At 32.7% G+C, this 56,325-nt stretch overlaps 6 protein-coding genes across 8 annotated transcripts; 2 read left to right on the top strand and 4 right to left on the bottom strand.

Moving 5' to 3' along the window:
* Positions 1–3,330: 3,330 nt before the first annotated feature.
* Positions 3,331–8,219, bottom strand: LOC123884708 (mitogen-activated protein kinase kinase 6). Its single transcript, XM_045933870.1, has 8 exons — positions 8,029–8,219; positions 6,714–6,798; positions 5,487–5,621; positions 4,956–5,180; positions 4,654–4,836; positions 4,106–4,329; positions 3,646–3,691; positions 3,331–3,541 (listed from the first exon to the last, which is right to left on the bottom strand). Exons 1-8 carry the CDS (start codon positions 8,100–8,102, stop codon positions 3,449–3,451), a joined length of 1,065 nt encoding a protein of 354 aa, XP_045789826.1. The 5' UTR covers positions 8,103–8,219; the 3' UTR covers positions 3,331–3,448.
* A 2,246-nt stretch (positions 8,220–10,465) lies between these two features.
* On the top strand, positions 10,466–14,921 carry LOC123887117 (peptidyl-prolyl cis-trans isomerase CYP28, chloroplastic). Its single transcript, XM_045936407.1, has 2 exons — positions 10,466–11,207; positions 14,608–14,921. The coding sequence occupies exons 1-2, from the start codon at positions 10,523–10,525 to the stop codon at positions 14,814–14,816; spliced, it is 894 nt and encodes a 297-aa protein (XP_045792363.1). The 5' UTR covers positions 10,466–10,522; the 3' UTR covers positions 14,817–14,921.
* A 4,745-nt stretch (positions 14,922–19,666) lies between these two features.
* On the bottom strand, positions 19,667–21,204 carry LOC123887185 (30S ribosomal protein 3, chloroplastic-like). Its single transcript, XM_045936467.1, has 2 exons — positions 20,913–21,204; positions 19,667–20,093 (listed from the first exon to the last, which is right to left on the bottom strand). The coding sequence occupies exons 1-2, from the start codon at positions 21,129–21,131 to the stop codon at positions 19,809–19,811; spliced, it is 504 nt and encodes a 167-aa protein (XP_045792423.1). The 5' UTR covers positions 21,132–21,204; the 3' UTR covers positions 19,667–19,808.
* Positions 21,205–30,286: 9,082 nt separating this feature from the next.
* LOC123887137 (glucan endo-1,3-beta-glucosidase 13-like) lies at positions 30,287–33,788 on the top strand. The gene is made up of 4 exons (XM_045936426.1): positions 30,287–30,447; positions 31,449–32,726; positions 33,072–33,102; positions 33,237–33,788. The coding sequence occupies exons 1-4, from the start codon at positions 30,387–30,389 to the stop codon at positions 33,379–33,381; spliced, it is 1,515 nt and encodes a 504-aa protein (XP_045792382.1). The 5' UTR covers positions 30,287–30,386; the 3' UTR covers positions 33,382–33,788.
* Positions 33,789–34,452: 664 nt separating this feature from the next.
* LOC123885066 (mediator of RNA polymerase II transcription subunit 4-like) lies at positions 34,453–39,311 on the bottom strand. 3 transcript variants are annotated; one of them, XR_006801064.1, is made up of 4 exons: positions 38,703–38,898; positions 35,532–36,872; positions 34,915–35,005; positions 34,453–34,794 (listed from the first exon to the last, which is right to left on the bottom strand). XR_006801064.1 is itself a non-coding variant. In XM_045934287.1 (3 exons), exon 2 carries the CDS (start codon positions 36,783–36,785, stop codon positions 35,574–35,576), a length of 1,212 nt encoding a protein of 403 aa, XP_045790243.1. In that variant the 5' UTR covers positions 36,786–36,872; positions 38,703–39,311; the 3' UTR covers positions 34,453–34,794; positions 35,532–35,573. The 3 variants fall into 3 exon arrangements, 2 of the variants coding, with proteins under 2 accessions (XP_045790243.1, XP_045790244.1); XM_045934287.1 differs by lacking the exon at positions 34,915–35,005 and having other exon boundaries at positions 38,703–39,311; XM_045934288.1 differs by lacking the exon at positions 34,915–35,005 and having other exon boundaries at positions 35,532–38,062.
* A 1,016-nt stretch (positions 39,312–40,327) lies between these two features.
* On the bottom strand, positions 40,328–42,314 carry LOC123885162 (profilin-4-like). Its single transcript, XM_045934426.1, has 3 exons — positions 41,968–42,314; positions 41,048–41,185; positions 40,328–40,635 (listed from the first exon to the last, which is right to left on the bottom strand). The coding sequence occupies exons 1-3, from the start codon at positions 42,283–42,285 to the stop codon at positions 40,501–40,503; spliced, it is 591 nt and encodes a 196-aa protein (XP_045790382.1). The 5' UTR covers positions 42,286–42,314; the 3' UTR covers positions 40,328–40,500.
* Positions 42,315–56,325: the final 14,011 nt, after the last annotated feature.

Here is a 56,325-nt window from a genome sequence, read left to right on the forward strand (position 1 = left end):
CAGGTTCCTTTGAAGGTTTCTATCTTTGTCTGGCGACTCTTGCGGGACAAGTTACCTACCAAAGCAAACCTGGTTACTCGAGGGATCTTATCTGAGGCAGCCCATCATTGTGTTTCTGGCTGCGGAGGGGTTGAGTCGGCTCAACACTTATTCCTTTCTTGCAGCACTTTTGATGCCCTTTGGTCTCTTGTCAGCTCCTGGATTGGCTCTTCTCTGGTGACTGCTCAGACTCTTTCCGATCACTTTGTTCAGTTTACAGGTTCAACAGGGGTTTTCGAGCACGACGTTCTTTCATGCAGCTTATATGGCTTGCTGTTGTGTGGGTTGTATGGACCGAAAGAAACCATAGATTGTTCAGAGGCTCAACAAACTCAATGCATAATATGTTGGACAAGATCAAGACTTTTTCCTACAGGTGGTTGAAAGCGACGAGTAGTACTTTAGCTTTGAACTGCCATAGTTGGTGGTCTAGTCCTATGTTTTGTCTGGGCCTTGTATAATTTCTTTTGGTTCTTGTATTTTTTAACTCTAGTGTAACTTTATCTGGTCGGTCTTGGCACGTCTTATGTTAAGAAGACTTTTTATTTATATATATATCTCATTTTGGCTTGTTCAAAAAAAAAAAAAACTTGTACTCTATAAAAACTACTTTTATTTTTGTAGCAAGATCTCGTTTGGATTGACGAGTTCTTCAAGTCTTTCACTTCTTATTTTCAAAGCTCGTTGTCATATGTTGCTTGCTTAAATATTGAACCCACTTATTTTCAAAAGAAAAGTGATTAATCTCTGTGTATTAAATGTTAACCTTTCTTATGTACGTATACCATAATGATGAATTCATGTTGCACAACTTATTTAAATATGTATCACAATTCACACAGAGTGGATAGTTTTGATAGGTTCATAAATATTATTTTCGTTTTTAAATATAAGACTCTATTCAGATTTTTCTCTGTCCTTTTTATAAGACTAATTATTTCTCTTATGTTTTCTAAAATCAATAACTAAAAAAAATTATTTTTACATCTTCTCATGCAACTATTTTCAAGAAAAATACAAAGAAACATATTTCAAGTTATTATGATTTGGTTTTTCTTAATAAGTGTGTTTTTTATTTTGTTCTCTTATAATTTGGGACGGATGGAGTACTCTTAATTAAAGTGTATTTTTTTTACAATTTGTAATAAATACTTTAGAAAAAATATTAACTCATTCTCTCTCTTAAATGATAAAATTGTAAAAACAATATCAATTGTCAAAAGATTTAATATCACAACTCACTTTCTTAATCTCCATAATTTATTTAATTGGGTCTTATATTTAGAAACGGATGTATTAGTATTTATTTTTTTATATATTAAACACAATTTGTGTCATCTCATTGGTGTATCTGTATATATCTAAATAAGATGTGTACCGAAAATATTCACTTAATATAATATTGTTTTTTTAAAAAAGAAAAGTATAGTATCGAATTGAATTGAATAGGCATTTCACAACTAATTGAATATTATGTCCCCTTTGTCAAAAAAGAACACTGTCTCCATTAATCATGCATGTTTGTCTATCAAAGTCATCACCATTATTGGTCATATAATAATCAAACCTATTATTAGTACCTTGAGTTTATTTTAGTTGGTAGAGACATTACATAATATATACAGTTGTTAAAATTCAGACTTTAGACATTTCAAAATTCTAACCACTAAACTACTTTATAAAATAAAATAAAATAAAAACACTAGCTAGGGCTTTGTGGCAACCAATTTTCCAACATAAATTATTAATATTATTTAGAATGGGGTGGATTTGTACAAGTATGATATATATGACTGGTGAGGACATGAAGATAAGAAGATTGACTTGGACTCACAAGTCATGAAGGATTGGTATTTGAATAATTATGTGGAGAATAAGAGTGCCACTCACTCACATGCTTTTATTTTGGATGACAATAGTGAGTAGGTGATGGAAGGAGGGTGGCAATTCTCATGAGTCAATGCCATGCACTATATCAACTTGTATTTATTTCTTCACATTTTTTAGATTAAAAACATTTAATTTGAGCCATACATAATTCATATAATTAATCTAAAATTAATAAAGATTGAATTTTCTTCACCGCAAATATTTTAAAAATCACACGTCTTCAGAAGTATACTTTTTATTTTGCCAAGTAGTCTAACAGCTAAAATTTCACGCTTAAGATGAATAGGTGGAGTGTTCCGGATTCGAACTTCGACCCCTTAACCATCCAATTCTTAGGGGAATAAATCCCCGGTAATTCAAAATTTGACCTAAAGAAAAAGAGAAATCTAACCAACAATTGTTCTAAAAATGATTTGAACTTGAGTTCTTCCAAATGATTCAACTAGCTTAGCCGAAGCTCATTAATAACTCGCATTTTCAATCACTTGGTTTCCATATCTAAATTATATTATTATTTTTATTGTAGTTACTAACAAAGATAATTTAAGAAAAATATTTGAACTTGGATTCTTCCAAATGATTCAATTAGCTTAACAAAAACTCATTAATAATTTAAGAAAATTATTGAATGTAATGATATATGCCAGATACCGAACATGTCTTCAATCCAAAGTGTAAGTACAGTGCGAGTACTATATACAGTTCTAACTCAAACTGCTTTACATCCATGATACTTGCTAACCCTCAACTAATCACACACCAAGAATATGATCTTGACAAACTTGATCAATTATTAACAGCAGAACCAGAAGACCAATAGTTAACTCCTTAAGACTAACAGTCTAAAATTGTCAACAAAAAAAAAAAAAGACTAACAGTCTAAACACTATCAATGACTTGTTCATATATATGAAGATTAATAGCTTTCAAAAACCATACAACTTATTACCCTTATAAAGCTTATCCTAAATTTGGTATTACGGTGGTATGTCAGAATCACGGTGACCCACGGTGATTTTGCAAAAACTACACTTTGTAGTTTTTGAAAAATCACCGTGGATCACTGTGATTCTGACATACTCACCGTGATACCAATTCATACTTAGTTTATAGGTTGATAAAACTCCAATCTCATAGAAATGACAAACACACAGCTTCCTTGGATTGCATCATTCAGCCACATACAGCAAAAGTAATAAGAATCCTACTGAGACATCTTCACTTTAATGTATTTTCAATCACTAATAGTTTAATATATACTCAGAATATACATGTCTATGCATACTCTTTTTCTTTCATTTCCAAAGGGATATATTGTTAAGAAATAATGACTAGTTTACAATAAGAAACGATCATTTTACAAATCAGTTTCAGGAAACTGTAATGAAGTCAACAAGGACATAGACTAGTATATTTTATATATTATAATTTCTAAAATAACACTAATGACGAGGAGAAATTTTGCTTAGAAAGGTTATCATAGTCAAGTACAAATTTTACATCATATATCTTATGAAAATTATCTAGCAAAATTTACAGGAGGTTCCAAACCACCTACTAAAATTCCAAGATCTAGATCTTTATCTTCAAACTTTTTTATGAAAGGATGATCCTGAAAATACAATGAGATAAGAAGAATTATAAATGGCGAATTTTATACAAAACATAGGAATTAGTTTGTTTTTCTAGATAAAAAGAACAGCTTATCGTACTAACCAAAAGCTCCAATGATGTTGATCTTTCGCGAGGATCCTTTTTTATGCTGTAATTATGCCAAGAAATGAACTTAGAAAGAAAAGAGTATGTTTAGAATCAACAATCATGGCGATGTTGTGTTACATAAGACAAGTCAACAAGTGATTAAGTGAAAAATGCAGAAATGAGGCAAAAGATAATCAATGTTATCTGCTTATGTTATTTGGATATGATTGAAATTTAATCACCACAATTTTTAGATTGACAAATCTAAAAAAGCAACTGAACAAGTAACGAAAACACAGCTACGATGCAGTGGCATGTTTGAAACAACACCTTAGTTAATATCACAGTTTTTTTTGGTGATTTTCTTATAGACGCACGCCAATACATAAGCTCAATATATGCTTCTACGTTGATGTCTATTGAGATACGGTTCCAAACACATAGCAAGAAAGTAGTCAAAAGGAATAAAAATTACCAGGATGACACAAATGAACAGAACTCAGGAGAGAATTGATCAGGAGGAGCAGAAGGTGGAGGACTTTCGACAATTGCTTGCAAAAGCTCATAGAAACTAGGCCATGCTTGCTGATCTTCAGATTGTATATAAGGAAACCGTCCTATGGCACACTCGAGTACTACCATCCCTAAACTCCAGATGTCACAGCTGTAATCATAAGTACTCCCACTGATTCTTTCTGGCTACACAACGAAATCAACAAACCAATACATAAAGTATATCATAACATTCTCCATGTGGCTGTTAATGCAAGGGAGAAAAAGAGGGTGCGAGGCATAAATTTGAAGAATATACTATGCAGTTTCTGGTAAGAATATCGCTTATTATTACGAACAAGTATCGCAAGAAATGCACGAATAATACATGCTTTCTCATGTATGGTCGGCAAGAATTTGATTGGTCAAATATCATATTTTCATGCACTCTTCTCTTTCTTGTAGAAATCATTCGTAAGAAATAACAGAGTTCTTCTTATAGAACAAGCTTAATGAAGAAAATTCACGTACCGACATGTAATTATAAGTTCCAACAAATGTATCTCTTTGGCCCATTGTGCTTGCCAGCATAGCACTAACGCCAAAATCAGTAATCTTCACTTCCCCTTTGTGATTTACTAAAAGATTGGATGGTTTGATGTCCCTGTGTATCACATGTCTTTCATTGTGCAAGTAAACAAGACCCTGTAACACCTGGAATATAGACACACAAAGGATTAACGTTTAACAAACAGAACACTACCTTGACTCGACTGTTGCTAGGACGAGAATCTGCCAATTTCAACAAGAAATATTATGGTCAAGGATGATACCTGCTTACAAACAACAGCAAGATATGGTTCCAGAATTGTATTAACTTGTCTGATTACATCTACGAGAGAACCACGGTCCATGTATTCTAATACAAGAGATATAACTCCATTATTATAGAATGAGTGATAGCAAACTACAACATGTGGACACTGTGATGCTTGGTTTATTTTCAGTTCCTGAACAATCTGTTTCCGAATATCCTCTTGTACATTCATCTGAATGGCCTGCAATAAAAAGTTCAACAAGATGTTCTCCTATCATACACAAGTTCAACTAACAAGGTTGAAAATTATATACAAAACAACATGCTTTAATTTCAAAAGGTAATACTTAACAACCACACAAGATCTTAATGGTAAAATGTTTATTGAAACATGGTTTTATAGATATTATTTACATATCCTAAAACAATATGCATGATCACATGCTATTATAGAAAGAAAACTATGTCAAACTTAAAACTAGCAATGGATAATCATACAGGCAAATCTAGTGATAAGAAACAATTGACAATAGTTATGAATGACAACCTTTAAAGCAAACAAGTTTCCAAGCCACTTATGGCGAACAAGCTGCACAACACCACCGCTGCCTTTTCCGATTACTTTGACGGTCTCAAGGTCGTCCAATGTGAAGTCAAAGTCGAGATCCTTAGCATCTGAAGGCTGCTCAAAGAGACAAATTGCAAGTCTTCAGATTAGATACTTGAAGCCAAAAACAATAGACAAACCAATCCCTAAAATATACAATTGCAAATAGTTGGTGATAAAGTAAACTTAGAGTAAGCATTTAGAGTGAAAAATAATATACATTTAACATCATTATTAAATAAATCAAGGCTGGTGCAAAAGTAGGAATGGGCTGTTCAAACTTAATTACGCATACTATTGAGTCATGCTAGAATTAATAGACAACACTCATCTCCGCATAGAAGGGTATTGGATGCGCATTTAGAAATCAAGTCAAGTGGTTTCTTTGTCTCGTCCAACTAACATTAATCCCTTGTCCTGGCATATGTCCTTGCTGTAACAGTGAGGGTGAAACAGATTCGCATCTGTTTTCTACCTGTGCAAAGACTAAATTCTGCAAGAGGCTTTAAGGAGTCTCTTTAATCCCTTGGCCTCTATTCCTGCGCTACTTGTTAACAAGTTTATCATGCAGCTTTGACGAATATTGTTAGGCCGTGAGTATTTACATGAATAGAAAATGGCAAGCCGGAAGCAAAGATTCAAGCAATTTTTCTACTAGCAGGCAGGAGCATATTATACAGACATGGGAGAAAGCGGGTAGTGGGAAAATTAAATGCAATAGAGATGCTGCAATATGGTCGGCATCAGTATAAGAGACGGATATGGTAGCTTCATATGTGCAAAAACAGTGTTTCGCAGCAGTTTTGTCAGCTTCAAAGGCAAAACCAGCAGGGTGTCATAAGGCACTGGTTCGGTTGCAGGAGTTGGGTGTCCAAAGGGTCAATATCGAGGGTGATTGTAAGGCTCAATTTTGCATAAATGCAAAAATATAATCCATTGTATACAAAACTATAGGGTTAGGTTTGTTTTATCAAGAGGCAAGCAAATTTTGTTGCTCATATCTTGCAATAACTTTGTTACCGTAAAAAAAATAAAAAATCAAGGTATTCAAATTATAGATTCTACCAAAAAAACATATTCGAAATTGCAATCTGAAATAGTCTACCTCTATAACTGAAACTAATAAAACAAAAAACTAGTGGAGAAGTGAAGTAATAGAAAATATACCCTTGATTCCTTTTCTTCAGAAATGAGACGCATCCCTTTCTGGTTCAAGAGTAGATCTCCATCATGGAATGTACCACTTGCAGTCCTAATAACAATTTCAACATAATAATCAATCAAATTCATAAACATGAGGAAAAAAATTAGCTCATTTTATGTTGAAAAAACCAAAATGTGAAGTCTTCAACTTGTATTTTAACTGAAATAGGTCGGTTTTATAATCATGATAATAATACTAAAGCTAAAATTCTAAGCTATTTCAAATTAAAGGGAAGTTGAATCCTTCAGATATTGAGTCCACCAAAGCATTCAAAGCCTCAATCAAACCCTCTTCCATCATCACACCCTGGTCATGCATAGCATCATGGAACTTCACCGTTGATCCTTTTTCCAGTCCCTCGTCGCATTTACTTCATCTGTGGGTTCACCTGAACCCTTGATTCCACATGCATCAACCAAATCACCCTCGACCTTGCAAGCTACTCAGCTTCACTCACCCCACTTATCTCTCAATTTACCCAACTCATCACACTTGACCTCTCCCACAACAACTTCAGCTCAAGCCCTATGAAGCACTGACACTAACACAGACACGGACACCAGACACAACAATGACACATCGATACAAATAATAATTTGACAAAATGATATATTGAATGCAATCACATGTGTCGGTTTTGTTTCAGCGTCTAACACCGACACACGTCGAACACCGGACAGTGCTATAGAGCTCAATCCCCTCTTCAATCTCTTTCCTTTCCAATCCACCGATCCAAATCCTTCTCCGATTCAATCCCTCCTTCCATAACCACTTCAAATCTCTTGACCTTGGCTTTCACACAATTCCCTATCAAGTTCACACAAACAATTTGGGCTTCAATAAACTAACAAGTTCATCCCCAAATTGACCACCCAGTTTGAGGGATGTAGATGAAGGTGAGGAGGAGACTGAGAAACCAAGATCGGCGGCAATTGAAAGAGCGTCAGACATTCCTCCAATGCGCTTCACGGCCTTCATTTTCAAATTTCAGACTGAAATTCTAAAACCCCATTAATTCTCTCACAACCCATCACACAATCAATTTGAGCTTCAATAAACTAACAAATTCAGTCTTAAATCTACAACCCAGTTTCCTAGAACTCACAATCAAGGCCAAATCTTTATCTTGGCATCTCCAAAAAACAATCTTTAAGGGATCAATTAGACTATAGTATAATAAATGTGAATAAAAATGTAAACTTTATACATGAATTACACTTATGAACCCTAAAAATTCAAATGGGTTGGTAAAAGAAAGATAAAAATTGATGAACTTACAGGAATGAAGTGATGGGTGTTTGTTGAGCAGGAACAGAAAGTTTGAGCTGCTTCAACGGCGTCTTTGTCTTCATCTTCTTCGTTGATGAGTGAAATTTTGAGCGTTGATTGATTGATTTCAGAGTTTCTTAAGAAAAGTGAGACAGAAAAGGGATAGAAAAGGGAGAGAAAGAGAAAAAGAGTGATTTGAATGAATTTTGAAGTGTGTTAGAATATAGAAAAAAGTGATGAGAATAAAAAAAAAAAAAATTCAAATCGAAGTGGCCGCCAAAATTATTTAAATAATTTTCTTATGTAAAAATACAATAAAATTTTTAATTAATTCTATATCAAAAAAATTATTTAATTAATTTTTTTGAATAAAAATTATTTAATTAATTAAAAATATTGTTTTTGAATTGTTTGCTTGAGTAAACAAATAAACAATCATTTTGGTCCCTGAAAGTGTCACTCGCTGTCAAGTTAGTCCCTGAATAAAGGAAAACTAAAAAATAGTCTCTGAATGTTAATTTCGTTAGTCAATTAGATCCAAAACGTTAAATGTCTGATAAATGTGATGATGTGACATTGTTACCGAAATATTTTATTAATTTACTGATTTTTTTAATGTCCATTATGAACTTTTATTTTATTTAACATTAATTTAAAAAAGACATAAACATAATAATTTAATTTCTCTCTCATTCTTGATTCATTTCAATTTTCTCTCCAAATTGCATCCACATCCTCTCTCTTGCTGCCCACGACAGAGACGACTGCGGTCAGGTGACAAGGTTTCAATAAATGAAAAAACTTTGATAAATAGAGAGAGCTCGTGACTAGGAGCAAGGATTTGGTGCTTGTTTTTTGTGGGTTGGCTTGTAGTGGTCGGAAATCGCCCGGGTTTAAAATCAATTGGTAGGTTTTCATCAAAGAGTTGAAGAGAAACATAAATCTCATATTTATATTTCAAGATCCGGCATCGTGGGTGACTGGAAACGGTATTTAAAGTGGCGGAGCTCCGACAATGATGGTGGTAGTTTAACGATCCGTTTGGTGAAAGAGATAAAACTTTAATGAGTAGAAAAATGGTGGCGACCATTGGTGTCGGACGGTTTTGAAGCGATGCCGGAAAAATTGAGTGTGGTGGTGGGTTTGTGAGAAAGAAGAAAATTGAAATGTGTTTGAGAGAGGGGATTCATATAGGAAAATGTTGGAAAGGAGTGCATAATCACTAACTTGTTGGGATTGGGAAGAAGTTGTAATCACATAGTTTAGTGTGGTGAGGTGTGGAGCGTGTGCTGTGCTGGTGAAGGGGGGAGGAGAGAAGATGAAGAAGATAGCTAGATTTCTCAATTGGTTGTTTTTTTTTTTTTTTCTTCTTCTTTGGATTATGTGTTTTATTATGTTTTTTTTTTTTAAATTGATGTTAAATAAAATAAAAGTCATAATGGACATTAAAAAAATCAGTAAATTAATAAAATATTCTAATAACAATGCACATCATCACATTTAACGTCTATCTAATGTTTTGGACTTAATTGACTAACAAAATTAACATTCAGGGATTATTTTTTAGTTTTCCTTCATTCATGGACTAACTTGACAGTGAGTGACACTTTCAAGGATCAAAGTGGTTGTTTACTCGAAAAAAAAGGTAAAAATGTAGCTCCACGTCGCAACGTCACGTGTACACCTAGTTGACAGAGTGTTGGGACATGATAGCGTGCATCCACTCCTCATGTTTGTTGTATTGGGACTAAATACAATTAGCGATTTATTACAGTTATCTAAGATAGGGTAACTTTGGAATTCTAAAACAAAATTTAAATCTTCCTTTTCAGGTCTTTCGATCCAAATCAAACGTCAATAATACCGTGACCATATAAGTGCGTGAAAAAGTTGATTGCCTCAAATCTAATTTTTTGTTTGTTTCTCAAGTTGTTGGAAGCAATTTCATTTAGTGTAGGGTTTGTTTTAGGTTTACTTTATGTTGATTGGGCCTAGCCCACTATTTCCATTGAAAATTGCTCATTAGGCCCCTTTGCATTGTTTCATGCCCAAACTGACGAAATTGCCTTGTTTTAGCTTTTTTTATTAAATAAATTTAACAAAGAATTATTTTATAGAAATTTTAAATGAAAATTTGGTTTAATTAATTATTTTTTTACTAAAAGTAAACGATATTCATTCTTTTAAATTGATGGAGTACATCGATGCAATACAAATTCAAATTCGTTAACACACAAAAATGATGAATCTGCGAACAAACTCACAACATTCATATTAATAGCATAAGACAACAAATTACGTAAGTCTATGTTAACCTCCGAATCGGATTAAACTGATGATGGAAAAAAAAAAAAAAAAAAATTCTAACCGACAGAAGAAAACAAAGGCCTTGTTGGCAATATTTGAGGAGTTTATCCAATCCAAGATAGACCCCACAGTGATTGGCTCCTCCAAGTTCTCTGTCTCAACTGCACAATGAAGAAAAATCTCACTACTCTCTTCAATGGCTTCTTCCTTAACACACCCACCACCACCACCGCATCTGCCCTCTCTAAATCCCAAACCCAACTTCACCCGCCGCTCACTCCTCCTCACATCCACCGCCACCACTCTCTCCTTCCCTTCACTCTCTTCCTCCGCCATACAACCACCAAACCCCACCATCACCGACCGTATCTTCATGGAATTCAGTCTCTGCCCAAACTATTACCTCCCAAATCGAACCCTAGGTGACACCATTTCCACTTTATGCTCCGATTCAACTTTACTCGGTCGCGTCATTCTCGGTCTCTACGGTAATCTCGTTCCTCGCACCGTCTCAAATTTCAAATCCCTCTGCATTTCTAACCCTAATTCTAACCCTAATTCCTCTTCCTACAAGAACACACTCGTCCACAAGGTTTTACCAGGTCAATACTTTCTTGCTGGACGTCAAGGTCGTCCTGACAGAGGTGAGGTCCGCCCTCCAAGTTACCTCCCACGCAACACTGAAACAGTGGACCCTAAGGCGTTCGCGCTTACACATTCCCGGCCTGGCATTGTTTCGCTATCGCTGTCGGAAAATGATGATGAAGATGAGATTAAATTTGACCCTGAATATAGGAATGTTGAGTTCTTAATTACTACTGGACCTGGACCTTGTCCTCAGCTTGATAACAAGAATATCGTCTTTGGAACCGTGCTTGAAGGTAACTAAACTAACTAACTATTTTTTCAATGTTTGTTATGTGTTGAAAATAGGCAAGGTGTGTAGATTAGAACAAATTATATATTTTTTGCATCTGTATTGGTTTGTGATACTTTGTTAGGCTATCTCTTACTCAATGTTGTATTCCTAGCACACTTAGGACAGCGTATAGTTTTACCTTAATGCTTGATAGCAAGCAAGTTTACTGACTAATCTTAGATATCATATGCTGTGATACCATTTTTTTTATAAAAGAGTTGGGTTGAATCTAACTCAACCCTACCAAATCGGTTTATAAACACTTGTCAGACAACAATGATATCCACGGTGAAGCACGGACACGACACTGACACTTCGACACCGATAATAATTTCGAGAAAATGACATAATTCAGTGTAATCATAAGTGTCGGTGTCGTGTCGGAGTCCGACAACGATGCCTGTCCGACACCGGGACACGCCTAATCTAAGGAGTGTCCGTGCTTCATAGGATATGCACAATTAGCTTCTTTCAAACTCAAGAAACATGGGATTCATCTCTTTCAAAAACCATGAAGCATAGGTATAACACCCAAGTCGATTTATCTAGGATAACGATTGAGACGTCAATAACTGAATTTGGATACATTAAAATTACAGAATAAAATTTTGTTCAAGTACAACGTATATTAAAACACTAATGTTGTAAGTAATAGAAATTGTATTTAGTACAATAGTTTGCAACGGAAATACATATAATATCCGAATAAATAAATATATTAATGCAGGAAAGAGAACTAAAACAGATAAATAAATTCTTCAGCAGTCCTTTGCCTCATCTGTCCTTACTTCAGTCTCTTTCTTATCCTGATTAAATCAACGTGTTTATCTGGAAAAACAAAAGGGATTGGGGTGACACTCTAAGCCTCAGTGAGTTCCGCCTACACCTAGGGTGTTAGTAGTTGGGGGACTACCTATCAGTTCATAGCCTAATTAGTACTAATCCTAATCGATCAGTAGTCATCGGGCAACTATCTATCAGTCATATTTTGTCACTGCTATCCATAACGAGATTGCAGTCTGGGGGAAATTAATAACTATTAATTAGTAGTCAGTCTAGGATGATTGATCATGACATAGGATTCATAATATTCATTTCTTTTCATAACATATATAAAGTGTGACACAAATAATTATCTGAGTTGATTTTACGGGATTATTCGAGGTGAGTAGTCTCGAAACATTCCCGTACATACCTGGCTAAATTCCCTATCATATCAGGGCTAGAGCATTTGGTCATACCTCACATTTATTAATTATCGTAAGTACTTAGCACTGAAATTCATTGCTTGTGGCCCAAAATCCAGTTAATGCGCGATGTCGCAACTAGGTATCGTTTAAGTAGCTTAGACTCAGACCGCCGTAGCACGTAGTAGAAATTTTGGCGGAGTATAAGGGAAAGCCTTTGGTGGAAGTACCCTTGAACTATTTTCAAGAAATAACCAAGATAGAAAAAAGTGGGCGAACAATGGGGACAAAAATCCGAGAAGGAAAAACTGGAAATTGGCTGTAATGACGAAAATGTGTAAACAAGGAGATGTGAGCAGATATCAGAATAGAATTCATAAAACCCCATTATTGTGCTTTACTTTTGTTCTATTTAGTTGACATAGAATAAGTATGGAGTTCCACTTTCTCTCTTCTCTCTCACTGTTGACCGTAGCCCTTTTTCCCTTATTCAAACTCGGAATTTTTCCTTCATTATTAGAGCTTGCATGCACAAAAATTGAATCGGTTTAAGCTTCTAGGTGTTGAGGAGCCAAGGAAGACGAATTGTAGCAACCTAGTGAGGTTTTGGGAAGGTTTAAAAGGACATGACTGCAGTTTGGAGAAGGCTTGAAGTTGAAGCTTGAAGAAATTGAAAGAGTTGGTTGTAAGCTTCAATTTACTCAAGGTGAGTTCCTTTAGATAGGAAGCTCACACTTTTTAGTTGAACAATCCTCATTTTAATTAGTTGTAGCTACTGATTTTTCTATAGTAATTTGGATGAGGGTTTGACATTAATTTTATGAACCCAAAGGGGTTAGCTTTAACTTTAGTATTTTAGGACTTGTAATGCAAGTGTTAGGTTTGTCTGACTTTAATCCACTAAATTTAAACTGATGTTTATAATGCTCTGGAACTATAGAAATAAGATTGAAATGAAGTGGTTTTCGATTTCTGCAGCACGAACGAGTTTTCTGAAAACAGAATTGCCTTTTAATTGATTTTTTATTGCTAAAAAAGGAAGCCTATTTTATAGTTCCAGTAGATCCTTTACAAATGTGGGTTAAAGACAATTACGAACCTAATAACTAGAGCATTAAGGAAAGAAAAGTTGGGAACAATTTAGGCTGGTAAGAGATATATCTAAGGTAACTAAAATTAAAGGTTCAGACATACATCGCGTCTTTGGCTTTATGGTATTTCTATGGGTTAGCTTTTCTATCTTTGGTCTAATGAAATTCTCCATCATACCTTAAACTCCATTTGTGAGTTTAAGGTTCCCTCCAAATTACTTTTTCATTCTCTCATCATATATCTCAACCGGTGGGATTGTCTCTACAATATTCGATCGTCTACTCTCAACATTAATAAATCCTCCTGAGGTGCAATGGACTCAGGTCTCCTATACTCTGGTTGATAAGACTCTACTGCTAGTGGAATAGTTCGACTCAACTGAGTGAGTAATTAAAAGAGTTGAAATGGCTAGGGTTTCGAGTTTCCTATAGTTGAAACTATATAATGTTACTTGTTCTCAATAAGCAACATGGTAATAATCATCCTGTCAAAAATGACAGCATATCTGGAATTGAAATTTCGTTTACTACTTATGACAAAGGTTTAGGCTTCCATCAGCCTAGACTTGTTACTTAAAGATAACTGGAAAGGCTAGAGATGTCTCGTTGACGTTACATGATAACTAGTTCCAAACATGGATTGGTCTGACTATTGTGAACAAAGGAGAAGTGTCTAAGCTTCTACCTAAGTATTTTGTAGGATATAGTTGCTAGGCTTAGCGGCATTGGGTGAACTATTTGTCTGCAGTAAGGGTTAAGCAGACTAGGAGAAACAAAAACTTAGAAATAGAGAGAGCAAGAAGAAAATGAAAAAGAATATCAAGAAAAGACAAGACAATAAACAAAACATAAAGAGGCTAGAGATGTTTCTGCTTCTGTTTTTTGCATAAACATTGTACTCTCTCATTAGTAAGTGGTCATGTTTTATACTTCTAAGTTCAAATAGTTTTGGAATAGTAAGTGGTGTATGTTAATCTGATGATACAAGAGTTGTTCAGATATTGGAATATTTTATCTGTTTGACCACTAATCTTGTGTGTTTACCAATTTATATTCCTCAGCTTCTGGTTGAATCTAATTGCAGGGTTGGATGTCATCACAGCCATAGCTTCCACTCCCACGTACCAACCAGGTGAACGAATTCGCCAATTTAATGACTTGGCTGAATTTTTCGGAGACGAAAGGGCCCAGAATGCTCGTGCCATATGGAACAGGCCTCTTACCACTATTTATATTAGTGACTGTGGGGCGCTAGAGGTTACAAAGCCTTCCCTCACACCTTCTCTCCCTTAATTTATTTTCATGTATATATATATATTATCCAAGAGGAGTTCATTTAACTAATGTATATGTAAAATCATACTCAAATTCTTTCAAAGAAAATGATGATTAATTCAACCTAAAGTGAACAAAATGAATGATTTGAAAAGTCGAAGGCTGTGAAGTTAAACATTGGGACAAAACATAATTTTGCATAAGAGTAGTTTAGTTCGCTAACTTCAAAGCTGTGACATATAAAATACAGGCACTGAAGTTAAACATTGGGATTCTTTGGCAGACACTTGAAATTTAGTAATTCAAATCCTTGTTTCTGTATGGTTTTCTTTAAGTAGGTGTGTTTTTAATACAAAAAGTGTGTTACTCGATTAAGTGACAACATTTAATCGATTAAATTACTATTGTTGTACAGGTAAAATTGGCTAATATATGTTTATTCTATTAACAGTTGATTGATTAAACGATATGAAATGATACCAAAATGGCATAAAGACTAAATAAAACGAAGGGTTGAGTCCCAAAACATCATATCCAGGGACCAGTTAAATTTTGGAAAATCCAGTTTTTATAAGAGGTTTTGTGTTGAACTGCATTAGAAAATGATGTAATTTTCCTTTTCTTTGTGGTGATTTTCTGCAAAATTTGCAAGTCAATTCAAGTTATAACTAAGCAGAGCACATTTTTAATTCAGAGCCATTGTTATAAGTTTTACGGAACTAATGAATCACGAGATAACTTTTTATCCTTTACATAAGTCAAGTTGTCTAAAATACTAAAATTATTATTTGTTCACCAAATGTCATACAAGACAAAATTTTACCGTAAAAAAAATACAAGACAAAATTTGTTCAATATCTTAAACTTTAACCTGTCTTATTTTATTATGTACTGTTTTATCTAGTACTTATATTTTGCAGATAAAATGGACACATGTTCTTTATGTTACATGCTCAACCATTATAATATTTTTTTTTGAACAAGTCAACCATTATAAAAATAGTCATATCTTGAATTGTTGGGTAATTTCAAAGAATTTCTGATGCTAGGTATCCCCTATTTGTTTTAGTTTTTAAAAAAATGGTTTTTATTATTTATCAACTTCTATTAAAATAAATTTAACAAAGAATTTATTTTATAAAAGTTTTCAATGAAAATTTGATTTAATTAGCTTATCTTGAAAAGTAATTTTATGTTTGTAAAAAAAAAAAATCATTTTAAGTATTTCACCATATCGTTAAAACTTTTTTTGGATAATAAAATTTCAAAAAATCTCTAAAATATGAAGCTAATATTTTAAATAGTTTATTCATAAAAATCTTTTGAGAAATATTTTTTAAGTTTAACACCATTCTCGTCTGATTCCAATTCAGTTTGAAGGGTTGTGTGACTAGAGCCTAATTCGAAGTTTTCTCTTCCCTCCCCCAACACTCTTATCCTCCTGAAATTATATTTTTGTTCATGCAAATATAATTCGAAATGTATTTTCCGAACTTTTTTTAGCTTAAATATTTTTTTTTATGGCAAAAAAAGTTAGGAAAATATGTCTCCAACTTTATTCGCGTAATCCTCTTATGGAAGGCTGATACAGTTGCAATGGATTCATTATAACCAAGGGTGTGTTTGTTTCGGGGATTAAAATTATAATCCTAGGATTATTATTCCTTGGAATATTATTGCTGGGAATATTATTCCTATCAATATGTTTGGTAAATAAATAAAGTTCCTTGGAACATTTTTAAAATAAATTCAATTAATATTTTAAAATATTAAAATAAAAAAATAAATGAGTTAAAAATAATGGGAGAGTGGGGAGTTATGGGTGGTTACTTCTTATTCCCATGGGAATGTAAGATTCCCACCATTTAACATAGGAATAAAAAGTGGGAAAGTCATGTGTAATTCATATTCCAAGGAATAAAAAGTTCCTAGGCATAATTTTTTAAAACTTGAAACAAACATAGGAATTAAAGATTCCCAAAGTCACATTCCTGGGAATAAATTTATAATCCATGAAACAAACACCCCCCAATAGATTCTAAGAAACTGCTGAAAGGTTTATTAAAATAGCCTTTCATATACTTGCATAAAATTATAAGAAAATAGTGCATAAAAATGAAAACTAAGTTATGGGTTTATTTTGGTACAAAAGATGGAACTGAATTGGTGATTACATATTTAAAACATGTTTATGCCTCTTTCTTGTAGCTATTATACCTTTGGTTAAATATGAGGAAATAGATTGATATGGAGATCATATCATGGAATAATGTTATAATTTGACGAGACAAGTCATCGTCAGCTCCACTCCTACAGGCTTAGCTCTATCACGTCATGAGCTCCACTCCTACACGCCCAGCTAAACCACATCATGAGCTCCACTTTCAAGTGTCCCATCTGCACGTGATACGCACAGATGAGTGACCTAAGCTAGGCGTGTTCCACCTCCACGTGATCCGCACGGACAAGTGACGTAAACCACGTGGGTTCTAACACCACGTCCCCTGTACGGACGAGCTGCTTATGAATCTCAATGTCATACTTATTGGGCCCGGATACCTCAACCCAAGAGAAGGTCCATTAGGTTAAGGGATGCTGCACTATAAAAGGAGACACTTAGGAGAAAAATAGAGGGACTGATTCTTGGTCAAAGATAGTATATTGTAATGGTTATTCTCTTGAGTGCTCTAGAACTCTCTAAGGCAGCTCACCTCTTGTATTCATATATACGTGAACGGGAACATTTGAACCTTTGCTCAAGAATTTGGTTAGTCAATGTTTAGTTTCCATACAAATAATGCACCAATAATAACCAATTATTGCATAGTGAGTTTTGGAAGAAGGTTAACCAATAATGTACCTATTCCAATTAATTAGCAATTATCGCCCAAAACCTAGCTGAGATTTTCATGACCATTCATAAAACAAACACAGATTAATCTTTAACCTATGCGCACTCCATCTCCACGTCAAAATCTTTCATGAACAAGATAAACAAACACTGAACACGACATTCTAAAATAAATTATATAGCTCAATGAACTTATTGCCTATAAAGCACAAATACCGAACACGACACTAATATGTCAAAACTAATAACAATTTGAAAAAATTACATAATTCAATTGATATCAGACACTGATGCGTGTCCTACACCGAGACACGTCTAATTTAAAGAGTGTTTATATGCACTTTATAGCTTGTTGCTGTCATAGAGCTCATTTTTCGACAAACTTTAAATAAAGCTTGTTGTAAAATTACTACACCTTTTTGTTCAAAATGAGTCATATATGACCAGCATAAAAAGACACATCTCTCAATGTCATTTGCCGGCTCGATGATCAATCCCACAACTTGTCCAAAGGGCTTAAGCCACAGGGATAACTTGAGGCGTCTACTGAGAGTCAAAGATCCTACGGTGGCTTAACAACCAAATAAAATACATCCATCTTCTTTATCTTCCTAAAGAACTTCACTTATCTTCTGTTGAAGATGTACTTGTCTCTTGACTCTTCAAACATAAATTTGTTATTATTATTAAAAATTGGGGAAGGGAAAATTACTAATTCAAGTGACACTAATGACTATTTTACAATTGTCTCTGACAGAATTTGAACTCAGCACCATAAAATTACATAAAATAATTCGACCATAAATGAAGTTGTAATATTTAGGTTTGGATAATTTTTTTTTTATTTCAAAATATTTACCACAAAATCTATACTACTTCATAATAAAAACTTCACAAAGAAGCAAATATCAATACTTCAATAGTTTGAATTATTCTCATACACAATCACACGAGCGCAAGCAGGAGCAGAAACGAAACAGCAAATAGAAGCAGAAGTGAAACAGCAAGCAGGAGCGCACACGAAAATAAATAGAAGGGACAACAGAGAGTAATGCAAACAGAAAATCAGTTGTAAGATTAGAGAATAAAATGAATAATGGACCATTCTCTATAACCTGAGACATGGATTGGTCACAATGGATACTGATTGGAAAGTAGGTTCGAGAGAGAACCCCCTTAGCTCGGAAACTATCTTATCTGTTGCTTCCATTTCAACCGAAGTTTAAAGCAAACTTCTGTTCACTGATGGTTTCAAACAGGAAACCAAACAAAATGCAAAATGTGTTCATTCATGGGACTTCAGAAACCATCAAAACATGCTATAAGCACAGGACTAACCACAATTTAGATGCCATGATTTTAATACGAAAACTTATTTTTTACTGTACTATCTAGAAACAAATAAATCCACGGAAATTTCCTAGTAGGCCATAACGAAACAGGCTTCAAATCCAACCGAGTTTGGTCAGTGGCATGAGAATAAAGTTAAATTCAAGAAAAGCAAGAAACCAAGTGAATCAAAACCAGGTAAAAAAAACTTGCCTAGTTAATAGAAGTTGCTAAAGAACGAAAGAGTAACGTTTAATGAGAAAACCACTACTCACTTGTCCGAAAGTCAAGAGGACAATCCGTGGTCTGTTTTATGTTCATCCAATTATAGGTAATTTAGGTGAGTGTGACATGGTTCAGTGTGACAAACAGACTTGTCGAAAACAGGTAATTTAGGTATCAGGTAAAGATAAACAAGATCACTGCTTCGCATTATTACATGTCAATATGTTATAAACAGTTATAGATGAAAATTTGACAAATGCATTCAACAAGATATACTAGAGTTTTCGGATTAGTTAGCACATGAATACAGAATAGAATGAACGAGTTGTTTTCACTTATTAGCATAAGTTATGATCAAGTCTCAACAAATAACAGAATTCTATGGATTAGCTTATTTTGGAGAGTGTTTACAATCAGCAAATCAAATTATCGTCACACAGAAAGTTAAGTGATAAAACTATGATGATAGAACAAAAAGTAAATATTCATCTAAAAGAATTTGGCGCTTGTCTGGTATACATATAGTAACAACAAATGCAACACAATAAACATAACATTAAAGAGGTGAAATATCCTATTTGATACAAATATCGTAGATTTGAACCTTACGAGGATAAGTTACCACCACTTTGCTGCCACAAATTGATAATATCAGTAGCTTGATTGAGAAGAATAATCATTTGCTTTTGAGATATCCAAGGCTTACTCTCTAGCAACTCCTTAAGCTCTTCCCAAGCATCTTTCCTCGGCCAAAAGTAATAAGGGCTTAGAGGAATGGTTCCATGGCCAGGTATCATTTGGTCAAGTGCAATGCCGATGTTCTTCTCCATCCAAATGAATTTCAACACAAGTCTTGGTTTTTCTGTTGGTTTCACAACCACTCCTAGCTTCTACATCACAAAAACCATCATAACAGTTAACAAAAGTGCTTAAATTAGAGAAACTAAAGAGCTTAGTATTTGTTTGGTTTCACAGTAGGGAAAGTCAAAACTCAAAAGTGATTTCTTTTTTTGGCGTAAACCAGGTATCCTCTGCTTGCAACTGTAGAGACTAATCCCTCGAGCCTTGTGGGACCCAAATGGGCGGCAAACTCTCCCTAAGAGTTTTAACATTGCTGCATGCCCAAGCCAGGGATCGAACCCAGGACCTTGGTTAAGCTAGAATAGATCCACGTCATCTCATCTAAATGCTCTTGGGTAACTCAAAAGTGATTTCAAACATAATTGATTTCGACATATTTGAGTGGTGTCGTTTGGAATTGATTCTAACTTGAAGCTACGCTATGTAGCTCTTGATTCCAAACGTAATTTTTACATTCAAATTTATTATTCAACTAACCTTTATGTGAATCTATCCAAAAGTCCAAACTTATACCACTTCACATTCAAAGCATAACTCACCATTCTTGAATGTAAGTTGAATGGTGAGTTATCCAAAAGTCCAAACTTATACCACCCACATTCTTTTCAACACCCCTTTTAAACATTCTCATTGAAACTACAAAATGGGTGCTTAAATTGTTTTATATTAAGTAAAAAAGCTAAAATTAGAGAGAAAAAACATCCTTTTTAAACATTCAAAATATCAAACTTAACAATATCCTAAAATTTGAGCACCCCTTTTAAACATTCTCATTGAATTTGCAATAAAATTACAATTTAAGCACCCCTTTTAAAGAAAAAACAGAATTTTGAATAGAGAATGAAAACCTGAGATTCAGATTGAGGCTGAGGCTGAAGAGAAGGAGAAGATTCTGAAGAAACAATATCTTCAGCAACAGCAGCAGAAACAGTAAAACGGTTTGTTTTCATCTTCATCTTGATGTTGTTGGTTTTGTTGGGTCGAATTGAAAAGGTTGTAAGAGGCTTTGAAGTGGTAGTGGGAAGAAGAACAGACATTGATGGTGATGATGATGCTAACATGTTCATCGTTAAAGCTCTCGAATGAACGAAACTCCACAATGACAGAACCACAATTATATCATCATTCGTTCTAGATAAGGAACCTGTTTTTACTTGCACCCATGTAATTTTTGTACTTCTTTTTCACAATTTTTTTTTCTTTTCCATTTTTCCATTTTTAAATTTAAATAAATTTTGATTTCTTTATTATTATTTTCGATAAGATTTACTTTATCGAAAGATATAACTCGGTAAGATTTCAACTATCGAAAAATATCTCTGGGTAAAATTTACACTACCGGGAAATTTTTATCGGTAAAATTTGCACTAAAAAAAAATCTCCCGGTAAATAGGGGACATGAGAGGATTCTGATCAATTCTAGAGGGTGAGAGCAACCATCATTAATTTTTTTATCCCTATTTTCACTAAATCATCAATTTGATCCTATTTTAAAATCACTGAATTTTTTTTTAATGGCAAATATAATATTATTAATAACCAATCTCTGCACAAGACAAACAGAGCCGAGAAAAACGGAACTACAAAACACAGGCGCTGTATATAAATGGAACAACAATGAAGAAAATCAAAACAGACACCACCTAATAGAAGACTGCTTCTAATCTCATTCTTAGAAGGATACTCCTCAGTCTCCAGACCACCAAAAAAGACATCAACCCGACCCATAAAGATGCAACTAGATTCTAACTCCCAATCTCGAATCAAAAGTGATCGACCCATCAGATCCAAAGAGCAACTCCGCGAGCCAGAAAATGATGCGACGATGGTATGAAAACCTAGACAGGTAAGTCTCAGCTCGTCGTCCGCCTCCAAACAGTCAACACCGACGTGAAAGAGGTCAACCAGATACAAAGAAACCTGCAAATCTCAGCAGATTTAAAAACCAAGAGAGACTCAATACATAATCCTGCAAATCTCAATAGATTTGGAAGTAGTCAGAGAATCCCGTATCCAAGAAAACCAATCCCACGCAGCATCGACCACACATCATCGACGCCAAATCCAATCACCACCACACCCCTCATCACACCCAAATCAGATTCATCGCAGCTGTCGCCGCCACCAGGTGTCAAACCTGTCAAAGAATCGTTTCGGGAAGAAAGAGTTGAAAACAACCTTCTCTACCTCTGTTGGACAAAAAGAACCTCCAATACCACGGCCAAACACCTAAAAACATACCCACTTTCCATAGGTTCTAGTTCAAATGACAAAAATATACCGATATTGTTAGGCCGGACATCATGACCGGGGTTCGAACCCCAGATCCATCACTTGTGTGTGTGAGTTTATGATAGCTTTGTCATTTCGTCTATGTACAAAAAAAAAAATCCATATGCACTGTTCACAAGTCCTAACTCAAATGGTAAAAATATATCGATATTGTTAGACCGGACGTGATGACCGGGATTCGAATCCTGGATCCATCACTTATATGCGTGTTTATGTACAAAAAAAAATTCACACGCACTAGCAGCACAAGAGAGAAATTAAATAAACTAGCATTCATATCACAACAACTTCTCGGACATACCATATAACATGAAGGGTCCGTTTGTTTCTATGGAAAGAAAGTAGGAGAAAAAAATTACGCAAATTAATACATGAATTTAGACTATTGATTTGCGTAATTTTATTTCCTCCTAGTTTTTTTCCATAGAACCAAACGGAAGAAAAAAACAAAAATTAAAGACATAAATTGAACATATGGACGTAGTATGGATAAGCCAAACAGGTAGCACTATTGCAAGATGGTGTATTTTTTTCACCATATTAAACTATACACACTGTGATTTTTTTAATGTCATTTGACGTATCAAACTTGTTTAAATAGCATGAACAAATTCATGTTTAACTTGATCGGTCTCTTAGAACTATATGAGTATAGAGAAAATAGTTCTCAAATCGTCATTTTTTAAAAGTTTCATTTTTGTGAAGTGAATACGTTTATTTGAGTCAATCGATGAACGACGATACTCAATAAACCACCCTTTCACTTATCACTACAGTTGAGGATATCGTTCAATTGACTCTTCAACTCTATCATTGATCCTAACCAAATTTGATGTCATTATTTAGTAAAATGTAGCTAGGTCATAATTTATTTTGGATGGGTAAAATTTGTGACTATAAAAATTTGGATGGGTCAAAATGTAGCTAGGTAAAATTTAGGACTGCCCCCTCTTCCCCTCACTCTCCAATTTATATAAGTTTCAATACATTGTAGACTATAAAAATTGTCAGTGTAATATAAACTATTGGATTTATCTCCTTTTAATCGTTTATTTATAAATTGAAATAAGTGGAAATTACTCATTAAGTATACATTGTGGTAATTCCCCATTAAGGATAAAGTAGTCTTTTATTCTTCTTTTATTCTTTCTCTCGTTTTAGTAACTGCCGCATTTAATATTTGATGCACGTAGAATAACTTCCTTGATGAACAAAAGTTATATAAGTAGTACGGTCCCTTTTATTTTAGTTCTAACATCTCTATTCAATAAAAACTTAAACCATCAAAGCAATATTGTAGAATGGAATAATGCTAGCAACACACTCTTTAACAAACACATTCCAACACACTCTCTTTTATTGGTTGAAATTCATATGGGTCTCATAAAAAAATGTGAACCCATATAACTTTTATGGGACCCATATGCAAATTCACAACAATTCCTGCGAGCATTTTTAAATGCAAATTCACTAATAATTGTTTCTATATCAATATGTTCTACATATCTTTCTTAATATATAAAATGGCTAGATCATTCAACCTTTCTTGTGACCCTGACGATCTTAAGTAGTTTTTCAATAATTTTAACTTTGAAAAACTTATTTCTGCAGATGCAACAGTCACCGGTATAGTTAAGAGAATTTCAATGGTTGACATTAACACATTTGCAACACTTTCAATTCAGAGAGAAGATCATCTGCATCAATATCTAACAAATCCTTATTTAAAAAAAGCAATCTTAAAATTTGTGCACGATTTTTGTAATTCATCATTATCCAATGATTTCAATATTTTTGCATCAAATAAAAATAAAAAAATACTTTTAACTGCTCAAATCTATTTTTTAATGAAGTTATTGTCATATCAATAACTACCAAAAAATAATTGACTTTAAAAGATTCATCGGGTGGTTGTATTTCCTCATCATCATCATTATCATTCTCATCATATTGTCTTTTTTGAAATATAAACAATAACTTCTAACAATTTATTATTGTAAATATAATTGTAACATATATTTAAATTTAAAATATTCACAAGATATTTAGACATATTATTTTAAATTTTCACAATAATTTTGATATTCTTTTATATTATTGACATATATAATATGTAGACCCCTAAAAAACATTTTCGGGGGCCCAAATACTTGGGGGCCTAGGGCCGTCGCCCTCCTCGCCTCCCCTCAGATACGGCATTGCCAATAACAAGCAAAAACAAGAGCAATTCTCAAACAAGAATAGTCTTTAAGCAAGAGCAATGACTGGAAATATTTAATTTCATTTTTATTTCCGTTGTTTTGAGATAAAATTCGTTTATGAAATTGTAGAAATTCTAGCATAAATCACATAAGTTGTCAATGCTTATACCCATTTTAGAAATTACTCCCTCCGGCCTTATTTATAAGGCAAAGTCAACAAAATATTTTGGCCTTAAATATAAGACAAGATCAACAAAGAAATATAACACATGTTAAGCTACCTAAAAATAGAAATATAACATTTAATGATACAAAGAATTTAATGTTTAGATAATTGAATACACCACAAGTTCAATAATTTTTTTCCACATTTATTTTCTTAACATTAAGTTATCATTCTCCAAAAAAAAATATGCTTTGTTGTTGTGTTAGAAATAGAAAGCTAGAATCAAACGTTTTGTGGTCATTGGAATAGGAAAAGAAAAAACATGCGCAGTAATAGTCATTAATAAGTGTGGAGTACTAGTATAATAATTACAGGTGTTTATTATAGATGATGAAGTAGTTGAAGTAACTTAAAATTAAGGTTATTTTAGGATTTTTAATAGAAATCTTTTATATTATAAGCTTGTATACACAAGCAAACCCTAAAACCTAATTTGTTTTTCCTGTTTTCCCTCCATTTTATCTTGCAATTTTTATTAAAAAATAATACAATTTTGTCTTGACTAGGATTCGAACCCGCAACCCTTTAGTGGAAGGCAATATTTCCAACCACTATGGCAAGAATACCAATTGTGATTAAAATTATGTGCAATAATTGATAAGCACCATCAATTTTAAAAGTATATCATATTAAAATTATTGTTGACTATATTATTCATCACGAAATATTTTTATGTCTTTCCTGATCAATGATTTTTTTTTCTACCGGATCATAAATTTAGAGAATAATTATCATGTGAGATTTAGAAAGTTATTATCACGTGTCATTTAGAAAGTTATTATCAAATTCAATTATGCTAAATCAATTTTTTTTGCAATACAACAAAACACAACCATAGTCATGTCACTAATCACATTCATTATTTTGATTTTAACATTGCAAATTTAATATTAACTGATGATCAATTGATACAATATGTACTAGCAGATATTGAGATGATGTTACGTAGTTGTGGGAAGAGTTTAAAAGATTATTCTCCAATGCCTAAAGCAGACACATCATTAGTTCATGATATACAAAATAGTTTAATACACGACGAATTGAATTATAACAGACAATCATTAACTGAGGAACATGTTAGATTGATGTCAACTATGACTTCAGAGCAACGTAAAGTATATGACACAATCATGACAAGAGTTAACGAAAACAAACCTGATGTGTTTTTTATTTATGGTTATGGCGGTACAGGGAAGACATTTATCTGGAGGGCCATGTCAGCCGCATTACGCTCAAAAGGTGAGATAGTTTTAACAGTTGCCTCAAGTGGGATCGCTGCATTGCTTATACCTGGCGGTAGAACAACACGTTCAAGATTTTGTATTCCTATAAATGTTGACGAGTTTTCAACATGTACCGTAGTTCCTAAAAGCCCTTTGATGCTATTAATACAAAAAGCAAAGCTCATTATATGGGTGGGTTGAAGCACCAATGATGCACAAACACTGTTTCGAAGCTGTTGATCGAACTTTAAAAAATATTCTCAAGTCTGTTGATGAAAAAAATAAACACATTCTCTTCGGTGGAAAAATTGTTGTTTTTGGTGGAGATTTTAGACAAATTCTACCAGTAATACCCAAAGGTACAAGGTCAGAAGTTGTTCATGCTACTATTAATTCTTCGGTTCTTTGGAATTTTTGTGAAGTTTTAACATTTAGTAAAAATATGAGGCTTCTCGGTGGTGCTTCGAGTGCAGACGTTGAACAAAGAAGATTGTTTTCTGAATGAGTTTTGGGTGTTGGCGATGGAGAAATTGGAGATGACAACGACGATGATTTAGAACTTGACATTCCATCAGATTTATTGTTCCAAATTCAGGTGATCCTCTTGCTTCTATCGTTGAAAGCACATATCCCCAACTTTTACAAAACATGAACGATATAACGTATTTCCAAAGTATAGCTATACTAGCTCCTAAAAATTCAATAGTCGACACAATAAATGATTATATGTTGGATTTAATTCCTGGTGAAGAAAAAACATATTTGAGTTTGATACTCCACTCACACAAAATGTAGACGGTCAAACAGTGGATGATGTTCATACTCCCGAATTTTTGAACACGATTTCTACGTCGGAAGTTTCAAATCTCAAGTTGAGACTTAAAGTTGGAGTTCCAGTTATGCTATTAAGGAATTTGAATCAAAAATTAGGATTATGCAATGGAACAAGACTTATTATTACGAGATTGGGAAAACGTGCTCTTGAAGGAAAAATTATTTCAGGAAGTAATATTGGTGATCAGGTTTTCATACCTAGATTTTCTCTAACACCATCTGACGTGAGAATTCCTTTTAAATTTCAACAGAGACAATTTCCTATAATGATTTCTTTTGCGATGATTATTAATAAGAGTCAGGGACAATCTTTAAAGCATGTTGGGATATATCTTCCGTCGCCAGTGTTTTCACATGGTCAGTTGTATGTTGCAATTTCAAGAGTTACTTCTTGAAAAGGATTAAAAATATTGATCATCGATGATAACAGTTAAGATACGACTAAGAATTTGAATGTGGTCTATAAGAAAATCTTCCGTAATATAACATAATTTTCTTTGTATGAATATTTATCCAAAATTATTGGTGAACTATCGTTTAATGTGTTACTCAACTTTTTTTATACACCTTACATTATCGGAATTATCATATCTTATTTAATCATTATATAACTTACAACTAATCAGACCCGTGCACCGCACGGGTCGATGTTCTAGTATCTATATATATAAATCTTAGATAGTTGTTGAATTGACTATCTAAATCCTAATTCACATCATCCACTTAAATCAATAAAAATCTTTCATTTAGCCACATCACCCACTTACATTTATTTAATGTGTGGTACTAATTGTTGTTGTTGTTATTATTATTATTATTATTGTTGTTTTTGGGTTACTATTCACTTTAATTTTTTTTGTTCAATTTATTATTTTTGGTACAAAATAGTTAATACTTTTGTTGATAATCTTTTGTCCAATCTTTGTGCATATATGGAGTTGGTCGATTGTCAAGACTATTTACTGATAATTTTGGTATGCAAATTCATTGTCACATTCTTTTGGTTGATCCAAATAAAATTCAATTTGAATTGTTAGTAAAAAAAATAGATAAAATAAAATTTACTGATGGTTTGCATGCTTTGCGTGATTTTTATCATATTCGATTTTGAGTACAAGTTAAGTTGGTTTATCTTTGTCCCAATATGTTTCAAATTAATATAAATGACAGATTCGATAATGAAGTAGTTTATCCAACTCATAATCCTCCAATGAGATTTATAATACAAAAAAACTTATTATGTTTCAACATCAATTTTTTCTCATTTAGATAATTTCTATTGTTATTATTATTATTATTTTGATAATACATATTGTTTCGATTTTAAAATTATTACCTATACAAATAATTTATTACCTATACAAATAATTTTTTGATATTATAGTATAAAACAACGCATAAGACACGTGCATTGCACGGATAATCGTCTAGTTATTATAAATGATGGAGTAGTTGAACTGAAGTAACTTAAAATCAAGGTTATTTTAGGATTTTCAATAGAAATATCAATTGAAATTAACACAAAAATATTTCTCTTTAATAAGTGTGCAAAAGAGAATATTGTCTTATAAATGTGGTCGGAGGGAGTATGTGTTTTACATTTCAGATTCTAAAATTCAGATGCTTAACTTACATGTAATTTTTTTTTTTTTTAATTTACGTCCATATTTTAAAATTTAAACGTAAATTTTTATTCTATTTAATTCTTTAATATCAATGTAGTGACAAAAAATAATAGTGGGAGACAGAACCAAAACAAACATGCCCCTATTTATTACCGGAATCGAGAAAAATATATAAAACTAAAATTGATAAATATAGTTGAGTTCCATTCCATTGTTTGCATTTACACAAAACAAGCTGACACATTACTCTGACCTCAACCCGATATTTCACTTTCACTGTGTAAAAAAGTTTTATTGAGTTGTGTTGCTCAATCTATTTATTTATTCATATTTCTGTATTGGGGAGGGGCCACAGTCACTCTAGCTAGAAAAATATTAAATATTTATACGGTCATTTAAGTTTATTATTTAGTCACACTCATAAAAATATTAGTATTTAATTATTTTTCTATTTAAGTTTATTATTTAGTGACACTCATAAAAATTTAGTGCTTTTTTTCTGCTCCTTCAAAAAAAAAATATTATACTTTTTATTAAAGATATGTGTTATTAAATGTTTGTGTCCATCTAAATTTTACATGTGGTCAAAACTGAATGCAAATTTTTAATCGCAAAATTGTGTACGAATATGGATTCTCTTCTGCGGATATGGTAAAATGTAAACCTGAACCCTACAAATTCCCCTCAAATGAATTTGTTTGTGAGTGGTATTATGGTTTAAGAGCTAAAATCTCATTGAAAGAATAAATAATCGTTATCCATTACATGCAATTTTGACTATATGCAATCTGAATTTAAAATCCTACATAATATCTATGGGCTTGTTTGTTTCAGATTTTGCAACAAAATAATTTATTTTTCTCAAAAAAAAATTAATTTTTTTTATCTTACTTGTGTTTGTAGATTTAAAAAAAAAATCATTTTTTTAATCAAAATGTGACGCAGTACGGAAGTGTGAAGGAAAATCAATCGCTAATCCTATAATAAAACACAGGTTCGCAAGCGACAAACCTGTTAGATAAGGCTCTGGAATCCACCAGATTTCCGGAATCCACCATAAAGAGTAACTAATCTAGAATCCACTAGACTTTCGGAATCCACCAGAAGGAGTAATTTGGAATCCACAAAATTTGAGAAAAATCTCTGTATTTTTATTAAATCAAAAGGTTCCTTCAAGGCTACAATAATTTAGCTTAAATAGGAGTGAAAAATAAAATTAACAAATCTCCTAAAAGATTGTAAAAATAAAAACAACAAACCTAGCTAAATAAAAATTACAAATCTACCTAAAATATAAAAATAACTAACCTAGGTGAAATATAAAAATAAGAAATCAATCTAAAATATAATAACACTAAATCTAACTAAAATAATAATATACAGAAGAAATCCTCCTACATCAAAATGAGAATATATTTTCAATAGATTTTATCAAAATCTATTTTTTTTAACCATTCATCATCCCTCACCATCTTCAAAAAATAGATTTTAATGATTGTAAACAAACGACAAATAGCTTTAGATATTTTCAAAATCTCTACAAAAAAATGTCAAACAAACATGCGCTATAGCATAGAGAATGAATTCTCTCGAGTGGAAAAATAAATTGAGGAAATAATGTGGAATATAGATCATTAATCACAAATATAAAATAATATTTAAATCTAAAAGAAATTAAAAAAAATTGATTGATGATTAAGATATGAAAATCCAGAAAAATTAAGGAAAATAATTTGAGAGGATCCATTCTCGTTATTAAAGTATGTAATAATTTTGTACCAATATATATATTTTTAATAAATAAATTGTACACTATATTCTAGACCCTACACAGTGAAACAAGTACCGTTGCTTTTGTCTGATTCTGAAAAGCAAGAAAACAAGAAGAAGTAGCTTCACTCTCTCCACAGCAGTGAGAACAATGGCAAGAAGAGGGTTTTGGTTCATCTTAGTTGTTGCATCTGTTTTGCTTATGCTTCTTGGTTTGTACTTCTTTCTAGCACATTGCATCTTCTTTATGATCTCTTTCTCTATGTAGTTTTTATGTTTTGTGTTTATAAGTACTTTTTGTTTCATGTATCTTTTGTTTGTTAATGTCACTATTTTCTCATAACTATATCTTCTTTCACTTTCATAATCTCTCTATGTTGGAAGTACTTTTGTTTCATGTATCTTTTGGTGTTTATAAGTACTTTTCTAAGTTTAGAACTAGAAAGATAGGTTAAAGTTTAACTTTTTTGAAAAAAATTAGTGAATAATCTTTTAAAATGGAGTATGGTATTGCTAATGTTGTTCTTTCTTAGACATCAATTTCGTTAATTAGCTTGCATAATCAATTTCTGTTGATTTGGATCTAACTTGTCTAACCATCATTAACCAACTACTTTGTCCTTGTTTTGATATGTGTAACACCTATGCATGTCAGACACTTAGGTTGAAGGTGGTTCTGACTTCTGAGTGTCTCAAATATGTTGATGTCCAACATTTGTAGGACACATACACGTGTCGTTACATTCAATGACTTTTTGTTTCTTGAATTATTACTCGTGTGTTAGTGTCAATGTTGGTGTCGTGTCTGGGTATTGTCGTTGTCACAGGGTTTAGGGTTCCGAGTGTCTCAAACACGTTGATGTCCAACACTCGTAGGACACACATACACGTGTGGTTACATTCAATCACTTTTAGTTTCACAAATTATTACTGGTGTGTACGTGTCAATGTTGGTGTCGTGTCTGGTGCAAGGGGGGTTTGTGCCGGTATTCATAGGGTTTAGGGTGTAACTCATATTTGAGGGATTATGTGGTGATTTTGCAAAAAAAGGGATGATTTTTCGTTGTTTCAGCATAAGTTGTTTCACTTTAAACTTATTTTCAACCAAAACCAATTTGCATAGTCAAAATAATAAAAAATCTGAATTTGTAAATGAGTTCCCTCTATTGTGATTCTTATTTCTTTTAATTAACCTCTATGAAATTTTTGTCAGATTGTTGCCATGGAAGTTTTGTTGGAATTTGCTATGGAAGAAATGCTGATGACCTACCTCCACCTGATAAGGTATCACAGTTGGTTCAAGATCACAAAATCAAATATGTCAGAATCTATGATTCTAACATACAAGTTCTAAAGTCCTTTGCAAACACCGGTGTCGAACTTATGATTGGAATTCCAAATCTAGATTTGCTTCCATTCTCACAGTTCCAAACTAATGCCGACACTTGGCTGAGAAATAGCGTCCTTCCTTACTATCCAGCCACTAAAATCACATACATAACTGTCGGCGCTGAAGTCACAGAAAGTCCTGAAAATATTTCCACATTGGTCGTACCAGCCATGACTAATGTCCTTGCGGCACTCAAGAAAGCTGGACTTCATAAGAAGATAAAAGTTTCAAGTACGCATTCCCTTGGTGTTTTGTCTCGATCATTCCCTCCTTCCGCCGGTGCTTTCAATAGCAAGCATGCTCATTTCCTAAAGCCGCTTCTAGAATTTCTTGCGGAAAATCAGTCACCTTTTATGATTGATCTATATCCTTATTATGCGTACAGAGACTCCTCGAACAAGGTGCCGTTGGACTATGCATTGTTCGAGTCGTCCTCCGAAGTTATTGATCCAAACACCGGTTTGCTGTATACAAACATGTTTGATGCTCAGATTGATGCAATTTATTTTGCGTTGTCCGGGTTGAATTTCAAAACAATTAAAGTGATGGTAACCGAAACAGGTTGGCCTTCGAAAGGTTCGCCCAAGGAGACAGCAGCTACTCCTGATAATGCACAAACATATAATACCAATTTGATAAGACATGTTATCAATGAAACTGGTACGCCTGCAAAGCCGGGAGAAGAGCTAGATGTCTACCTTTTTTCGTTGTTTAACGAAAATAGGAAGCCGGGTTTGGAATCAGAGAGGAACTGGGGATTATTTTATCCGGACCAAACAAGTGTGTATAGCCTAGATTTCACGGGACGAGGTCCGGTTGACATGACCGCGGATGCAAATGCAACTAGTTCAAATGGAACAACATGGTGCATTGCATCAAGTAAAGCCACACAAATGGATTTACAGAATGCGATAAATTGGGCTTGTGGCACTTCTGGCAATGTGGACTGTACTGCTATCCAACCTAGTCAGCCTTGTTTTCAGCCGGATAACCTTGTTTCACATGCATCGTACGCTTTTAATAGCTATTACCAGCAAAATGGTGCTTCTGCTGTTGCCTGTAGTTTTGGAGGGACTGGCGTAATAGTTGATAAGGATCCAAGTATGTTCATATCCTATCACCATTTTCGTTTTTCTTTTTCCTGTTTATTTTTGTCGTATACTTATCTTCTCGGCATTTATTGCATACTCTTTTTAGGTTTAAATATGTTTTTGGTCCCTGCTTATATATCACTTTGATTTTGGTTGCTGTAAAAATTTTGTTTTTAATCCTTGCAAATATACAATGTTTTGCTTTTGGTCCTTGCTCTTTTTTCAGTCCTTATAAAATTTCTTCATGTATGAATTGATCCTATAACATATGTTCATAGATGAGTTGTTATTGCCGAAGTATTTATTTCTGTAGACTGTTTTGTTTACTAAACAAACTATGTTTTCGATTCTGCAGCCTACGACAACTGCATCTACACGAGAACTGGGTATGTTCAGTCCTTGAAATTTTACTTTGTTGGTTTTATTTTAAATGTCCTTGCATGGTTATATTATATACTTCAATCATTATTAAGACTGAAGCTGACATTTAAGTTTTTTTTTCTCCACTGTGTTTGTGCAGAACAAACCAAACTTTGGCAAGTAATAATAATACAACAGCCGCCATATCTTCAACTCCGTCCTCCTCAGACAAAGAAGTTTACACATCGATCTCTACTAGTGCTCTTCTTTTAACCTTCATCCTCTTTCTTTTGGATCTCGTATGAGCCTAACGAGCTCTGTCGACGGCCAAAAAAAGAGGGCAAGCTTTCAATTGTTGAAAAGGCGACATGATTAATTTTTTTTACCATGTTGAGGTATATGCTGCTATTGGCATGAAGGACAAGTAATGATTTTAGAAGCTTTTTTAGTAGTGCATTAGACAAATGTAAATTTCTATGAAATGAAACTCAACTACTGTATGGAGCAATCTATCTCCTAGTTTTGTATTCCAAGTGATAGGCCAAAACAGCATGATGACCAATATTCTGTGGTTTAGTTTTGTAAGTGTTGCTGCAACTTTTGAATGTGGAAGTTTAGGTACAGTCTCATGAGTTTCATTTCATGTAGGGGGAATGTTTAACATTGGATTCATATTTTCTAAATTATCAATGCATATTTCATTAGTGAAAAATGACAGTTAGTCATCCAAAAGATCTGCGGTATCTGTATTTATTGGAGCAGTGGCTTTCATTTTTTATTCTTTATGTACATGATGAAAGCGCGTATCTATTTGGCGCATCAAAATTTCAGATTGAAGGAAAATGTGATGTATGGCAAGTTTCGGTATCTGACACTAACATGATACCGACTTATGTAGTTACCATAAATTACTTCCATTTCCTTTAATTAATTATTACTGGTGTCCAATGTCAGCCCCGGCAATACTAAAAAAACCTCCATTTTCTTTAGTTATTAGTGATTTTGCATTAGATTTTCAAAATTTTGATTGTTGGCTCCGGATCTTCCTCGTTCAGATTATGTATAGTCAAAACTTTAGTGATCCATGAATTGAAAATTAAAGGTTTTAGTGAGAATATGGAGTTGAATACCCAGCTTTGATTGATTATGAAAGTTACTAACTTCGTATCTGAAGGAGATGCTTCTCATAATATTTCGTTCACCCCTTTTTAACACATCCTTGTAGCTTCTTCGTATGTCACATAATTTATGCGTGCAACGATTAGAACATGCATCACATGCGGGATGCAGCTCAACATTTGAGACCGCTCAAAGACCCTCGACCTTAAGTGTAAACCAGCAAACATTAGATGCAGCATCACTAACCAACAACAATATAATAAAGAAACCATCAGCCTATTATTTCTTTTATTTGGATGTTTATCACACCAAGACAATAAACTCATTAGCCTCTATACAAAATCCAGAAACCATGAGAATAATAGTTACAAACATAATGTCAGAATGAACTAATTACATTAATCTTCTGCTGCCATTGAGTTTGAAATGAAGAAGTATAATAAGTAAATAAAGAAAATCGGTTGGTTGTTAATGGACAATGGGTTATGTTCTCAAATTGAGCGATATAGCCAGATGACCAAGTATGCTTGAACTGCTTTCCCAGCTGCTTAGCCTTCTCAGCATTTTACCCTGCTAAATGTGGCCCTCCTGCGCTTGATCTGAGAACCAATGTGCATGAGTCAAAAGTCTGAAGGCTTGTGTGTCATGTGTATGAGCATAATCATTGCATAAAATATAAGTGTGTGCGTGTGCATGGTTGAGAATGTGAATTAGAGTACCTGTGAATGAGTAAGGTGTATGCTTTGAGGGTGCACCGAAAAATGGTAAATGGCTGAAATTCAGTGAGGAATTCATATATCGTCGAGACTACTGTGTATAGGTCAATGATATTGAAACAATGAAAGTTAATTGCTACATTTGCAGTGAGTGAAAGTGAAAAATGATGCTGTGCAGGATGAGTTATGAGAGTATCCATGCAAGTAAATTAGGCTGAAATAAATTTTATCCCTTTTCATTCAGTGTAAATGCAGTGCTCTACTTGTATATGCTAACCACCTCTATAGCTTTTTAAAAACGAAATACTAAAATCATGCAGTGCTTATTGAATTTTGTCATGATTATAAAGCATGGATATGCTTTCTTCATTCTAGAGCCTACAGCAGAGGATTATGACCTACTATGTGATCAAGAGTACTTTATCCTACTCAACTCATCTAAAGACATCATCTTAAACCACAATGCTTTGGAAGCAAATGACAGGACACTAAAACACAGGCATAGCACCATAGGCCAGTGAGATAAGCATCAAATGCAAATGTGCAGATTAGCAGAAGGAAAAGATTGATGCTATGAAAACAAATTGATCATGCATTTCCAACTATTTTATATTAATCACCTGTACATTAACCGATTCGAGAAGATAGTTTTCAAGACCAGCTCAATCTTCATCATCAGTGCTGGCATCATCACTACTATAATCACTACTATCACTTCCTCCAAGATCCAAATTAACTGGTGCCACTTGAATAATTTCTGGCTGCTTTAGCTGAGGAACATGAGGGCGTAACTGTTGTTCGTCAAATCTTTGTACTGGAAGGGAATCCATAGGAGGCAACGCCACAGGATCCCCTGGTTTCCACCCAGCTGGGGGTTTAATTGGTATATCAATAGGCAATTGTACAGGCATTCCAGGCTTCCAGCCAGGTGGAATAGTAAAATTTGGGGGTAGCAGTCCTTGAATTCCAGGCAAATTTGCAAGTGAATTGGTATCCACAGGCTGTAGAGGTGGAGGCTCAATAATAGCCTCAATTGTTTTCTCCTTTGTATCAACTTCTTTGGGTAATCCAATATCAAGGTCTGCAAAATTATATAACTGTGAAGCTCTCATTTGCTCGTCTTGCGGTGCAGGTGGAAGTGCACCGCGGAGAGGAGCCTGCCCTGCTCCAAATTCTGGTGGTGCAAAGGTTGTATAACTTATTCGATGCGCATACGATAATATATCTGACAACTTCAGCTTAGAAGATACTGAAGAGGTAGTCAAAGAATCATCTTCACTTCCATCTCCTAATTTTAATCTCTTGGTGTTGCTTCGATAATCAGAGTAATCATCAACAAGAATGTCAAGTACCCTCTCAGCATCTTTGAGTTTGTTGGCAAATGCAAGAAGTGACGAATCTTTTGAGCAAATTTCCTGGTCGATCTTCTGCTTGGCATCTTGTTGATCAAGAATTTCTTGGAGTTCGGAAACAGCTTCAAAGATTTGGATTTGAAGGATGGAGAAAAGTGAAAGGATTTCTTTGATGGAAGAAGGAGAAGAATCGAGTGATGCAGAAGAATGTGGTTGGCCTTGGGAAGAAAGGAAGGTTGGGAGTGATCCACGGAATGCACTAACCCAAAGTGACTTGTTGGGTGATACTTCAAAGAGCTTCGAAGATAAGGAAGCCATTTGAACAAGAAGTGCTTGTGCTCTAGGGAGGGGTGGGAGAAGAGAGAGTAGAGCAGCAGAAGGGGCTGCTGTATGGCGGTCTTGGTGGTGATGAGTGGTCTGTAAAGGAGGGAGCTTTGGAGGGGTAGGGTTTGGAATCAATGGTGAGTTAGGGTTTGTTAGGCCTAGCCTAGCAGGGGACTGCACAATTTGGTGTTGAAGCATTTTGTGTCGATGATTCTTGTGCTTTTTAGTACTCTTCTATATCTCCAATGAAGGGAACATAAGCGCTTGAGGCACCCACTAATTCACCTGTGCAATAGAATGTATAAGAACAAGCATTCAGTATATTACAACATGCCACCTAAATTATATCCTACTTTTTTTAAGACTAAAATCCAAGACTGAAAGTAAGTATATCAATTTATCAAATGACTTATAATATAACCTTGCTGATAAAAAAAGACTTATATATAACCAACCAAGTGCATGAATCCAAGCATAGAAATTGACAGCTTAGGGAGACATGGATTAAGGCACAGAACAAAGGCAAAGTTACCAGAGTATATAATTACAAAATCCAAGTAGAATTGTCAATTTAGCCCACATCACACGACTCAACTATGATCTTGTGAATCAAGTAAAAAATTGTAGCCATAGAAAAGCCCATGGGCCAAAAGGCCCACAAATCCCTGTAGAATAGGCCATTAAATGGGCCCTAAGTTTTCAAAAAAAGATCCCATCATTAAATTGATTAGCTTAGCCAACACCATATCTCAATCATATTCTGGCACCAATTAGTTTGTTGGTAATAAATAATCCTCATCATCCTTTATATTATAGTAAATATGATATGCATATAAAAGATACAACTTATCATACTCAGAGTCATTTTTTTTTTTTGATAAGCATACTCAGAGTCATTGAATTCACTACCATAAAAATGAAAGATATACAAACATATAACCTACTGATTCATTATGTTCCATGCAGCAACACAATGAGATCACTGAAGGACAATTATTTCAAGTCATAGACAAAATGGTCTAGCATCAAAGGACTACACGACCAAGGATGTTCAGATTACAAATGAAAAAAGCAAAGTCACATTCACTTTAAGAGTCGAGACATAAACTAAGTATCACCATAAAAATTGTAGTCTGGCCATTAATTAGATAATGACATGAACACTTCATTATGTAAATGGAAATATCAAATTCTCATACACGTGACTTCATTTTTTCAATGGCCTTTTCTATGCCAAACACTTTTCCTTAAAATCTGACAACTCCTTCGCATTGTGAAGGAGTGATCAGCTTTTAAGGAAAGTATGCATGCCATAAAAAAGGCCATGGAAAAAATGAAGGGACGTGTACGAGAATTTGAGGTTTCCATTTGCGAAATGAAGTGTTCATGTCATTATTTAATTAGGGGCAGCCAATGCACAAGGCTCCCATCAAGTGGAGTCCGGGGAGAGTAGATCTCATCTTTGTAGCCTTGCCCTATGAAACACCGACGCAAACACAGACACAACTTCAACACTGACACATGGACAACGACAATAATTTAAAAACATGAAAGTGGTTGGTCTTATACCCGCAACTAGAGATGAATTTAAAGGATTTGAACCCCCGACTCCCCGGTCACAAAGCCACAACCTTACCGTTACACCAAAGCATTATCGGTTATAATACAACGCAGAAACTAAAAGAAAACTATGCCTATAATTTATTATTCATTAATTTTATTCTCAGTTATAATGAAACAGCAAAAACTAAAGAAAACTATGCCAGTAGTTTATTATTCATTAATTTTTTTCCCATTCAAATTCAAACTGATATAAGAAAAAGTCTCTCCACAATTAATCACTATTCATTTTTTCAAATTAGGTTTTCCTAATTATAAAACACACAATATTCACATAGATCAACAAAAATCCAATCACATAATTCTCAAAACATGCACACAAAGTGTAACTTTATAATTTTCACTTACGAAAAACTATAAAGTTTCAAATTTTCTAACTACACATAAACATAATCAAACACAACTAGAAACAAATAATTATAAGGGATTATAGGGTTTATGTAAATGAAAAATTACAAAAAAAAAAATGGTATAAGAAAAGGAATGAAAATTGACCTTTGGTTTGATTGTTTCAGAATGAGAAGAAGCTCCGTAGAAGTTGGTGACGGTTGGCGACGGCGGTGGAGTGGAGAATTGGGGATAAAAGGCGAAACCTTTTGTCACAAACTACAGATTCAATGCGTCACAACGGTGGCAGAGACAAAGAAACAGAGTAAAAGAGTTTAAGTTTTCAACATGTCATAGTTTTTTTATTTGGACTGAATAAAATTGTGTTTTTTTGATGTAAAAAAAGTTTTTTCTTCTAAAAATAATTACTATTATTAAATTTTATTTCTCCAAAAAATTATTTTAAGTATATAGTTATAGTTTTTGCTTCAAAAAAAAAAGTATATAGTTATAGACTTATAGTTAGAATATTATAAATTATTTCTCGAAAAAATAGAGCTTGAAAGTTAATTTTAACGTCGAAATTTTTATTACTTTTATTTTGAAGTTACATAAAAATTTATATTTAAATAATTCCATTTTTAAAAGTTCTAAAGTTTCGAAAAGAAAAACTTTTTATAATATTTTATGAGTTTAATTGTTGTTCACTGTTGATGTAAAGATTCTTTACACATACATCCAATGATGCGTTGCCATATCATTTAATGAATGTGACACATCATGTGTTTTTAAATATCATACATGATGTGTCAGTATATTATTGAATGCATGTGTAAAATAACATTAAATTGACAGTGCATATAAATTAAATTCTTATAGAATTCAACCAATTAAATTGCGGCCAACTTTGTTAATCTTAAGCCGAACATCAAATTGTGTCAAAAAAGAAAAAAAAAGTCGAACATCAGATTAATTAACACTCTTTCTTTTGGAACCAAAGGTTAAGACCACAAAATCCAAAGTTTAAATTTCACTGAAAAAATTTGTTATATTCATTTGCTTTTTGTGAAAATAATTTTCTACTTTCATTTTTTAAATGTGTTAATTTTCACATACTCTCCGTAAAAAAAAAAAAAGAAGAGCAGATCTCATTGTTAATAAGAAAATAAAAACACCTGTTCACAAGTCTTAGATTAATCGGTCAATACCGATATTGTTAGGTCAGATATCTTCATATGAATTTGAATTATGGATCTCGTAGTTGATCTGATTGTGCATCCTCTTCTTTATTTTGGATTAAATGTAATATTGATTGAGCTACTTTAAACAATCCAAGTCCTTCATCTTGTGCTAGTAGCTTTAGGAACTTAGAGGCAATCTCTTTAGGTTGGTTTGCTATTAAGCTTGGTATTTTCTTTGCTTTACATGTTGAACTTGTCGGTGTTATATGAATGCTATTGAAATTTATTATAATATATATAGGTTGAGATATATAAGGAACATAATTCATGATCTATGATGAATTTGCTATTTCAACTTTTGAAGTTAGTTCAAGATATATACTAATTCAAAATCCAATGTGTAAGCATAAGAAGTTAATCTTTTCAATCAAGTTACATAGGGCATATCAGTGCATGAGAGTAGAAAACAAAATGTTCAAACAATACAACTGTGAGTATATCTCAGTTGGTAGAGATATTATATATAATACACAGGGATCAGAACTTGAAACTTTATATTTCCATTTATTCATTAAAAAATGAAATTTTAACCATTAAACCAAAATGTAAATATTCAAACAATAAAAATATATTTGATTAATTCACACATAATTATTGTCTGAGACAACTCCCAATTTAGGTGCCCAGAAAAAGACCCAATTTAAGGTTGAAATGTATACATGCCAAAATTGCAAAAAAATAAAATATAAAAAAACATAAATATTAAAATCTTGAAGAATATTGATCTAAAGACCTTGATCAACAAGATAATCTCCCAACCTCTCAACAACCAGGTTACATTGTCCAGGTGTAACAGGTTCCTCATAGATGCCAAAAACTAGAGCTTGACCAGTTTTCTTTATGGTTATTCCTCCAGATCCCTGTCAAACAAGCACAAAGGTTAGTTTTAAAGAAAGATGTTTGTGCAATCAATGAGGAAACAAGCTTAAACTATGAATATGTTCTATATAAGCTAAGAAATTTATGAAAACAAGTCCGACAAAAATGTACAAGTGCTTACATGATAAAATAAAACCTAAATAAGTTCTTCCAAATGCTCCTAATTCAACTTAAACATATGATAATCGCTTTAAGATGCAGGATTGACAAGTTCAAATATCAAACATTGTGGATTATGCTCTCACAATATCAATGGGTTCCCTTACATTAAACCATCCACCTTTAGGATGTGTGAACCTTCTTTGACAAGATGTCGCCTTTATTTAATCGTTATATTCGTTTATAATTTGGCCTAATTAACAGCCTCTTAGCAAAAAAAAAGAAAGAAGTTACCTTCTTTCCACGAATGACAGCTCCAGCCTCTCCCTGAATAACCATATACTTAACTTCCCCAAGATGTAAGCCAGTAGGTGCAAGATAGCCAGGTTCATCAAAATCTTTCATGATACCAGTAATCTCATCAGGTTTACACTGAAAAAAAAACATCATAAAAAAATCACCACTTCAAAATCACACATCTTTAACATATAAAACAAATATTACACACAAGTCACAAATTTCATTACAATGTAGACATGTGATCGATTAATCTACTATAGTTTCTCAAATCAAAAATGAAATTGTCTTCTAACATTATTAACAAATCCTAACTTTTATCACTAATTCACTAAAATTTCGTGCCAAAATGTAAAATAATTGTTACAAACACGATAATAACTAACATATTTTAGCATTTGAATTGAGCCTAATTCGATGTAAGACTTCTTAACACACTGCATCGCCCCAGTGTTATTGGGTTTGGGGTGCGGATATAAATGGTCAATGACCCGGTCAGAAACTTGATAACAGCGCTAATGGATCGGGTAGAAGACTCTGGTACATATTATAATTTGAGTTGGGCCTCAAACCTTACAAAATCAGATTGTAAGATGAAAATTGTTTCTACTTTATAAACTTATATTTAGTCCATCTTCCAACCAATATAAGACTTTTTAACGGCATACACAAATAGAAATCAATAAAAAATCAATTACGTTGGTAGATATTGATCACTCAAATGAAAATATTGTTCACAAAGTGATATTGACAATCAACTTCTCATAAATGCAACTTGAAAATTCTGGAAAATTTTTATTAACCAAGATGAAAATGTTTGTTATGATATAGATCTGCATAGCGATAATGTGATGAAGAGATGAATGATACATATCAAAGTATATGCGCGCGCACACTCACATACATATGAATATTACCTGAGGGAAGGAAGTGCTTTGAGCCCAAACAGAACCGTCATGGCCAAGAATGGCGGCGGCGGTGAGTTGATGTCCTGTGCCATCGATATCACACATCAAATGTTCATCCACATAAGTTTGCCACGACATTTTGTTATTTTTCTTCTTCTTCTTCTTCAATTTGTTACTCTTCTTCCTTTGTTTGTGTTTTTTTGTTTTGCTTTGTTTTTTATGTTCACATTTTTTAGGCTTGTGATGTAATGTTGCTTTAAATGTGAGGATAGAGAGATTGACGTGGAATGTTTTGTTCATATTTGGTTTGCTCTCCACTCCTTCCATTCAAACCTCCCCATCATTTTAGGACCAAACTCTTTCTCTCTCTTTTTTCACATGGTTCTGTTTCTTTACTTTCTATTTTTATCTTTTGTACACACACAAAAATTACCCTATATCATTTTTGTTAACTCTTTGGTTCTTTACGGAAGAAAGACTCTCATTAATTTAGAGTTCGGAAGAGTGATAAATAAATTATGACAAACATATTATTGCCAATTTTTCTTTGCTTTTCTTTTTATTGGTTTATTATAATGTATTTCATTTTTCTCACAATGAGTGATCAATTTGATCATTTGAGATATATTAAGAAAAAATCATGACAAGCTTGGTATGATGTTCGAACATTACAAACATATCATTGTCAAATATAATGTTGATGTCAATTTTTATCGTGTAGTGAACACAATGACAACGTGTTGTTTCCGTGATAGTGGCGAAAACTTAATTTATTCTGACACAAACCTCTTGGCAACATTTTATTCTATCTGTCATTGATGGTAAAAATCTCAAAAACTCGTTTCTCCTAACGCCTTCGGACGTACGTCAATCTATCTAATGTCATCCAATGAATACCTTTACTATTATCACCTTTGTACCCCACCAAAATCCATTTAGCATTCTTTCAATTTCTATAATTATAGTGGATGGAATGATATAAATACTCATTATATATGTTGAGATTGCTTGCAACACATATTTGATCATCACTTCCTTAATTACATGCTTTAGGTAAACATTTTCCTCTCCATGAATTCATTTTTTTCTTCCAAATTCTGTCCTTGATGAATGAGAAGATTGTCTTCTTACTCCTCCCAATCAAAGACGGTAGCCCCAACTAATTTTGGGTGCCTAATACATAATTTCTATAGCAACAAAGGGCATTATCCGGAATGGACCTCTCTTCAACAAACGTCGATTTCTCCATAGATATACATTTGTCAAGACATGCTTTCAATTTATTGCCAAGAATTTTAGATTTCATCTTATAGAGTACATTACTTACACAGCAAAATGGGAAGCATATCTTTCGTCTCTACGGGTTGTCACACTTTGGCATAAGATGTATCATGTATGTTAGTCTCATTAAGATTTGTAGGGAAAAACCTTCTGAAGCCACATAGACATTGTCCTCCATATAACATCACCACAAACCTCCCAATAAATTTGGAAGAAAGCCAGATTAAATCCATTCGGACCCGGGGTCTTATCTGGTTGCATTTGGAAGATAGCTTACCTATTATTCTCTTGTGTAATCTTTCTATGAATGAGACTCAATGGTTTTCGATGCTTGTCGATTACCATAAAATAATATTTACAAATATACTTGTATAAGTTTTTTTTTTGAACGGCAATATACTTGTATAAGTTATTCACTAAATTTGATTTTTTAAAATAGAGGCACCAAAGTTTTATTTGTTTAAATAGAAAATAAAAATGCATTTAAGCCAACCAATAAAAAATAAATATCATTATTCTAATATAGTGCAAAGCTAAAACAAAACTATAGGTCCGGTTGTTTTGAGGGAGAAAAAGTGTGAGGAAAGAAAATTATGCAAATCAATGAATAAATTTGGACTAAAATTAATCTAGGTTCATTCATTGGTTTGCGTAATTTTCTTTCCTTCCAATTTCTCTCCCTCAAACCAAACAGACCTTAAGGGACCATTAGAAGGTGTGGTGTTGTGTAGTGATGGACCAAATTTAACATCAAATCAGCATGTCAGCAAATATTGACCAAATTAAAGACCAAATTGCAAAATTACAATGGTCTGTCTCCTCATCAATATCTCATTCATGCTTGATGTTGGCAATGACAAATGAGAATGTCCCAAATACATGGTATGACTGTACGGCTTATTACATTGGCCAAACCAAAGGCCATTACCAGCATGGCTTAATTATGAGTGTCATATCTTAATTATTATGAGTGTCATATCTTAATTATTATGTTGATATATTCTTTCTCCGTTCCAAAATAATTGTCACATTTTACTATTGCACAATGCACACTTATCGATACATAATTTTGATCATTAATATTTTTAGTTGTGTATTATTAAAAATTATGAAAAATTGATATTTTGATAGTACTCGTCGAGACAAATCTAACAAGATCTCATATGTTAATATTTATCTTTATGCATTAGTAAAAAAATATGGTCAAAGTAGCTTGTATGAATAGTGCACACAGTCAAACTGTGACAATAATTTTGAGACGGAGGATAAAGTTTTATGTTTATTTGTTTTAATATAAATTTCATGAAATTCCACTTATTTGATGAGATAAAGCTAAATACAAATCTTTCATTTTCATCATGTAGCAATCTAACACGAGAATTCATTCTCAATTAGACTAAGTGCAATGGTGGGTGTTTAAAACACCCTCCACATCATCTTCTCTCTCTTCCACATAATACCTCAACACCTCATTCAACTTTTACCACTCCAATAGTTTTTGTTTTAAACACTCTACCCCACCACTTTATCTACCCCACCACTTTTTATTTCATATTCTTATTTAAATTTATATTTATGTTTTTATCATTTTACATAAAATTATAATTATCGATTAATATTAAATTACAATTATACGATAAAAATAATCGATTAAAATTAATTATCAATTATAATTAATTAAACTCCCGGTTACAATTATAATAAAAACACATAAATAACGTAATTATTACAATGCGAATAATTTAAAATACAATACAACACACAAATAACGTAATTATTACGATACAAATCTTCTTAATCACGCAACATTCCAAACTTATTCCATATGTGCTTCACTAGATCTGCTTGCAATTGATGATGAACATTTGCATCATGGAACTCCGATTTCAGGCATTAAACTCTGTTGGAGGGTTTAATCTCCTCTCTCCTCCAACTCAATTTCAACACCTGTTTAAACACCCATTGTAGTGGTTTTGCATGTTTAAAACACCCCCTCTCAACACCCATTGCAGCTAGTCTAAAATAGTTCATTCCAAGTAAATTATAGTAAAGCAAATAATAAGTATATATGTCTATGCTAATAGTTCTTCTTTTTTTTGTGGGAACCCTTGGATTTTTAGAAAAAAATAGTTTGTTAATCTGTAATTTAAATATAAGTTAAGTAAAATCTGATAAATAATTGTCTCGTGAGCTTAACTTAGTTGGCAGGGACAATGCATTCTTATTATATACTTCTTTCAATCATTCATTCTCAATTGAAATTTAATAATCGCTCAAATGTAATTACTTATTTCTTTATCAAGTAGTCTAGCTAGATTTTTTTTTTTTAAGAAGTCAAAAAGATATATATTAACATAAAAATATCCTCTAATCAAGCACAAGTTGTACTTAATCACGAAAAGAACAAAGTCGCAAGGGAGTTAACAAAAACTCCTCCACCCAAAAAACAATTACAACCAAAAATCTAAACAAGACAACGAAAATCAACTCAATTGATTCAACTCATAAATAAGATAACGGATTCAACCCCTGTAAATTCACCTCTTAAAATAAATAAGTGGAAAAAAAATTTAATTACGGAGTTATATATGTGTATGATGATATACAACTAAAGGTTGCATAACACACATTCACCAAAAAATTAATAAAAAATTGCATAACACAACTGATTCATTATATGTCAAACAAAATTTGTATGTTTATCATCAAACTAAAATTAATTAGTTTAACGATTTTATTCCATTGAGAATATGTATATGTCAATAATAAAATAGACTTCTACCACGTTTTCTCCTCACAATATTCCCACGCCGTTGGAAATATCAGAAATCACTAGTCCCACACCCGTGCGATGCACGGGGTTATGCGGTATTTTATATTATAATAATGTTGAATTCACTTCTTTCAATCACATGCACAATAACATCTAAAACAATTAAAATAGAGACATATTATTTAGATTAAAATATCAATCAATATATGAGATTTAAATTAAAACGAAAGCTAATAATCATTACCAACTATTTTTTCTTCTTCAGTTGAATTCAAAATATCTTGGAATGGCATAAAATCAAAATGGTTCAATGGAATGTGTGGAGCATCGATCTTGGCAAATGTAGTAGTGTGCGATGCACGAACATTATGCGTTGTTTTATAATGAAGCGTCAAAAAATTATTTGTATAAATAGTAAATTAATAATTGAAACAATAGATGTTATCAAAATAATATTAGCAATAAAACTTAATTAAAAATATTAACAATATGAATTATATTTCTAATTGCATTTCAAATAATTTATTTCTAGTGTAAATATCATGCAAAGTCCCACTACAGAAATATCACAAATTAGACAATAAGAATGCTAAGAAAAAAATATTGAATATTAAAAGAGAAAGAAATGAAGAAATAAGGATGAGAAAGAGGGTTGGACAGAAGAGTTATACAATGACTATGATAAAGTGTTAAAATAGAATAAAGATTATCAAAATCTATATATACTTGCAAAATCAACAATATAGTCTCACTCGTTAAATACAAAGAAAAAGAAAGATACAATAAAATCATAAAATTTCAGAAACATATCATTATTCTACAACACTAATAACCCTTCCAATTGGAAATTTCACATGCTCATATATGCATGAGGAGGTATATAAGACATATATATATATATATATATATATATATATATATATATATATATATATATATATATATATATATATATATATATATATATATATATATATATATATATATATATTATAAAATAATTAATTCACAAAACCATTTTTATTATAGTGGGAATGTCAATCAAAAGGCTTGGCACTAAAAAAAATTTAAAAGAGGTGATTGTTTCACTTATTATCTAACTCTTGATTTATCCACAAAAAGAAATGATCTAAAGGCTATGATTGATTTATACAATTAGGGTTAAGATTAGTGGTAGGAGAACTATCTAGGATTTATATATATAGATTCCACAATATCATTGAAACTGTTTTTAATTAGCAAATGATCATTGCAATTTAAATAAATGTTATTCCTTTTTTTTTTTTTTTCTTTTGAACAAATAATGTTATGTTGCTTTTGAATTTTGATCATTATGTTATATATGTAAAAAATGCCGTTGGAAGAAAAAAAATCACCTTATGTAATTCATAAGTTCGTCGATAGAAACTAACTATTATAAATTTTTTATATTTGTAATATAATAAATAAATAAATAAAACAATAATTTATATACAAAGTCGGCTCCAAATCCAATGGTCCAAATACTATTAATGCCTTAATTTTTTAGACCTATAAAAATTATCACGTATATTAAAACTTAATTTATATCTTATCTTATTTAGTATAAAAATTTATTGGACCGGCCAACCTATTTTTACCTAGTGATGGGGGCATGGGGCATTGCCCGGCTTTCCAACAATTAAGAGCTGGATTTAGATAACCCCACTTTTACCTTTGAGGACAAGTTATTGTTACTAGTTACTAGAAAAATAAGTGAAGATAGGATTAGGAGAATAAATTGAAGTGATTTGGTGTGAACAACTGTCAACTATAAATTGTGAGCTTAACACCAAAACTGCAATGATAAGTTGACTTTGCAAATTAAGCTGCTTTTAAGTCATTATTTTTTTTTCACCACCAGTTTAATCTGGTAAAAGAGCCAGTTCTGACATCAAGTGATTTTAGCCCCCTCCTGATCGTAGTTGCGGAGGATCGAACCGTGGTCCTCCCTACCAAATTCAGCATCAATCATCACTAAACTAACTAACAATTGATATTTCAAGTCATTAATTATCTCATATAAAGGTGTAGTCCATTTACGTCATAGGCGGTCCAAATCCAACAAGAAAGCTCAAATTAGAATGATTACTTAGTCCGTCCCCATGAGCATAATTCAGTTGGTAAATACATTGTATGTAGAATGCAGGGATCGAGGTTCGAACCATAGTACTCTCACTATTTCATCTTAAAAAGTAAAATTCTAACCACTACACTAGAAAAAAAAAAGATTATTTAGTCCAACAAGGGTCTACTATCTAATATACCTAAGTGCAGATATGAGGATAGTAGAACATATGAAATCTCACCCCATATAACATTTTATCCACTTCGGATATGCATTAGAACGTGTAATTGTTCTTATTATTAAGGGATCATTCAAACAAAATATACATACCCACTTATCTTGAGTTCGATCATTTTCTCATATCTAAACCGTTATGAACTAAACTTTAGATAGGGATGGCAATTTGACCCATACCCAGAGAGTACCCGCAAAAATTACCCACAACGGGTAGGGTAAAAACCCGCGTTTTGGGTACGGGCACGGATATGGGTAATTACCCGCAAAAATGAACAGGTATGGGTGCGGGTACGGGTACCTTAGTACCCACCCCGCCCCATACCCGCATAATATATATTTATTTATTTTATTTATATTATTATATTATAATATATGTAAATCAATTTAAAACAATACAACTCTACTAAACTATTACATATTTTTAATAAAAATGTTTATTTATAACATAATATAAAAATAATGTGAATATTTAACATAAATATGAACTTTAACATAAGGTTGGTAATAATTTTGTTTATAATTTCATTAGTCAATATTAAAATCTTTGAAATTTTTTTAATTCTATTAAAATTATATGATATTTTATAATTGATCAATTTATTTTTAGTAAAAATGCGGGTAACGGGTACGGGTATGGGTACCTAGGTACCCATAGGGTATGAGGACGGAGACAAAAGTTGTTACCCACGCGGGTATGGGGATGGGTACGGGTATTTTTTCAATCCGCGGGTATGGGAATGGGTACTATAGTACCCTACCCATACCCTACCCATTGTCATCCCTAACTTTAGATGAGTAAAAAGATAACAACAACTAGACATTTATCAACATGGAGTTGTACAATTTACTAATTAATTTGTTACTTGCTAGCACCCTAACTTTGACAGTATCATTTCAAGATACCCGCTCCCCAAGTCACTAGGTATTATCTAGTGGTAAAGAATTTAGTGTGCATGAGATTTTAAGTTCGATCGTCAGCTCTATTATAAAAATAAATAAAAAAATACCCCTCCCCGTTTGGGGAAAGAGCATATGATCATTCGAAGTGCAATCAACTCTCAAGCATGAGAAAAGGGGGAAAAGCACCCATTACACTGAGAGGTAACAATTGTTTTTTCACATAAGAACAAGACCTTTAGACCAATAGAAAATAAAAGGGTTAAATAAGTTTTTGGTTTCAAAAAATATATTGAGTTTTAATTTTAGTTCCATAAAAATAAAAACAGGATAATTTCGTCCTCCCAAATTTTTTTGTTTCGTTTTTGAACCCTGATGATCAGTTTATTTTTAAAAACTAATAATTTCCTCTCTCGACTTTGCCATTTATCTTAATCGAAAAAATATTTTTTTTAAATAAGCCAAATAATATATTAATAAAAAAAAGCAAACCTCTGTTCTCCTCTTTTAACCTAGTCGTCATAACTTTTTTTATTCTTCTTGATCTATCAAAGAGGATGATTTAGGGTCAATTAAAGTCTAGAATCACCCCTCCAAATCGTTTTTTCTTTCCATTTTAGTTAAATAAGTGATATTTTCACATATCTTTAATGCTCATTTCGAATTTTTCGTGATTTCGTCGTCTTATAATGCGACTGAGGTTGTTTTGATTTTCCGTCGTAGTGCGATGTATTTTGTTTTTCGTCTTGGTGTGATGTTTATTTGTTTTCGGTTGATAAGTTCGATCTAGTGCAAATCCAATCAATAATTTTGGTGTCGTCAACGATACGGATCCAGAGACATAAATATTCCGAACATGTAGGCTTATGCAATTTGGAGCTTTATGTTGGATGTTGTTAGTTTGTTAGTTAATTCATCATTTTCATTTTTAACGATTTTGAATTTGTATTACATGCTTGGACTATCAATTTGAATGAATGAACATCGTTTATTTAGTAAAAAAAAATCTTAATCAAGCATAAGATGTACTTAATCAGGAAGAAAAGAGTCATAAGGATATGCCATTTTATACTTATTAATTAATTCAACTGATGATTTATCAAACACTACAAATTTAATCAGACAATTTATTTGATATCATCTAATTTATTTCCTATTCATTTGAGGAGTTTTTGAAGGTTTGAAACTTGCTAGATGGTTAGGGTTTCAAGCTATTGAGGTTAATGAAGATTCTATATTGGTAGCAAATATTTATTAATAACAACAAAGAAGGCAGCCCGAGAGGTAGAGAGCTCTTGTTCATAAGATTCGTTCCCTCATTTCTATGGATTGGGAGATTGTGATTAGACACTCCTATGTGTTTAGATAAGTGTTTTTGAGTCGTTTCCAACTCATTTTAGTCATTTGTTGTTTGCAGATATTTTGGAGATCTTTGTTTCTCGTGTAATTCTGATGTAATTTACTCTTACTCATATATATCCTATGAATTTCATTTCGCACCGGAAACTCAGTCTTTGCAACAGCTGGAGAGACTGTTGTAGAAGCGAAGCCTATCTATCGCCACGCCGACCATAAAATACGAGATTGGGCCCTTCTTTTAAGTTAATTGAAAAGTTATTACAAACAAGTAGATTAGAAAAAACCTTATCTATACAATGACATGGAAGGTGAAGGCCAAATCATCATCATTATGGCATGGGTATGTTTTATTTTGCACAGAACTGTTTTTGTTGTTAAGACTGCAAGTATAGTATAGAGGACTGTTTGTCCATTCTCCATCACCATCCAATCTAACATCTTCTAGTCCTGCTAATTTACTTCATAATGTGATGACAGCTCAAATACAGCTATTGAGTTGGACCCATTTTCCTTATATAAGTATGGTAATAAATGTCCAAATTATTCTTTTTCAACCATTTCCCTTGGTCAAAAAGACCATTATATTTCAAAGCTTCAAATTTTCGTACACTGAATCGGATCTTATTATCAAGTATCAACTCATCATCTATATCATATAACTATATCTTATCTTTCTCACTCAACGGTGTATGCATTATGAAGCCTCATACGTTACACGATACCGATACGATACGACACCGATATGACGATACAATTTTTTTTTTAAAATTCCCGATACAATATGTCCGGGATACGTTATTTAAAAATTAAATTTAAAATTAAATATATAAATGCACAATATATAAACATAACTAAAATCAATAATGATAAAAATTAACATTCAAATTACTCAAAATAAGAAAAAAAGTGACAATTACATATATTAAATTAAGTACTACCCAAAAAGGGGGTGAGATGGGTAGCTCAACTGGTTAAGCTAGTTGCGCTAAGCGTTAAGGAGTTGGAGGTCCAGAGTTCAAGTCATGATAAGGAGAAAAACTAATAAAGACATAGTTGGTAACATCATACTCTAACATTCAATACTTAAGAGAAAATACAAATTGAATCAGTCTCCTCTCCTACATTTCCATCATCAAAGAGCATTAATTGCCCGATACTTTTTCGATCGATACACGTATTGGAGAAGTATCCGACAAGTATTGGTTATATTTTCTTTTAAAAAATAATATTAATTGTCGATACTTCTCCGATACGTGTATCGGAAAGTATCGAACGAGTATCGATATCGAGGAGGTATCGGACACGATACTTTGCCATTTTTTGAGTATCAAGGCTTCAACATTTTTTTTATATAAAGGTTAGGGCAGTGCAAATACATCATTTGTAGAGACTTGATATTCCAATTATATTGACATTTTAAGTATTAACAATAATTTGTAGTACGACACACAAAAATTTACTAAAAAAATGCGGGGGACTAGGCCAAATACAAGAAAAACAATCAACTGATCTATAAGAAGGCAAAGCCGTTCTATTGCGAAAAAATCATCAACAATAACACTAGCACTAGGAACATTCTCCCACCAATGATCTTCCCAAGAATTTAAACTAAAACTTACGAGCTTATCGGCCAACAATTTCTTTCCCTAAAAATATGAGAAATTCTAAAGTTCATAAGAGAACAAAAATAAATACAATTATACCAACAATTTCTAAGTTTTCAAGAAATTATATGGTGATTATTAAAGACATCCACCACTAGTTTGAAGGCACATTCCACCGAAACAATTATGCCAATTTTTTTGAAGAGCAATTTCAATAGAATGCATAGCTGTCATTACTTCAGCAAAGTGAGAAGAAGATTGAATACCCCCATATACAAGCTAAAACAACCTTTCACTCCTCCGCTTGAGTTACGAAAAATGCCTCGAGTTGAGGCATGGCTCGGAGAACCCCTCACTGCACCATCAGCTAGTGTATGCACTCACGTGGATGTGTAAATGGTTTTAGTCCCTAACGTTAAGTGTCGTTACAAAAATGATGATGTGGCAAACAGAGGCTGACGTGGCAATGTGTGACGTGACAAACGAGGATGATATGTCAATAATAATGCCCAGTCATCCACTTAGAGGGATCAAATCCAAAAATAAAATTGCAGAGAGGGACCAAAACAAAAAAGAATGGAATTAATCCCAAAAACATATTTTACTTATTTTTTCTCTAAACCCAAAAATAGACTCATATTTCTCTAAATCCAGAAATTTGTGTTGAATGTACTAAAACGATATTTTCTTCTCCCCAACCTAAAATTTCATAAAACTTTTAACCAACAAAAAATTGAGTTTCCTGATATACCATTTATTTTGATTTTAATCAAAATACCATATTAATTTACTAATCACCATCTTCAAAATTTGACATGAATTTTTAATCAAACAACTTTATATATTGTAAAATTTGAGTTCCATTATGTTCTCATATGTTGGGCAAAAAATTCACAAACTTTTAAGATAAAATGACTCGTTTTATTCCTGTTTTTCTTTTGAATCTCTCAATTCGCATCCATTACAACATGTTTTGCAATTTATGGGTTCAGAGAAATATGAGTCAATTTCTGAGTTTAGAGAAGAAAAAAAAAAGTTTTCAGGTTTAATTTAGTTTTTTTGGTTTTGATCCCTCTCTGCAATTTTATTTTTGGATTTGATCCCTCCAAGTAGATGACAAGGTATCATCATTGACACATCATCCTTGTTTGCCACATCACACATTGTCATGTCAGCCTCTATTTGTCACGTCATCATTTTTGAAACGACACTTAACGTTAGGGATTAAAACCAAAAGTATTTACAGATTCCGGGACTATTTTAAAACAAAAAAAGATACAGGGACAAAAACCAAAAACTTACGAACTTATATGGACGAATGATCATTTAAACCTTTATTCTTTGAATGAATAAGTAAAAAATTTTGAGTTCAAACTTTGACTCCTACCTGTGTATAATGTGACGTTCATATTAACTAGTTATGTCCGTCACTTTCATAAAAAATATTTATCATTTCTAAAGTTTAGTGAAATACTACTTATTGTTTTATCAATAACATTTTAAATATTTAATGTATATAGAAATAAATGGAATAACCAACAATGAATTGGTTCAAGTGGTAAGAGTTTTGGTTCTCTTAAGCATATGATCAATGGTTCGATTCATGATTTATGCGTAAATTTGGTTGGGAGGGAAGAATCCACCTTATGTGCCCACAGGTTCTCTGGCAGAGATTAATTATCACTAACAACGGTGGAAACTTCACATAAGGAACCCTAAATAAGAACCTTAAATCGTACCTTTAGAATATCAAAACGACGGTTAATTAAAAACCATAAATCATCAGTCAAACGACACTTAAAATAGAATAAAGGGAATAATAAATAGAATAAAATAATAAATAGGTAAGGATATTCTTGATAAAGTGAAGACCTTCGGTGGTGGTTGAAGGAAAAAAAGAAGCTATACTCGAAACTCTTGGTGGTTTAACTCATTAGCTTGTTTAGCTATGATTTAAGGGTGTTTACTGTTTAGGTTAAAACTGTGGTAATGTCCCGTGAGCTTTTTTTTTGATAAAAAAGAGGGCCGGAGTCCATAAAAGAATTAAACTGTAATAAGTCTAGGGGTGGCTATCCCCATAACATCAGCTAACAATAAAGAGCTTAGTTGAGCCAGACAATGCTCATAAATCATCAAGTTAGTCTCATGCTGACAACCAAGATTAGCCAGCGCATATGCACACTTATTTGCTTCAGTGAAGAAATAGCACACCTTGATCTCCCACTCTAACTCGAGTAATCGACGGATTTGTTGGACTAGTCTCCAACCCACCACACTTTCCTTTTCTCCGTTATTCAAAGTGTAAGCAACAATATTTGAGTCAACTTTCAACTCAACTTTCTTAAACCCACGATCCCAAGCCAATTTCAAACCTTCCATCACCCCCCATAATTCTGCTTCATACGCACTACACCATCCTAAATTCTTTGAAAATCCGCCCAACCAGTTACCCTAACATCACACTATATGTGCAGGAATCCGGGTTCGAACCCGAGACACTCTACTTATTCACCTTTAAGGTGAATTTTCTAGCCATTGACTAAAAAAAAAACACTGTCGTAATAATGTGAAGGAAAAAAAAAAGTTACAATTTTTTTTTACTAAACGAGTAAAAATTATTTTCAACCTAGTTTTTCCCTGAAAAATAAAAACCATATAGTTTTTTCCTTCCCAACCGGAAGCAGCGATGGAATCCAATGAACCAAAGAAGCCAAAAACGGATTACCGCAGCAAATCTAAAACCAGATTCCCGTTCCCTACACAACCAGCTTAAATTAAAATAAGGAAAATTAATTTCCACAAAAAAAAAGGAAAATAAACACAACAAAAATTACTTAAGTAATTCCAAAATTACTCAATAATTATTTTTTTGTCAAGTAGCCCAGTGACACATTTAAGTCAAAAAGAGTGGGATGATGGGTTGGAACCCCGACACATTGCATATATAATGTAATGTCATGTCAACTGAGCTAAGTTAATGAGACACTTAGTAATTACTTTTTAATTAAAGCAAAAATTATTATTTTTCTTATATATTACTATTAGACTGCAAAGAGTATCGGAGATTTCTTCATATGTCAACTTCATGACTCATGTTTCTCCTCCAAAAGACATTCGTAATCTTTTTAAGAACAATGCAATAAAAACTTTCTTTCTTTGTGAATTATTTTATTTTTTTTTTTTAACTTCCTTAAAAAAAACATTAAATAGGGGTATAATTCTCTTTTAGCAATTAATGCAAGAAAAAATTGGTCACGTTTGAAAGAAAGAAAATCTCAAAAAGATTAATGTTACTTTTAATTTTTAATGTATTGTATTTTTTAATTGTACTATATAATTAATGTTAAGTACATCACTTTTTTGGTCACTTTTTTTAATGTATTGTATTTTTTAATTGTACTATATAAATCTCCATTTTATATTCATTTATTAATTTATTAATAATTCATGAGTAATTGCTTCAGAAAAAAAAAATTAATGAGTAATTAGAAAAAAAATTATTGTTCACTTTTTTATTCATTATTATTTTATGGCAAATGCTAATGACACTATTTAAGACATTAAATAGTACTCTCTCCGGACACAATTATAAGCAAAAAAATATTTTTTAGATACATTGAAAAAATAATGTATCCAGTCTATATTATTGACCAGATACATTACTTTTTATAGTAGAATTTTTATAGGAGTGCGTAAAGTCAACACATTGAAAATTGTATTGCTTAATTTTTTGAATAAAAAATTTCTTTAAATGAAATGTTTTATTTATACCCCTATTTTATTCGATCCTCTCGTTAGCAAGACCCTTATTTTATTTATTTAATCCACAGGAAAATATATGTGACAAAATATTATGGAATTGAGGCAATAATAAAAACATTCGTAAGACATAGCTCAATCGATAATATCAATATATTTATGTAAAATATTTTCACCAAGTTGGAACTTCTAAGACCGCAACTTCACAATGTTATGTGTTAGTGGAATGAGCTAGACACTATAGAACATATTTCGAATGAACTAAAGGTTAAAGACATTAAACGATAAAAAAAAAAAAAAAATTTACAATGAAGTTGAGAATCAAACATAGAACTTTTAGCATATTATCCAAACCCCTCACTAATAAATCA

This window comes from Trifolium pratense, linkage group LG5 (genome assembly GCF_020283565.1).
Source record: "Trifolium pratense cultivar HEN17-A07 linkage group LG5, ARS_RC_1.1, whole genome shotgun sequence".
In the NCBI taxonomy this organism is placed as follows: domain Eukaryota; kingdom Viridiplantae; phylum Streptophyta; class Magnoliopsida; order Fabales; family Fabaceae; genus Trifolium; species Trifolium pratense.

Coding starts and splice junctions, on each gene's coding strand:
- LOC123885162 (XM_045934426.1), bottom strand. CDS start 42,285: ATGGAAGGAGTGGAGAGCAAACCAAATATGAACAAAACATTCCACGTC. Junction 41,186..41,967: donor AAAGCACTTCCTTCCCTCAG/GTAATATTCATA, acceptor TTTTTTTTTCAG/TGTAAACCTGATGAGATTAC. Junction 40,636..41,047: donor CTGTCATTCGTGGAAAGAAG/GTAACTTCTTTC, acceptor CTTGTTTGACAG/GGATCTGGAGGAATAACCAT.
- LOC123885066 (XM_045934287.1), bottom strand. CDS start 36,785: ATGCTTCAACACCAAATTGTGCAGTCCCCTGCTAGGCTAGGCCTAACA.
- LOC123887117 (XM_045936407.1), top strand. CDS start 10,523: ATGGCTTCTTCCTTAACACACCCACCACCACCACCGCATCTGCCCTCT. Junction 11,208..14,607: donor CTTTGGAACCGTGCTTGAAG/GTAACTAAACTA, acceptor ATCTAATTGCAG/GGTTGGATGTCATCACAGCC.
- LOC123887137 (XM_045936426.1), top strand. CDS start 30,387: ATGGCAAGAAGAGGGTTTTGGTTCATCTTAGTTGTTGCATCTGTTTTG. Junction 30,448..31,448: donor TGTTTTGCTTATGCTTCTTG/GTTTGTACTTCT, acceptor AATTTTTGTCAG/ATTGTTGCCATGGAAGTTTT. Junction 32,727..33,071: donor AATAGTTGATAAGGATCCAA/GTATGTTCATAT, acceptor TCGATTCTGCAG/CCTACGACAACTGCATCTAC.
- LOC123887185 (XM_045936467.1), bottom strand. CDS start 21,131: ATGAACATGTTAGCATCATCATCACCATCAATGTCTGTTCTTCTTCCC. Junction 20,094..20,912: donor AGCCTCAATCTGAATCTCAG/GTTTTCATTCTC, acceptor TTTGTGATGTAG/AAGCTAGGAGTGGTTGTGAA.
- LOC123884708 (XM_045933870.1), bottom strand. CDS start 8,102: ATGAAGACAAAGACGCCGTTGAAGCAGCTCAAACTTTCTGTTCCTGCT. Junction 5,181..5,486: donor GAAACTTGTTTGCTTTAAAG/GTTGTCATTCAT, acceptor TTTTTATTGCAG/GCCATTCAGATGAATGTACA. Junction 3,692..4,105: donor TGTTCATTTGTGTCATCCTG/GTAATTTTTATT, acceptor GCATAATTACAG/CATAAAAAAGGATCCTCGCG.